The sequence below is a fragment of the Phyllobates terribilis genome, unplaced genomic scaffold, assembly GCF_046119375.1.
Source record: "Phyllobates terribilis strain yellow unplaced genomic scaffold, ASM4611937v1 Scaffold_1__5_contigs__length_1240528914, whole genome shotgun sequence".
Taxonomy (NCBI): Eukaryota; Metazoa; Chordata; class Amphibia; order Anura; family Dendrobatidae; genus Phyllobates; species Phyllobates terribilis.
Window position 1 is genome coordinate 560,585,073 of NW_027362761.1, and position 72,089 is coordinate 560,657,161.

Genomic DNA, 72,089 nt, shown 5'->3' on the forward strand with positions numbered 1-72,089 from the left:
CTGTGCTAGCATTTCTTCTGCGGTGTTGCTATCAGTGTGTCAAGAGTGGGAGAAGAGGGCGGCATTGACAATCCAACACAATGGGCAGCACTTTGAACACATTTTATAAGTGGTCATAAACTTGTAAAAAAACTCATGAAAGAATAAAGTTACGTTAAAACCAAGCACACCATTGTTTTTCTTATGAAATTCTCAATAAGTTTGATGTGTCACATGACCCTCTTGCCATTGAAAAAAATAAAGTTGGATCCAAAATGGCCAACTTCAAAATGGCCGCCATGGTCACCACCCATCTGGAAAAGTTTTCCACCTCCCATATGCTAATGTGCCACAAATAGGAAGTTGATATCACCAACCATTCCCATTTAATTTGGATTTGGGTGTATCGATATAAATGGCCCACCCTGTACATCAGTAAAGAAAGCAATTTATGGCTTTTTAAGTAAGGGCTCTCAGGCTATGCTGGTACTTATGATTCTAAAAAAGATGGGGTACATAGACATTGAGGGTCCCTTTATAGTGTTGATAGAAAAAGTCAATATGGAGGGTGTGTTATTGGCAGACAATCCTCACATTAATTGAAAAAGAGCAGTGGTCACCAACTTGTGGCTTTCCAGTTGTTGCAAAACTAGGGAGTGGCGTAACTTGAAGCTCATGGGCCCCAATAAAAGCTCCAACGGGGCCCTCAATTATTGCAAATCTTTAATAGCATTTTTCTTTTCATATACAGTTATATGAAAAAGTTTGGGCACCCCTATTAATCTTAAGTTTAATGTTTTATAAAAATTGGTGTTTTTGCAACAGCTATTTCAGTTTGATATATGTAATAACTGTTGGACACAGTAATGTTTCTGCCTTGAAATGAGGTTTATTGTACTAACAGAAAATGTGCAATCTGCATTCAAACAAAATTTGACAGGTGCATAAGTATGGGCACCCTTATCATTTTCTTGTTTTAAATACTCCTACCTCCTTTTTACTGACTTACTAAAGCACTTTTTTTGGTTTTGTAACCTCATTGAGCTTTGAACTTCATAGCCAGGTGTATGTGACGCGCCCCCTGGGACATATTCCTTTTTGAGGGGAATACCCGGCACCGGATCAGATGGGGGGGGTTGTAGTCTCCGAGCGGCTGTGACCCGGTCCCGTGCCCAGGGCGTCAAGCTCAGTGTTATGTGGCAGCTTTACAGATGTTACTAAAGTTCTTTTGTGTCGACTACGCCACCCGTTGTGATGCGGTCACTGTGGCCGCCGCTGCTGCAGGGTCCGCTGAGGCTGATGGTGGATGCGCAGCTTGGTGGGATAACCCCCAACGGGAGGGGTATAGCCTCAGAGGGGACAGGCGCAGAGGATGGGGGTTGTGGTGGTGCGATGCAGCCGGCAATGAAGACAGACTCGGGTTGTGCAGTTAAGGGTGTTTACTTACTGCTGATGTTGTACTGGTCACTCCAGCTGCTAGTGACCACCCGAGCCATGCTGCGTCCACCAGGTCCTGTATCCGGCCAACCCCCAAACAAGTCCAGAGCGTGGCCCTGAGCTCTCCCTCTGTCCTTTCTTCAGCCGTCCCCACCAGTGATTCACCTAGGTCCAGCTCCCTCGGGCCTTCTGTTGGGACACCCTTGGCCCTGGGTTCCCTGACCCTTCATGTGGTGTGCCTTCGGGGTGAATGTGGTGGGTGACCGTGACAGACACTGCCCACGGTCTCCGGTCTCTGGCTGGGGAATGTCTTTGCCCCCACCAGCTTGGGTTCCGGTACCCTCTTGCTGACTCCTCACCCGGTGCTCTAATTTGGGTTCTTGGGTCCCTTCAGTCTTCCCCCTCTGGGTCTTTCTCTGCTCCACTCTCTCTCTCTCCAGGGCTGCTGTTTCCTTCTCTCTCCTCTCCAACTGACTTGTTCTCAGCGTCTGACCCTGATCTAAGTTGGTGCCCTCCTTATATATCCCTCTATGTGTGAGCTCAGGTGACCAGCACCCAATGAGCTCCTAACACTACCCAGACTGCTCCCCCTATCTGCCCCTACACTACATGGGATGTACCACCCCCCTCCCACTCCAGCCAGGAACAGGCTCGGTTGTACCTGCACATTTCTAAGTGGGAGTACCGTCGGCCTGCTCCTCTGGAATGGGATGTATGTAGTGCATGCAGTCTATCTGAGCTCAGTTCCACACTCCTTCCTTACCCGGGAGTGGAATATCACACCTCTGGGTTGAGGTGCAATACCCCTGTAGCAGCCGAATCCTCAGGGTGCTACATTCCCCCCTGGTAAATCACAGCACGTCCTCGGGCTGTAAGACATAAAACACCAAAACATACAAAATTTTTATATGAACATATAAAACATATAAACATTATATATATATAAAACTTTTTATATAAACATTCTCGTAGACTTCTCTTGTCTCTGGTTCCTCCTCCGGACACTGTGCAACGTGTGTCCGGGAAAAGTGCGACAGTCTCTTAGAAAAATCTGGTTTTCTTATAAAACCGGTAGGGGGCGCTTTAGGACGCGCAACTATATACAGGGGAAGTTGAAAGTTGGCCGCTCTCAGTCCTCGGCCAGGTAGAGGGTAGGGAATGGCTGCTCACAGTCCTCAGCCTGTAGGATGAAGGGGTTAACGGGTCAACAGTTCCCTGGTCCCAACGGGGACTATTTTAGCAGCAACAGTTTCAGTTTCCATATACCCCGATTGGGTAACTATTTACAGCTCCTGCTCTGCCGCACTCAACGGCGTCTTCCTCCTGCTCTTTCTTGATATGATGTTTCTTCAGACCCGTCCGGGTCCTCTGGCTCCTCCTCTCCGTACCGCAACTCCTCCTCCGTCAAGCGGTGTACGTGGAGGGCGTAAGGTCCTTTGGCACACTTGTGCCGGGTGAAAGTGACCTCGTCTCCGACGTAGAGGTCACGGCCTTTGTGACCTTCCGGCAGGTGGGACTCGACGTCTCTGCGGGTCACAAAAACGTCACCGCGGTTGTTACGGTCCCGAATAAAGCCCCACCCATGCTGCGGGTTGAACTTTATCACTGTCCCGATGGTGCGGGGACAATGCGCTGCACGGGGGTTTCTCCTAGTCCGGCTCTTCTGCTCCGCGCTCTGGATTTGGGCCTGTTGTTCTCTGACCCGCCTCTCCTCCCGTTCTCTCTTAAACTCTGCCAGCTGTTGACGGCAACACTCTGTACGTTCAGCTGCGGCTGCCCGAGTTTCTCCGGTGAACCCCATCAAATCTTCTCCCGTGGGGTCCCACACGAATTGGGCTTCTGCTAGAGGAGGCGAGACCCGAGCCACGGGCTTCGGAGCCGGGATTAGGGGCTCACACAAGGGCCCTAGTCTTTGCTGCCGCTCCAGCTCAGGGTACCCTTCGGGCCAGATGAAGGGCCGCCCGTCCGGCCATGTGAGCTGGCCGAAGAGGTCCTCCCCCAGGTGTGGCACCCTAGGTATTGCGGGCGCGGGCGCGGTGGTGGTGGCGCCCGGGTTGCCCAGGCCTTGCGGCCAGGCCTGGGGCACCTGGAAGGTGAAGGGCACCGTTAGGACGGCGGCGCCCTGGGCTACCTGGCCTTGCGGCCAGGCCGGAGGCTCCGCGGAGGTAGGGGGCGCTGTTGGTGGTGCGGCGCCCGGGGGTACTAGGCCTTGCGACCAGGCTGTTGGTACTTCCTGCTTTGTCACGCTCCGGGTCGGGGCGCGTGACGTCACAGGGGTCGCTGCGGCGGCTTCCGGTCGGGGCCTAGTCCATGGCGGTGACCTGGCGGCTACGGGCACAGCAGGGGGACTTTCGGGCTCTGCGACGGGGAGCTGGGGCAGGTAAGCGGTGTCACGGCTTGGGGTATAGGCGTCCCCTTTACCTGCCTCCATGCGTTCGGCTCCCTCCTCGGCGCCGTCTCCGGCCTTGGGTCCTCCTGCGCCATCCTCAGAGGCGGTCTGCTTCCTCTTCCAGGGTAGCGTGCTCCGTTGACTGGTCTCTGGTTGCTGGGCCATCTCCCGGCTCCACTCCGCCAGTATCTCGCGCTGTACCCGGGCCATCCTCCTTGCGAGGCCCTCCAGGGCAGTTTGTGCACACTCCCGGTCTCGGGGGAGCTGCGCTAGGATCTCCGCTAGACCTAGCGGGGTTGTGGACTCTAGCAGGCTCCTGACCATCGGGTCGGTGCTGCTCTGCTCGGCTTCCGGCAGGCTCCTGGCCAGCGGGCCGGTGCTGCTCTGCCCTCCTTCCTCGGTCTCTAGCAGACTCCTGGCCAGCGGGCCGGTGCTGTTCTGCTTTCTCTCCATCTCCGGGTGAGCTCCTCCGCTACTCCTTGTTAGACCTCTTGCCTCCGGGTGCGCTCGCTCCACACTGCTCCAAGCGACACCCATCTTTGTTCTTCTCTTTCGTCTCCTCCCACCTCGAGGGCGGTCCCGGGGCAACTCGGTGACTGTCAGCTCCAGGGGGAGTTCTTTCACGCTGACAGACACCTCCAGCATCACAGTCTCTGTTGGTGGGGGCGGTTTCCACTTTTGGCGCCATTTTCTGTCCTGGCCCACGATGGGAGGTGGCCTCTTGCCCTCCTTTGGCACGCCCATAATGGCGTCCGCTGCTCTTCCAAGGCGGGAAATCTGCGGTTTTGGCGGGAAGCGTCGCCCAGTGGCGGGAAACTCTGCAGATGGCGGGAACAAGCTGGAAATGGCGGACAATCGGCGGGAAACGACTGGTGATGGAGTCCGATGGCGTGGACCCTCCGGAACCGGCGGGAGACTTCTTTCTGAGGTAAACTTGCACTTTTCTTCAGGCACGCAGTACCCGGGTGTTGCGGGCACGTAATCCTGCCGACTACGCCAAAGTTGACGCGCCCCCTGGGACATATTCCTTTTTGAGGGGAATACCCGGCACCGGATCAGATGGGGGGGGTTGTAGTCTCCGAGCGGCTGTGACCCGGTCCCGTGCCCAGGGCGTCAAGCTCAGTGTTATGTGGCAGCTTTACAGATGTTACTAAAGTTCTTTTGTGTCAACTACGCCACCCGTTGTGATGCGGTCACTGTGGCCGCCGCTGCTGCAGGGTCCGCTGAGGCTGATGGTGGATGCGCAGCTTGGTGGGATAACCCCCAACGGGAGGGGTATAGCCTCAGAGGGGACAGGCGCAGAGGATGGGGGTTGTGGTGGTGCGATGCAGCCGGCAATGAAGACAGACTCGGGTTGTGCAGTTAAGGGTGTTTACTTACTGCTGATGTTGTACTGGTCACTCCAGCTGCTAGTGACCACCCGAGCCGTGCTGCGTCCACCAGGTCCTGTATCCGGCCAACCCCCAAACAAGTCCAGAGCGTGGCCCTGAGCTCTCCCTCTGTCCTTTCTTCAGCCGTCCCCACCAGTGATTCACCTAGGTCCAGCTCCCTCGGGCCTTCTGTTGGGACACCCTTGGCCCTGGGTTCCCTGACCCTTCATGTGGTGTGCCTTCGGGGTGAATGTGGTGGGTGACCGTGACAGACACTGCCCACGGTCTCCGGTCTCTGGCTGGGGAATGTCTTTGCCCCCACCAGCTTGGGTTCCGGTACCCTCTTGCTGACTCCTCACCCGGTGCTCTAATTTGGGTTCTTGGGTCCCTTCAGTCTTCCCCCTCTGGGTCTTTCTCTGCTCCACTCTCTCTCTCTCCAGGGCTGCTGTTTCCTTCTCTCTCCTCTCCAACTGACTTGTTCTCAGCGTCTGACCCTGATCTAAGTTGGTGCCCTCCTTATATATCCCTCTATGTGTGAGCTCAGGTGACCAGCACCCAATGAGCTCCTAACACTACCCAGACTGCTCCCCCTATCTGCCCCTACACTACATGGGATGTACCACCCCCCTCCCACTCCAGCCAGGAACAGGCTCGGTTGTACCTGCACATTTCTAAGTGGGAGTACCGTCGGCCTGCTCCTCTGGAATGGGATGTATGTAGTGCATGCAGTCTATCTGAGCTCAGTTCCACACTCCTTCCTTACCCGGGAGTGGAATATCACACCTCTGGGTTGAGGTGCAATACCCCTGTAGCAGCCGAATCCTCAGGGTGCTACATTTGCAATCATGAGAAAAGCTACTTAAAGTGGCCACTTCCAAGTTGTTCTCCTGTTTGAATCTCCTCTGAAGAGTGGCATCATGGGCTCCTCAAAACAACTGTCAAATGATCTGAAAACAAAGATTATTCAACATAGTTGTTCAGGGGAAGAATACAAAAAGCTGACTCAGAGATTTAACCTGTCAGTTTCCACTGTGAGGAACATAGTAAGGGAATGGAAGAACACAGGGACAGTTCTCGTTAAGGCCAGAAGTGGCAGGCCAAGAAAAACATCAGAAAGGCAGAGAAGAAGAATGGTGAGATCAGTCAAGGACAATCCTCAGACCACCTCCAGAGAGCTGCAGCATCAACTTGCTGCAGATGGTGTCACTGTGCATCGGTCAACTATACAACGCACTTTGCACAAGGAGAAGTTGTATGGGAGAGTGATGCGAAAGAAGCCGTTTCTGCAAGCACGCCACAAACAGAGTCGGCTGAGGTATGCAAAAGCACATTTGGAGAAGCCAATTTCTTTTTGGAAGAAGGTCCTGTGGACTGATGAAACCAAGATTGAGTTGTTTGGTCATACAAAAAGGCGTTCTGCATGGCGGCAAAAAAACACAGCATTCCAAGAAAAACACTTGCTACCCACAGTAAAATTTGGTGGAGGTTCCATCATGCTTTGGGGCTGTGTGGCCAATGCCAGCACCGGGAATCTTGTTAAAGTTGAGGGACGCATGGATTCCACTCAGTATCAGCAGATTCTTGACAATAATGTTCAAGAATCAGTGACAAAGTTGAAGTTACGCAGGGGATGGATCTTTCAGCAAGACAATGATCCAAAACACCTCTCCAAATCTACTCAGGCATTCATGCAGAGGAACAATTACAATGTTCTGGAATGGCCATCCCAGTCCCCAGACCTGAATATCATTGAACATCTGTGGGATCATTTGAAGAGGGCTGTCCATGCTCGGCGACCATCAAACTTAACTGAACTGGAATTGTTTTGTAAAGAGGAATGGTCAAAAATACCTTCATCCAGGATCCAGGAACTCATTAAAAGCTACAGGAAGCGACTAGAGGCTGTTATTTTTGCAAAAGGAGGATCTACTAAATATTATTGTCACTTTTCTGGTGAGGTGCCCATACTTATGCACCAGTCAAATTTTGTTTGAATGCAGATTGCACATTTTCTGTTAGTACAATAAACCTCATTTCAAGGCAGAAACATTACTGTGTCCAACAGTTATTACGTATATCAAACTGAAATAGCTGTTGCAAAAACACCAATTTTTATAAAACATTAAGCTTAAGATTAATTGGGGTGCCCAAACTTTTTCATATAACTGTAGGTTAAAGGGACCTTTAGGCTCCAGGGTCTGTGTGCAGCCAGTCAGTGAACTCAACGGCTCTGAGTGGCTCGTGCTGTCTACTCAGGCAAAGCTGCTGAGCTCACTAATTGGCTGCAGTGCAGTTGATGTAACGTCAGCGCTGCAGACAATAACAGGCACTGAGAGAGACAGCAGAGACTCAGTGCCAGACCCGGGGAGGGTGAGTAAAGCACAGATTGTTGTTGCTGGAGAGAGGTTTTCTGAAACCGGAAAAAAAAACTTTAAATTTCTCTGCTCTTTTAAAGTGATCATGTGACTGCTCTCTGATGTATAGATGCTCTACACTGTTCTATGGGGTGTGGATACTGATTCTACAGCTTCCGCTGACATCATGTCAACAAAGCAGCGGCTTCTCTTCCACTCTGTTGACGGGGCGCGAATGCTGAAGTCTTGCTGATTGACAGCTGGCTCCCTGCTGCCTAACTGTGGGGAGCCGGCTGTCAATCAGCGTGATGCCAGCAGTCACACCCCCATGGACACAGCAGCCCTGAAGAGGAAGAGCTGCTTTGTTGACTTGCAGTTGCTGAATTGCGGGCAGGAGCTCTGAGCCGATGCCAGGTAGAACAGGCAGGTAGTCGCTCGGTAGTTAGAAACTACCTGCCTGTTAGTTTTTGTCCCATAGTAAAAAAAATATAATAGTCCTGGACAACCCCTTTAAGTCTTGCATGAGTGATGATAACTGCTGAAGTGGTGTAGCCAACCCGATCATTTTTATACACAGCACCTGCAGACAGAATCTGTGCCATGTGCCTGTGTGACCCATCTACATGCCGGCTACCAGTCCTGGACTTGAGTAGTCATGTGTAGACATACTGATAGGGAATGTAGATTGTGAGCCCCAATGGGGACAGTGCCGATAATTTCTGTAAATTGTCTGAATTGTAAAACGCTGCGGAATATGTTGGTATATTATAAATAAAAAGATTATTATTATGTGTAGGAATGAGCAGACCCGTGGAAGTTCGGGTTCTGGTACCCGCTGAACTTTATGGCCAAAGTTCGGTTCGGGTACCAGAACTTTACTCAAACTTTAACATGAACCCGAACTTTATTGGGGACCTGAACTTTGGATTTCCAAAAGAAGTCCGGGTTTAGAGTTCAAGGTACGAACCCCAAAATTTAAAGTCAGAGTCCGCTCATCTCTAGTCATTTGTCCATCAGGAGGGGCCCTGTGATTGCACCGTCTGCCCTGTAATGGCTTGTGGAAGGGATTTTCTCAGCCTCCTTTATCTCTTCTGAGCCCTTGTTGTGTCTCACACCCTGGAGCTGTTACTGGGACAATTAGTTTAGTCCTGGTCCTGGCTCCAGCTGTCTGTCAGCCCCAAAATTGCAATGCAAATGAGGTGGGGGGGGGGGGGGTGCATTGTCTCCCTGCTGCCTGCACTGAGCAAACACAGACAGGTCTGAGATTGCAGGTTATTACAAGGCTGTGCTGCCGGCCCCCTGCTCACCTGGCTGCAGCCACACATGTGGGGACCAGCTATGCATTAATCTATGGCATTCGCACTTCCTATCTGTATATTACCAATGTGAAAAAGTATAAGGCAATCGTGGAAAAAATGCTGCAAAGTGAGATGCTTTCAAATATAGAAGAGTTAATAGTTTATTTTTTATCAATTAACAATATGCAAAGTGAATGAAAAAAAGAGAAATCTAACTCCCAGCGATATTCGGTGGCCGCCCTTTACCTTCAAAACAGTATCCATTCTTCTAGGTACTTGCACAAAATCAGGGATTTTATAAGATTATAGTCAGGTGTATGAATAATCCATTATACCAAACAGGTGATGATGATCATTAATTTCATATGTATGCAGAATAGCAGCCATTGACTGAAACAGAAACAGTTGTGTAGGAGGCTTAATGGGAATCCATCACCCACAAAATATATCCAACATGTTCGGATTTTTCAAAAAAGTTTGAAAAGCACATATTGAAAACTTGGTTTGAAATCTTTGCCTGGGAGAGACCTTGCTGATGCAGTATAACTACCTGGTGTCTTGTTTCTGTGCTCAGTCTCACCATGGTGTGTGATTAGAGACGAACGAACCCGAACTGCAAAATTCTAGGTTTGTAACGCCGATGCTGAACTCTGAACATGGACTTTTCCAGGAAGTCTGTTTTACAGTTCGGGGAGGAGACAGAGAGAGAGAGAGAGGAGAAAGAGAGAGAAGAGAGGAGAGAGACAGAGATTTTTCCAGCACCAAACTTCGGGTCCTCATTGATTTCTATGGGATTAAGGTTCAAGTTCGGGTATAGTTCTGGTACTCAAACCGAACTTTGGACTAAAGTTTGGTCGAATCCAACGAACCTGAACATCTACTGGTCTGCTCATCAATATTTGTGACCTGTAACATGAAACTGTCTTCCACAACCTCACCTTTGTAGCAGAGTTTGGCAGTTAGGCTATGTGCCCACGATGCAGAAATGCTGCATAATTTTTACGCTTCTCCCTGGCAGGAAAAACGCATGCGGATTTTACATGCGTTTTTCCCGCCAGGTAGAAGCGTTTGTCAAGCGTTCTTCACATGCATTTCCGCATGCGGGTTATCAAGTGCTTTTCCAAGCGATTTTAGCATCACTTGGAAAGTGCTTGACAACTTGGTCACACTATATAAATCCCTGCAACCGGCATGGATTTATATAGTGTGACTAAGTGATAGTTTAAAAAAAAGAATGAGAATGGTAAAAAATAAAGATTATACTTACCTTCCGATGGCCCCCGGAGTTTTCTCCGCTCCGTTCGGTCTCCCCGGTGTCTCGCGGTGGTGTGAAGGACCGGCGATGACGTCAGAGTCATGTGACCGCTGATGTCGGCGGTCGCGTGACCTGTCACATGACTCAATGACGTCATGTCAGGTCCTCACACCACCGCGAGTCGCCCAACACACCGCACGCATCGCTGAGGAGGCCGGAGGACATCGGAAGGTAAGTATAAACTTTTATTTTTTATTTTAAATTCTTTTTTTTTCACAGGTACTATGGTACCCGGGCCTGGAGGAGACTCTCCTCTCCTCCAGACCTGGGTACCATCTGCATATTGAACCGTGTGATATCCGCATGTGCAGATGCAGTGATGCGGCTGTCACGCGGTCCAATGCAAGTCAATGGCGGCGATTACGCTGCGTGTCCGCAAAATTAATGGACATGCTGCGGATTGTTCCGCAATGATAATCCGCAGCGGAAACTTCCGCAGCATGTGCACAGCACATGCGGATTATCATTGGGGACCATGGGGCACGTATTACCAAGCGTTTTTTAAGCGTTTTCGCTGCGGAAATTCCGCGGCAGAAACGCTTGAAAAACGCATAGTGGGCACGCTGCCTTAGTCACCCTTTTTTAAAGAGAGTCCGTCACCCCCCCAAAATGCATTTTAAATGGCCTAAACATTGATGTAGGAGATTCAGCCCCTATGGAAGTCATACTAGTGTCTGAGAAAATAATTTTTTATTAGTATGTAAAAATGTATTTATCTATTTGCAGCATTTATTGTGAATAAATGAAGTTTAATTAACATGTACGTAGACAAATCACATGTAACCCACACCCAAAAAATGCAGCAAATAGCAGCGTTTTTACTGCGAAGAGTGAAGGCTGTAAAAACGCCCATGTGTGAACATAGCCTTACTTTGCAGCATTTTTTCCACCGCAGCACTGTACACACGCACAGTCATTGGTTTGCATACAGTATAGTATCACACATGAGCGCTTTAGATACAGCAGCTTAGTGTATTTATTTATTTCACTCACTTACATAGCGTCATCAATTCCACAGCGCTTCACAGACATGATCACCACTGTCCCCATTGGGGCTCACAATCTAAATATCACACATGATCGGTATCTATATATTTTTTCTGATTGAAACAGCAAAAAGTGTTGGAAGCTATTGCTATCTGTTGTCATCCGCCTCCTCTCCTGGATGACAGAAGGGTCACATCAGAGTTAGAAATTAAGTTTCTAAGGATGGATAATGGAGACAAACAGCAATTTGGATACAGACTGTAATTCTTCAGTCTCATTGGCAACTCATTGATACATTAGTTAATAACTTGGAGTCTCCAGTAGGGGCGCAGCTTCCAGCCACTGGTCCCAGGTGTGGGGCATTAACCCCTGTGCTGCCGGCTGGGGCAGGGACAGCCCCCTGTGCTGCTCCTATAGACCCTGTACACATTGCTCTTGTTGTTATATATGTGACATAAAAGAGCTTTTAGTAACCTGAGCTGTTTGTGCAACACAATCACTTTTTTTTTTTTTAAAGCGACAGAGTGTCTAGACACCCACGTGATGGGGCGAGCCACTGAGCACTGGAGACAGAGAGGGGAGGGGAAGAGACAGCCCAGAGAGAGGAGGGGAAGAGACAGCTCAGAGAGAGGAGGGGAAGAGACAGCTCAGAGAGAGGAGGGGAAGAGACAGCTCAGAGAGAGGAGGGGAAGAGACAGCCCAGAGAGAGGAGGGGAAGAGACAGCTCAGAGAGAGGAGGGGAAGAGACAGCTCAGAGAGAGGAGGGGAAGAGACAGCCCAGAGAGAGGAGGGGAAGAGACAGCCCAGAGAGAGGAGGGGAAGAGACAGCCCAGAGAGAGGAGGGGAAGAGACAGCCCAGAGAGAGGAGGGGAAGAGACAGCTCAGAGAGAGGAGGGGAAGAGACAGCTCAGAGAGAGGAGGGGAAGAGACAGCTCAGAGAGAGGAGGGGAAGAGACAGCTCAGAGAGAGGAGGGGAAGAGACAGCTCAGAGAGAGGAGGGGAAGAGACAGCTCAGAGAGAGGAGGGGAAGAGACAGCCCAGAGAGAGGAGGGGAAGAGACAGCCCAGAGAGAGGAGGGGAAGAGACAGCCCAGAGAGAGGAGGGGAAGAGACAGCTCAGAGAGAGGAGGGGAAGAGACATCCCAGAGAGAGGAGGGGAAGAGACAGCCCAGAGAGAGGAGGGGAAGAGACAGCCCAGAGAGAGGACGGGAAGAGACAGCCCAGAGAGAGGAGGGGAAGAGACAGCCCAGAGAGAGGAGGGGAAGAGACAGCTCAGAGAGAGGAGGGGAAGAGACATCCCAGAGAGAGGAGGGGAAGAGACAGCCCAGAGAGAGGAGGGGAAGAGACAGCCCAGAGAGAGGAGGGGAAGAGACAGCTCAGAGAGAGGAGGGGAAGAGACAGCCCAGAGAGAGGAGGGGAAGAGACAGCTCCTATAGAGGAGGGGAAGAGACAGCTCAGAGAGAGGAGGGGAAGAGACAGCACAGAGAGAGGAGGGGAAGAGACAGCCCAGAGAGAGGAGGGGAAGAGACAGCTCAGAGAGAGGAGGGGAAGAGACAGCCCAGAGAGAGGAGGGGAAGAGACAGCCCAGAGAGAGGAGGGGAAGAGACAGCCCAGAGAGAGGAGGGGAAGAGACAGCTCAGAGAGAGGAGGGGAAGAGACAGCTCAGAGAGAGGAGGGGAAGAGACAGCCCAGAGAGAGGAGGGGAAGAGACAGCTCAGAGAGAGGAGGGGAAGAGACAGCCCAGAGAGAGGAGGGGAAGAGACAGCTCAGAGAGAGGAGGGGAAGAGACAGCCCAGAGAGAGGAGGGGAAGAGACAGCTCAGAGAGAGGAGGGGAAGAGACAGCCCAGAGAGAGGAGGGGAAGAGACAGCTCAGAGAGAGGGGGGGAAGAGACAGCCCAGAGAGAGGAGGGGAAGAGACAGCTCAGAGAGAGGAGGGGAAGAGACAGCCCAGAGAGAGGAGGGGAAGAGACAGCCCAGAGAGAGGAGGGGAAGAGACAGCTCAGAGAGAGGAGGGGAAGAGACAGCTCAGAGAGAGGAGGGGAAGAGACAGCTCAGAGAGAGGAGGGGAAGAGACAGCCCAGAGAGAGGAGGGGAAGAGACAGCCCAGAGAGAGGAGGGGAAGAGACAACCCCAGAGAGAGGAGGGGAAGAGACAGCCCAGAGAGAGGAGGGGAAGAGACAGCTCAGAGAGAGGAGGGGAAGAGACAGCTCAGAGAGAGGAGGGGAAGAGACAGCCCAGGAGAGAGGAGGGGAAGAGACAGCTCAGAGAGAGGAGGGGAAGAGACAGCCCAGAGAGAGGAGGGGAAGAGACAGCTCAGAGAGAGGAGGGGAAGAGACAGCCCAGAGAGAGGAGGGGAAGAGACAGCTCAGAGAGAGGAGGGGAAGAGACAGCTCAGAGAGAGGAGGGGAAGAGACAGCCCAGAGAGAGGAGGGGAAGAGACAGCTCAGAGAGAGGAGGGGAAGAGACAGCCCAGAGAGAGGAGGGGAAGAGACAGCTCAGAGAGAGGAGGGGAAGAGACAGCTCAGAGAGAGGAGGGGAAGAGACAGCTCAGAGAGAGGAGGGGAAGAGACAGCCCAGAGAGAGGAGGGGAAGAGACAGCCCAGAGAGAGGAGGGGAAGAGACAACCCCAGAGAGAGGAGGGGAAGAGACAGCCCAGAGAGAGGAGGGGAAGAGACAGCTCAGAGAGAGGAGGGGAAGAGACAGCCCAGAGAGAGGAGGGGAAGAGACAGCCCAGAGAGAGGAGGGGAAGAGACAGCTCAGAGAGAGGAGGGGAAGAGACAGCCCAGAGAGAGGAGGGGAAGAGACAGCTCAGAGAGAGGAGGGGAAGAGACAGCCCAGAGAGAGGAGGGGAAGAGACAGCTCAGGAGAGAGGAGGGGAAGAGACAGCTCAGGAGAGGAGGGGAAGAGACAGCTCAGAGAGAGGAGGGGAAGAGACAGCCCAGAGAGAGGAGGGGAAGAGACAGCTCAGAGAGAGGAGGGGAAGAGACAGCTCAGAGAGAGGAGGGGAAGAGACAGCTCAGGAGAGAGGAGGGGAAGAGACAGCTCAGGAGAGAGGAGGGGAAGAGACAGCCCAGAGAGAGGAGGGGAAGAGACAGCTCAGGAGAGAGGAGGGGAAGAGACAGCTCAGGAGAGAGGAGGGGAAGAGACAGCTCAGAGAGAGGAGGGGAAGAGACAGCTCAGGAGAGAGGAGGGGAAGAGACAGCTCAGGAGAGAGGAGGGGAAGAGACAGCTCAGGAGAGAGGAGGGGAAGAGACAGCTCAGGAGAGAGGAGGGGAAGAGACAGCCCAGAGAGAGGAGGGGAAGAGACAGCTCAGGAGAGAGGAGGGGAAGAGACAGCTCAGGAGAGAGGAGGGGAAGAGACAGCTCAGGAGAGAGGAGGGGAAGAGACAGCTCAGGAGAGAGGAGGGGAAGAGTCAGCTCAGGAGAGAGGAGGGGAAGAGACAACCCCAGAGAGAGGAGGGGAAGAGACAACCCCAGAGAGAGGAGGGGAAGAGACAGCTCAGGAGAGAGGAGGGGAAGAGACAGCTCAGGAGAGAGGAGGGGAAGAGACAGCCCCGGAGGTAGAAGAGACTGCCCCAGAGAGGAGGGGAATAGACAGCCCCAGAGAGAGGAGGGCAAGAGACAGCCCAGAGAGAGGAGGGGAAGAGACCGCTCAGGAGAGAGGAGGGGAAGAGACAAGCCCAGAGAGAGGAGGGGAAGAGACAGCTCAGGAGAGAGGAGGGGAAGAGACAGCCCAGAGAGAGGAGGGGAAGAGACAGCTCAGGAGAGAGGAGGGGAAGAGACAGCCCAGAGAGAGGAGGGGAAGAGACAGCTCAGGAGAGAGGAGGGGAAGAGACAGCTCAGGAGAGAGGAGGGGAAGAGACAGCTCAGAGAGAGGAGGGGAAGAGACAGTTCAGGAGAGAGGAGGGGAAGAGACAGCTCAGGAGAGAGGAGGGGAAGAGACAGCTCAGGAGAGGAGGGGAAGAGACAGCCCCAGAGGTAGAAGAGACTGCCCCAGAGAGGAGGGGAATAGACAGCCCCAGAGAGAGGAGGGGAATAGACAGCCCCAGAGAGAGGAGGGGAAGAGACAAGCCCAGAGAGAGGAGGGGAAGAGACAAGCCCAGAGAGAGGAGGGGAAGAGACAAGCCCAGAGAGAGGAGGGGAAGAGACAGCTCAGGAGAGAGGAGGTGAAGAGACAGCCCAGAGAGAGGAGGGGAAGAGACAGCTCAGGAGAGAGGAGGGGAAGAGACAGCCCAGAGAGAGGAGGGGAAGAGACAGCTCAGGAGAGAGGAGGGGAAGAGACAGCTCAGGAGAGAGGAGGGGAAGAGACAGCTCAGAGAGAGGAGGGGAAGAGACAGCTCAGGAGAGAGGAGGGGAAGAGACAGCTCAGGAGAGAGGAGGGGAAGAGACAGCCCAGAGAGAGGAGGGGAAGAGACAGCCCAGAGAGAGGAGGGGAAGAGACAGCCCCAGAGAGGAGGGGAAGAGACATCTCAGAGAGAGGAGGGGAAGAGACAGAGAGCAGAGAGAGGAGGGGAAGAGACAGCCCAGATAGAGAAGGGGAAGAGACATCTCAGAGAGAGGAGGGGAAGAGACAGCTCAGGAGAGAGGAGGGGAGGAGACAGCTCAGGAGAGAGGAGGGGAGGAGACAGCCCAGAGAGAGAGGAGGGGAAGAGACAGCCCAGAGAGAGAGAGGAGGGGAAGAGACAGCTCAGATAGAGGGGAAGAGACATCCCAGAGAGAGGAGGGGAAGAGACAGCTCAGGAGAGAGGAGGGGAAGAGACAGCCCAGAGAGAGGAGGGGAAGAGACAGCCCAGAGAGAGGAGGGGAAGAGACAGCTCAGGAGAGAGGAGGGGAAGAGACAGCTCAGGAGAGAGGAGGGGAAGAGACAACCCCAGAGAGGAGGGGAAGAGACAGCCCAGAGAGAGGAGGGGAAGAGACAGCCCAGAGAGAGGAGGGGAAGAGACAGCTCAGGAGAGAGGAGGGGAAGAGACAGCTCAGGAGAGAGGAGGGGAAGAGACAGCCCAGAGAGAGGAGGGGAAGAGACAGCTCAGAGAGAGGAGGGGAAGAGACAGCTCAGAGAGAGGAGGGGAAGAGACAGCTCAGGAGAGAGGAGGGGAAGAGACAGCTCAGGAGAGAGGAGGGGAAGAGACAGCTCAGGAGAGAGGAGGGGAAGAGACAGCTCAGGAGAGAGGAGGGGAAGAGACAGCTCAGGAGAGAGGAGGGGAAGAGTCAGCTCAGGAGAGAGGAGGGGAAGAGTCAGCTCAGGAGAGAGGAGGGGAAGAGACAGCCCAGAGAGAGGAGGGGAAGAGACAGCCCAGAGAGAAGAGGGCAAGAGACAGCCCCAGAGAGAGGAGGGCAAGAGACAACCCCAGAGAGAGGAGGGGAAGAGACAGCTCAGGAGAGAGGAGGGGAAGAGACAACCCCAGAGAGAGGAGGGGAAGAGACAACCCCAGAGAGAGGAGGGGAAGAGACAGCTCAGGAGAGAGGAGGGGAAGTGACAGCCCAGAGAGAGGAGGGGAAGAGACAGCCCAGAGAGAGGAGGGGAAGAGACAGCTCAGGAGAGAGGAGGGGAAGAGACAGCTCAGGAGAGAGGAGGGGAAGAGACAGCTCAGGAGAGAGGAGGGGAAGAGACAGCTCAGGAGAGGAGGGGAAGAGACAGCCCCAGAGGTAGAAGAGACTGCCCCAGAGAGGAGGGGAATAGACAGCCCCAGAGAGAGGAGGGCAAGAGACAGCCCCAGAGAGAGGAGGGCAAGAGACAACCCCAGAGAGAGGAGGGGAAGAGACAGCTCAGGAGAGAGGAGGGGAAGAGACAGCTCAGGAGAGAGGAGGGGAAGAGACAGCTCAGGAGAGAGGAGGGGAAGAGACAGCTCAGGAGAGGAGGGGAAGAGACAGCCCCAGAGGTAGAAGAGACTGCCCCAGAGAGGAGGGGAATAGACAGCCCCAGAGAGAGGAGGGCAAGAGACAGCCCCAGAGAGAGGAGGGCAAGAGACAGCCCCAGAGAGAGGAGGGCAAGAGACAGCCCCAGAGAGAGGAGGGCAAGAGACAGCCCCAGAGAGAGGAGGGCAAGAGACAGCCCCAGAGAGAGGAGGGCAAGAGACAGCCCCAGAGAGAGGGGGGCAAGAGACAGCCCCAGAGAGAGGGGGGCAAGAGACAGCCCCAGAGAGAAGAGGGCAAGAGACAGCCCCAGAGAGAAGAGGGCAAGAGACAGCCCCAGAGAGAAGAGGGCAAGAGACAGCCCCAGAGAGAAGAGGGCAAGAGACAGCCCCAGAGAGAAGAGGGCAAGAGACAGCCCCAGAGAGGAGAGGGCAAGAGACAGCCCCAGAGAGAAGAGGGCAAGAGACAGCCCCAGAGAGAAGAGGGCAAGAGACAGCCCCAGAGAGAGGGGGGCAAGAGACAGCCCCAGAGAGAGGGGGGGCAAGAGACAGCCCCAGAGAGAGGGGGGCAAGAGACAGCCCCAGAGAGAGGAGGGGAAGAGACAGCCCCAGAGAGAAGAGGGGAAGAGACAGCCCCAGAGAGAGGAGGGGAAGAGACAGAGAGAGGAGGGGCAGAGACAGCCTCAGAGAGACAGCTCAGGAGAGAGCAGTGACAGCCTCAAACACCAGAAGAACAGCTCTGAAATTGACAATTTATGACAGAGGTGGAAAAAATCTGCCAGTTTAGATGAGATGACAGAAGGACAGAGACAGCCCACTAGTGTGGGGAGGTTGGCAGACAGTCTCAGGAATAGAGAGACAGCCCACTAGAGAGCAAAGGCAGCGCCTGATATATTCAGAGACATCTCCGGAAAGTGGAGAGGGCAGAGACGGCCCCAGATACAGAGACTGTTCAGAAATAAAGAGACAGGGAGGTGGCATGAAATCTACAAGGGACACCAGGGTGACTATAAAACGCAACCACAGCAAAAATCAGAGCGCAAAATGTGCACACAACCATAAGTGCAAAGTAACAAGCGCAATAGCGGGCAGAGGATGCGACACTGGCACAGAGGGCACAACAGAGCCTGGCACATGCAGGGGAAGAGTCCAGGGGAACGTGACACCTGCAGAGGGCAATACTAAGAGACAGCACCTGGGTAAAGACGGTGCGACCACCTCAGTGACAGGTGAGAGAGTCCCTGCCAGTGACAGCAGCAGGATGCGGGCTCCATCCAGTGTGTGATGGGTCCCCAGACCCTCCTCCTTTTCCTCCTCCCCGAGCCTCCTCCTCCCTCCCCACATTTCCATCACACAGCCCGGCCTGCCCCGCAGCCTGAGGAGGAGGAGGAGGAGGAGGACGACACAAGTCTCTGCTGCATTTTTTTTCCTCTCTCCTCCTGAGCAGCCGGATCTTGGATTCTTGTGGATTATAGAGGAGGACGCGCCGGCTTCTGCTGTCTCTGCCCGGATCTGCGCTCTGTTACACTGTCGTGCCGGTTGCAGCAGGTCGCTGGGTGCCGGTTGCAGCAGGTCGCTGGGTGCCGGTTGCAGCGGGTCGCTGGGCGCCGGTCACATTGTATCCCTGGATCTACGCCGCGGGAACCCTGATTGAGCCGCCGGTGCCTTGGGCCGACCCTGACAGTTGTGTGACCGCAGCCCGGGCATGCTGGGGCACCTCCGCGGGCATCCATGGTGTGTGTGCCCCCTGTGAAGGATCTCCCTCCGCTTTGCAGGATCTCTACCCCCCTCTAAGACTGGCGTATGTTCCAGACCGCCTTGGCTTCTGCTCGGATCCCCAGTCCCCCCCGGGCTGTTGCGGCTGCTGCTTGTCTCTGTCCTCCGGCCTCGGATCCAGGATCCTTCATGATTTGCGGGCGTCATGCACGTTTTTTAGCCGGGAAGCCTTGCTCTCGTCCCGCATGTTCAGGACCAAAAGATCGGTGCTCGTCCGGCGACTCTGGAGGAGCCGAGCTACTCCCGGGGAGACCGGGGAAGGAGAAGGGGAGAGCAGGGCGCATGGGGCCGGGGGCTGCTGCATGGGCAAGACGGGCAAGGTGTCCAAGGCGCAGCTGGGGGGCTCCGAGGCTGAACTGAAGGCGCTCACCCACTCCCTGCTAAAGAGGCTGAAGGAGAGGCAGCTGGAGGGACTGCTGCAGGCGGTGGAGTCCAAGGGGGGAGCCCGCAGCCCCTGCCTCCTGCTGCCCTCCGCCAAGCTGGACTCCAGGCTGGGACAGCAGCCCTTCACCCTGCCCCTGCTGCTCTGCCGGCTCTTCAGGTGGCCGGATCTCCGGCACTCGGCCGAGGTCAAGAGGCTCAGCTGCTGCGAGTCCTATGGCAAGAACAACCCGGAGCTGGTGTGCTGCAACCCGCACCACCTGAGCAGGCTCTGCGAGCTAGGTACGGGGGTCCCGGGAGCAGAGGGTCTGCTGCTGTCATCTGTGCTGCACCTATCACCTCATGTACCCCAATACTGTCACCCCAAAACCTCTCCCCACAGCTCTCCACCCATCTATCATGTCACCTCTCATGTACACTGTCACCCCAAAACCTCTCCCCACAGCTCTGCACCCATCTATTATCTGTCACGTTAGCATGCACCCCAACACTTTTCCCTATATCTCTGCACCCCATCCTTTATCGGTCACCTCTCATGTATCCCAACTCTGTCACCCATCACCCCAACACCTCTCCCTACAGCCTGTACCACTGTTGCTGTATATATTCTGCACCCCAACTATTACCTTCGATCACTTATTGTACCCCATCCTTTTTGTCTTCAAAGTACCTGCTCCTGTAGCTGCACCCCATCTATTATCTGTGACTTCATGTACCCCAATATTGTCCCGTCACCCCAACACCTTTCCCTATTGTCTGCACCCCAAAATATCTGTGACCTCTTCATGACACGATTCCCATATCAAGTCCCCCAATACTGTCACCCCTCTTCCCAACACTTCTCTATAGTCCTTACTATTGTAGCATTATCATTAACCCCATAATACCCATATCCTGTACCTCAACACGTCTTCCTAGTCTGTACCCCTGTGTTGCTTTACTTTTTATTCTCTGCACCCCAACTATTACCTGACCATATAATTTATATATGCATTGCTTCATTTCCTCTGCTCCCCAATTATTAATGGATGCCTTGTCTGTACCCCACTATTGCACACAACCCCCATCTCTATTAGCTCTTATTATGGACTACAATGCCTTAATATAATGCCATGTCCCCCCCCCCACCTTTAACCCTGTGCCACCCTCATTCCTATACAGTCTTAAAAGGTATTTCCCTGTACAGTACCCTTTATCATGCCCCCTAATTCTGCTCTATGGCTCCTTACTATGTGACTTAGTCTGGGTCCTACAATGCCTTCTCCTATTAGGTCATGACTGTCATTCTTGTAGATTATAATAGACTATTTTGTCTGCTCTTCTCTCTGCTGAGGATTGTGCTGGATTTGACCCTATTGTCACTTCTGTGGGTTTATGACTGTATTAATGTCTGGGACAAGGATGGCTGAGTTGCATGCAGGATACTGGTGGGCTTCTAGGGACTGGGCTGACGGTGGGCACCTATTAGGTTGCTGATGGGCATCTGTGTCTGGGCAGTCCAGTGATGGCACTGCCAGTGTAGGAAGTTGGACAGACCTGTGAACACTTCCCCAGATGTTGGGTGCAGAGTTTATCCCCCCCCTGGAGTCAGTGAGTCTATGAGCTCTGATAACACAATGTAATGCTGCTTTACAGGCAAGTGTTAACTCTCTAACTCCCACTTGCTGCCTTCCAGGTTTTATGAGCCTGAGGTATTTATTGCTGGTGCAGAGTAAAAGCTTCCTAGACATCCAGGAATGTGGAGGTAAACTCCTAGTGCCCCCTGGTATCTGCCAGTCACCTTGTCCTGTACATGATTACATCACATCTTACCTTCAGGCAAAGCTATATAGGCATATTGAGGGTTAATGACAGTTTTTTTGTTTATATCCTGCAGTTGTTACCTTTTGTTGTTTATTGTGTAGCAATGAACTTGCTACATTGTATCACTGTGAATGCAAAGAGAGTCCTGACATTGAAGTTGCAACATATAAAGAGTTACAAAATCTGTACAAAAAAAAGAAAGAAAAGCTAGAAATGCCCCTCTAAGGGGGAAAGGGGGGTTAGAGCAGGAGCAGGCATGGAGAATGTCTCTCCCCTCTGTGTTAGGAGCTGGGGATTATCAGGCATTGCTGGCTTGCAGAGTTGTACTAGAGATCCCTGATCAGACAGCCAGAGGAGCAGATAGCACCGAGCCTGGCGCCAGGCGGTCTCTTGTTTATCAGACTCCTAGAATCAAGGCAATCACCGCCTGCTGCCCCAGCTCCAACCCCCAGAGCTTACACAAACACAATGTCCCTGTTATCACAAGTCTCTATCTCCTCTCAGTCTTTTCCTTCTCATGGCTCCTTCTTTATTTTCTCAATACTTTTTTTTTTTTTTTTCTACTTTACAGAGTCCCCCCCACCTCCCTACTCCAGATACCCAATGGAGATTCTCAAGCCTTGTGGTGAGTACTTTGCTTTTACTTGAAGTTGTGTCTTGTGTAGTTTTCATTCAGACTTCTCCTGATCACTGACAGCTTCCATGCTATGTCCAGGCAGCAGCTTGATATTATTATGGGTTGGATGCACTTAATGTGTAAGTTGGAGAAAACTTCAGTTCAACTTCTACTTGTTTATTATTATTATTTTTTTTACATTATTTATCTTTTTTATTTTATAATCATTTTATTTTTTAAATATAAATAACTTTTTTTTTTTTACTTCTCTTTTTTCTTTTTTTTTTTTTAGATTCACTTTTTTTTTTTTTTTTTTTTTTCTTTTTGGCTGCTACTTTTACATTTTACATAAACCAGTAGAAAAATCTTATTCTACCTTATATCCTTTGGGTTCGGATGAGAATGGAATCTAGTTGGTACTGAACCTGTTAAATGAGTCTTTGGCGTGCCTGTTGCTTTTAATGAATGGGCTGCCCGCCAGGACAAAAGCCCATTTTCATCTGGCACCAGCGCTGTGGAGTCGCCTGCGTGAACCTGGCTGGCATCCTGCTCACCTTGTACTAAATAAATAAAACTGACATTGTGGGATGATGGTAGATATGGAGTTGGCGACAAGGTGCAAACCGCTGGGCTTTGGATATTGATTTGGTCAGGGCTTTTTTTTTTTTTTAATGTTTGACTCTATCTTATCATTTATGTATGGTGGATGAACCTTGTGCTTGTTCTATTTTGCAATTATTATGTAAAGAGCCTACCATCAATTAAGCTTAAGATTTGGTTGAAAGTAATGTCTTCTTTTTCTTTTTTTTTTTACCTAGGGTGCCAGCCTGATGCCAATGCTGGCACCAACTTAGTTATTTACTTGTGTATATGTTGCTGCAAAACATGCATTGGTTGCACAGAATTAGCAATTACCATTCTAACGATGGACCAAACTACAACTCCCAGCATGTTTTTACTACTGTAGGATGTCATGTTTTATTGGTAGCTTTTTTTTTGCATTAGAAGTGAAGGATACATTTTGGCATTTTGGATGGTTTTTACACTTTGCTTTTTTTTCATTTTGGGCACCCGGAGCATTGTATTCCATCTGTTTATCTGGTGTTACTAGGTGAGAAGCCGGAACATGGTTCTGTAATGGAACAATCTGAAATAATTAGAAGTTTTAACAAGAAGAAAGTGAAGTCTCTCTATGATAAAAAAAAAACAAAAAAAACACATTAAAGACCTTTATCTACCACAGAGGCCAAGTAGAGATTGGGACTTTTGTACAGTTGGAGGTGACTTTTTCAGGTCTAAGCCACATGGGCAATTTTTGGCATTTTTATAGGAGTAGTGTCCTGGTTTTAAGAAACTACAACTCTCATCATACACATCAAAGTGTCATTTCTTCTCTAAGATGCTTGTTGGTGGTCAGGTCCATAAAAATGCCACTTGTGCCCCTAGTGGTTGAGGGACAGCACAATGTGTCATCAGCTCCCTTAGCCATGACTGTGTGCAGCGCTGACTGCTTGTCATCTGAATGATTTATGCTGGACATGGCAGTGGAGTGAACCCTTAGGGCCTGGATTCTGAACACTATCTGTTAATGTATTACATCCAGCAACAATGTATTTTGTGAATTCTTCTCTGTCGAAAGGTTTGCATTCAACATGCAATGGGATCTATAATCCCTATGGTCATGAACATACTCCTGACAAACCTGTCAATCATCTCTGTAAAGTTTTTTTTTTATGCTGCAAGAAACTCTTGTGGGCGACTGATGCCACCACATGGAAGGACGTCGGTGGCATCATAGGAGACCCTTGATCTTGACACTCAACATGGAAAAACTGCTAAGGATTTGGATAAAACGCTGGGAAAAAAAATCTCTTCTTGGACCACAGTCACTATCTATTACTTTTTTGGATCCTGGGAATTGTAAAAAAAAAAAAAACGACTGTTCTGTGCCTATGGAGAATATGGCACGCCTTGGCATCCACGTGGAAGGGTACAACCTTAGAGCTTCCTGAGAATGTCCCTTTTTTTTCACTTTTTGCTGTTACCTGGCCAAGTTTTTTTTTTTTTTGTAATGGCAATAACCCGGGGCGGCGTTTCATGTGGGAGTTCAGGACGATGCGCCTACTATATGGCTACAGTGTGCTGCAGGGCTGGATGTTGGCACGGCACACAATCGTGCCATTTAATAATCCTCCTGCAAAGTACGCTCACAGGAGCTGAGCTGGTAATGAAGGAGTGGAATGAAAAAGAGAAAAAAAAAATTCCTTAGGACATTACGCAAAAAAAAAAAAAAAAAAAGTTTTATGTCGCTGACAAAGTAACGATGGACAATTTCATAAGTGGCCGCACTTCCTGTCTCCTCCATTGTTTGAAGTTTGGTGAAGTGTATCCTGGTAAACTGTATATTCCTGTTATGGCTTCTGATTATCCCCAGTTTAACTTTTAATGGACTTACATGGCCTCTTCTGGCCCTGCTTGTCAGTGGGAGTCGAGAACTACTGGTCCCAGCATGCCCAGCCACTGGATCCAATGTATGCATCAGCCATGGTTAACTTCTGAGACGTGTCCTAATATCTCTCATTGGTATTTTGTGAACACCCATCTAAAGATGCTAGAAACCCAGTACATACCGCGAACACCCCCACCCCCCCTCTGCTCGCCCTCATTCTGGGACTGCTGGTCTTTTTTGTAGCATAGGATCAGATCTCATTAATGTGGAGAAGACATTGCTGGGGAGATCCACATCTGCTTCATATTTAGCCTCTCTGCTAGGATTCTTTAACCGCTGCTCTGTTTCATGTTTTAAGAAAGATAAAGTCCTGGAAGAATTTATATCTGTATCTGCTGCTTTTCTTTGTTGTATTAACCCATCTACACTTGGATATATAAGAAGGGCTTGATTCTGTGATGTCTTAAAGGGATTATTTCCATCTTCATCAATAGCTATTGCTGGATAGAGCTCGTAAATACAAACCGTTTTGCAATTTACTGCTTATTAAAATTCTCATCCGTTCTTGAAATATTAACACTTTTTTCTTGTGTTGCTTTGGAGACCGGCCACCGCTGCTAGACGGCAGAACATGTGCAGTACTTACAAGTTTTCTTTTCAGCTTGTAAGCGCTGGTTTGAAGATGGCCTGGATCTCTGTTATCTCCTTATCCCAGCCAGCTTTAGCTCAGAGCTTACAAACAAGATGGCAGCGGTGGTCGGTCTCCTGGGCAACGAGCTTTAACCAAAAGAAAAGTGTTAATATCTCTAGAACGGCTGAAGATTTTTAGAAGCAGTAAAGTGCTTGTTTTTACAAGCTCTATCTGATGATATCCATTCTAGGAAGATGGGATTAACACTTTAAATTAATCATTTTTAATGCTATTCTAGAACTACAAGCGGCAGATGCTGGGGGTAGTAGTTTAACAGTAGCTACATGTTACTAAAGAACTAAATATGAAGACAATAGGGTTTCATGTTCTTTATTAATTCAATGAATATAGAGGAAAAACTTTGATATTAACCAGTTCTTTTCTTTCTGTTTCAGCGGATCCTACAGACTGTGTGCCTTCCTCCACTGAGACAGGGGGAACTAATTACCTGGCCCCTGAGGGGCTTTCAGGTGAGAGATCTGGCTTATCATTGATACTATATTATTCCTGTGTTCTTGTACTATATGATACATTGTTGCTTGAACAGATTGTATTTGGCATTTTTTTATTTTTTTTTTGGGTGTGTGTGGGGGGGGGGGGGGGGGGGGGGTCACATGGAATAATTTCAATCTTTTTTTCTTATGTATGGGCCTGGTCTATGTGGAAGTAGGGGGCCCCCTCGCTGCGCTCACTAAATGAGATTTTGTGGGTACAGTAACGACGGGCTCGCACGTTTACTAGGCAAACATACCATTCCGCTCTCGAAACGAGGGTCATTAAAGCTGGACCAGGCTGCTCTTAATTGGGCTGTTATGTGAGCAGACCCTCATGTATAACGGGGGAATTAAAAAAAAATCAAAAACAGAAATCGCCAGTAAATTCTTCTCAAGTCTTCATTAAGAATTTTGCCAAGAGGCCCCAGCAGTCTATATATTTTCAGTTCCAGATGTCATATCAGTATAAACCCCTTGTTAATACCATAAGGGGGGGGGGGGGGGGGAGAAAGACTTCTAGTACGGATTTATATGAGCTGCTTTGCATTAGGGGTCTTTGCTTCCTTTTTTTGGTGGCTGTCGGGGCATGCTTGGAGTTGTAGTGTTCCAGATGTATTGCGTTATGTCTTATCTGTTGTTCTGCATTGGTTTATTAAATGGCTACAATTTGGCAATGATTGATTGTTTTCTGGGGTGCAAGTAACCCAAATTTTTTGCGATATGCGATTATTTGGTTAAAAAGCGGAACATTTTTCCTTTTGCCCCTTATAAATCTTAATCAGATGCCTTGTGCCAGAGGAGGGGGTGGGGGGGTCTTTCATCTTCATTATTCATTAAATAAACTGTTCAGTCCCGGCTTTTAGTAGAAAGTTTGGTATCTGCGCTCGGATCTGCACAGTCTGGTCTGCTGGGGATGGAGGAAATAACTGTGTCTCTATGAAGACCCCCTTAAGGGGAGGTGGGGGGCACTGGTGCAGCTTATCCTGAAGGTTTCAGGCACTCAGTCTTACGTTTCATGGCCCTGCTTGTTATTCCTCTCCACCTCCCCTCTTTATTTTTGTGTTTTCCCCTCTCCTGTTCTTGGTGTGTGGGGAGGCTCTGCCGCCGCCAACAAAGGGTTTAAAGAGGAATTTGAAGTCGTGGATGGATTTTATGGGTGTAGCTTGAGAAACTCTTACAAAGACGCTGAATTGGTGACTAACTGTGCTGTTGTGTAACTCATTCACATGGTCAGTTAAGGTCTCGTGTAAAGTTTTTTATTGTTTTTTTTTTCTACCATGAAATATGATTGTGGTTGATCATAAAGTTATTGGAATTTTGTTTTTCTAAGTGTTCGATGTATTTTTAGTAATTTTTTTGGGGAAGAACATTTCCAATCCTGACCACCAGGGGCACTGTTCTATTGCAGTTTATGCACCTTTTATTAAGGGGTTGTCCACTTTTTTTTCTTTCTTAAATGCATATGCTTAGGGCTAAAGATCACTTTTGTAATTAGGTTTCATTATATATATATATATATATATATATATATATATATATATATATATAATATTATATTATATTATTTATATATATATATTATTTATATGTATATATATATATTATTTATTATGACATTTTTAATAAAACCCAATTGTAACCCCTTGCCATGGAATCAACGGTGCTGTAAATAATAATAATAATAATAATAATAAAACACATATATAATAATCTCTATCCAGATCTTTTTTTTATTTACAGCACCATTGATTCCATGGCAAGGGGTTACATACAAATGCAAATATAAAGGCTGCTATAATTTGCCTTCTATGGCCTCTTGTGTTGCAATGCCTATTGTGGATGCAGAATGAGTTAACTGAGAATCCTATCAGCGAGCTCCTTTTCTTGTATCTTTTATCTCTCTTTGTGAGCTCCTCTCATCTCATTTACGACCACCTGCAAGTTGAACAGGCAAAAAAAAGGGTGCTAAAATGTTAATGAAACCAAATGGCGAAAAGATTTTTAGCTCAAAATACACCCCAAAGGTGGGCTATCCCTTTTTAAATGGCAAATATCTACCTGGATAGTGTGATATGTATTTTTAGGAGTGTTTTTTTTTAGCCCATTCTGATTAACCTACCCCCTCTGCAAAAAAAAAGTTGAAAAAGTTGGTGTGTAACTTAAGCTTGCTCTTGTAATGAGGTTCTGATAAGTGTTGATTCATGGAAGGAAGGAGCCTGACTACGCACAAGCCATGAAAAAGCCCAGCACCACCACATGAAACAGCATTTGTTTTGCATTAGCTCTGATTTACAAGCGGCCCTATTCTGAGTGCTCGCCTTCTGCTTTAATGTTGAACCCCAAGAGAAGGCGAATTCTGCAAGAGAGCGAAGACGAGGGAGGAGAGGGGGGATGGCGGAGCTGTCTCTCTTCTCTTCTATATTTGATGTAACTTGTTACATTGTATCAATAATGTGTCAATGCAGAATCATCTTTGTTTGGGTAAAAGGCTTATTTACATAAAGTAGTTGCCAATAAGCGATTGCCAAGTTAAGGAGTTGTTCCAACTTCTTTGCTGTTTTTCTTTCTGTCCAGTTTTTGGTGGAGAAATCTTTCCTTTTTATATTTCCCATTTCTTCCAAATCAACTTTTGGCTCCAAAAAAAAAAAAAAAAATTGCCCTTAAGGTGGGATCCACAGAATTGCCCCTTCCTCACTTTTTTGTGGTGCAGAACATTTCTGGGTATGACCAATGAGACTTGCTCTCGGTAGAAGCATTTTTTTTTCTCTTTTTCTTTCCCCTGCTTTTTTTGTCTTGGGCCTCGCTGCAGTTAGCTGGCTTAATGAATGGGGCACAGTTCAGGGGGGTGGGATGAAGGTCGGGACTTGGGAGACTGGAGCCAGAGATTTGATTCCTTTGGCAAAGCAAGAAAAAATGTAAATGCTAAAAACCTAATCCCTGGCGGGCCTCTCACAAAAGAGCTGGTTCCTCCTGCAAAGCACAGAGGTGACCTTTAATTCACTTGTGCTGCCCTTTCATGTTGTATATAAACCCCCCCTCCTCCGGCTTCTTTTTTTTTTCTTCTTTTTTTTTTTTTTCTTAGAAGAATCTCCTCTTGGCTCAGAAACAACTTTTGTGGGCAATCTTTACTTAATGACCCCTCCTGTGGTTTGTCTCTCTTATCAGAAGCGGCACAGAGCCTTCCCTGTAGTCCCAAACTTTATACCTTTTATCTTCTCGCCTCTTAATAACCTCGTCCAACAAACACAAAGAACACCCCCCAAATATTCAAAAGGCAACAAACTGCCGAATAAGGGGCTGCATTTTGTTTTTGTCTTTTTTTTTTTTTTTTTTTTTTTTTTTTATGTGGGCGCCTGGTATAGGGGTACTCTGTGCGACCTACAGGGGTAGATTAAGGAGATCCCTAGCAATTAGGGGTTTTACTGACTTTTTTTGTAAAGGGGAAATTCGGTTTTATCGTCCTTATAGTGACCAGGCTCCACTGTACATAAATAATACCACCATACAATGCTGCCTTTAAAGTACGTACATAGTACTGCTATACAGTGCCAGTAATATAACCTACTCCATACCGTCGCAGAGAACCCAGTTAATAGTGCAATAACATCATCCATATGATGTTCACACTACCCAAGCAATGCTACCTACATAATACTACTATATGGTGTCAAGTAATAGTACCCATAATACCGCAGAGAAGCAAGCATATAATGCAATACCATGATAAATATTGGTAGTCTACATTACCCACGCAATACTACCTACATAATACTGCCATACAGTGCTAAGTAAAAATACCCACACAGAGAAGCAAGCTAATATAATCTACATTACCCCTTCCCACATACTACCTACATAATACTGCCATACAGTGCTAAATAATATAACCTACTCAATACTGCCAGAGTACCAACATAACAGTATCATCATCATAATGATTCTTTAGAGTAGCCACATACTACCTTAGAGTATGTACTTAATAGTGCCATACAGTGCCAAATAATGGTGCCATTTATTATCTACACAATACTACCTTAGGGTATCTAATTAATAGTGCTATACATTGCATATTAATGCTTGAAGCATATAATGGTGCCATTTACTACCCACATATTACCTTAGAGTATGTACTTAACAGTGTTATACAGTGCCAAATAATGGTGCCATTTACACATACAATACTACCTTTAAAGTACCTAAATAAAAGTGCAATATAGTGTCAGTTAATGGTACCATAAGGCGCCCACAAATACACTGCTATACAGTGCTAGCATATCAGTGCTATATAATAGTACTATACAGTACCCACACAATACAACCTTAGAGTATCTAATAGTGCAATACATCCACACAATACCATCTTGGTGTGCCAGCATAATGGCGCCATACAGTTTCAAGTAATGTGCACCCTAAAGTACCCACAAAATACTGCCTTAGAGTGCCTACATAATAGTGCCGTAGTGAACAAACTGACATCTTGCCAGTTAGAATCCGTTCCTGGCTCATGTGATTATTTTTGTTGTAATTTTTAGTTATGTGGGAGCTTTCCTTTACACTGCAGTTATCACATGAGGTGATGCCTCACGCAGCAAGGTGATGCCTCACGCAGCGGGGTGATAAACTCATCTCTGCTACATATGTCGGCTCTATAAATCCGGCTCGGGGGACATAATTCTCCTTGCAGTGATCGCGCTGCTGTCTGTGGGTTCTGCTTCTTCCCTTCTACAAAGGTCCTCGCGTCTTTCGCCTTAAGCTTCATTATGACATAGCAAACAAGCCAGGAATGTTTGTCTGCGCCTTTGATCCTCTGGTAACTCTTCATGTCGCGGAGCAGCAGCTCATTCACTGAGGCTCCACAATGCGGCTGCCATTGGCCTGGGCACATATCCTGTTAATAATGAACTAAAAATGACATTTTTTTTTTACCTGTCGTGTCTGCGCTGAGGCCTAAATCGAGCGGAGGTCAAACTCTGTGATGACTTATTTGTGTTTTAAAGGTTGTCTGAGCGAACCCTGCTATAACATAGGGATGTTATAACAGGGGTGTTTTATCATGTGCTGTAACATAGGGGTGTTCTGTGTATCTACATGATATAACAGAGGTGTTTGTATCCACATGCTATAACATAGGGCTGTGCCTTGTGTTCACACACTATAACATGGGCATGTACTTTGTATCCATATGCTAAAACATAGGTGTTTGTACCTACATGCTATCTTGTAGGTTTGTTCTTTCTACCTACATAACATAGGGCTGTCCTTTGTGTCTCACATGCTATAACATAGGGCTGTCCTTTGTGTCTCACATGCTATAACATAGGGCTGTCCTTTGTGTCTCACATGCTATAACATAGGGCTGTCCTTTGTGTCTCACATGCTATAACATAGGGCTGTCCTTTGTGTCTCACATGCTATAACATAGGGCTGTCCTTTGTGTCTCACATGCTATAACATAGGGCTGTCCTTTGTGTCTCACATGCTATAACATAGGGCTGTCCTTTTGTGTCTCACATGCTATAACATAGGGCTGTCCTTTTGTGTCTCACATGCTATAACATAGGGCTGTCCTTTGTGTCTCACATGCTACAACATAGGGCTGTCCTTTGTGTCTCACATGCTACAACATAGGGCTGTCCTTTGTGTCTCACATGCTACAACATAGGGCTGTCCTTTGTGTCTCACATGCTACAACATAGGGCTGTCCTTTGTGTCTCACATGCTACAACATAGGGCTGTCCTTTGTGTCTCACATGCTACAACATAGGGCTGTCCTTTGTGTCTCACATGCTACAACATAGGGCTGTCCTTTGTGTCTCACATGCTACAACATAGGGCTGTCCTTTGTGTCTCACATGCTACAACATAGGGCTGTCCTTTGTGTCTCACATGCTACAACATAGGGCTGTCCTTTGTGTCTCACATGCTACAACATAGGGCTGTCCTTTGTGTCTCACATGCTACAACATAGGGCTGTCCTTTGTGTCTCACATGCTACAACATAGGGCTGTCCTTTGTGTCTCACATGCTACAACATAGGGCTGTCCTTTGTGTCTCACATGCTACAACATAGGGCTGTCCTTTGTGTCTCACATGCTACAACATAGGGCTGTCCTTTGTGTCTCACATGCTACAACATAGGGCTGTCCTTTGTGTCTCACATGCTACAACATAGGGCTGTCCTTTGTGTCTCACATGCTACAACATAGGGCTGTCCTTTGTGTCTCACATGCTACAACATAGGGCTGTCCTTTGTGTCTCACATGCTACAACATAGGGCTGTCCTTTGTGTCTCACATGCTACAACATAGGGCTGTCCTTTGTGTCTCACATGCTACAACATAGGGCTGTCCTTTGTGTCTCACATGCTACAACATAGGGCTGTCCTTTGTGTCTCACATGCTACAACATAGGGCTGTCCTTTGTGTCTCACATGCTACAACATAGGGCTGTCCTTTGTGTCTCACATGCTACAACATAGGGCTGTCCTTTGTGTCTCACATGCTACAACATAGGGCTGTCCTTTGTGTCTCACATGCTACAACATAGGGCTGTCCTTTGTGTCTCACATGCTACAACATAGGGCTGTCCTTTGTGTCTCACATGCTATAACAGAAGGATGACATTGCTGCCTCCCAGCTTTCCCAGACTCCTGAATATCATATTTTGGTTTAGGGCTGTATACGTCACTGACAAGTCTAGTTTAGCTCGGTGACAGCTAGTCCACCGGCGGCCATATTGGTTGACACCAGGCTTTTCGGTGAAAATATATTATATGGTTCTATAGACTTGGCTGTAGGTCTGGGCCCCACAATGGCCGCCTGTGTTTTCTATGGGTTTATTCTTCTAGTCCAGGTGGATGTTCAGTTTCGGGGCCGATTGTTGCATTTCTGACTCTTTGGATTTCTATAAGTTTGTGTTTTTTTTTTTTTTGTTTTTTTTTTTTAAAGGTGGAAAAAGGGAGAGACCAGAAATCTGAGCTTCTTGTAATTTCTTTGGCAGTAGAAACTCATGTTACTAGAGGATTATGTGAACTGCGTGAGCGGAGAGCGAAACGCCGCATTGGCCGCTACAACGTGAGGTTATCGTCAGGGGTTAATAGCAAGACGACAGAGGGAAGGCTGGGATGAGACTAGGCCGCCTGCCAGGCTGGGTGTACGGCTGTAAAGTACACACCATCTGACCGGCCTGCTGGAGGCCGGCCGGCGGAGAGGAGGGAAGCTGGCTCTTGGCAGGGGCCTTGTATAGCTTTTGGCCTTCTTGTGTCGGACTCTTTCCTGGCAGAGGCTTCTTCAGGCAGCTAGGGTGGGCTCTACAAGGCTGAGGGGGCTGTTTTTTAAAGCTTTCTTCTTTTTTTTTTTTTTTACTTTTTAAGAGTTTGCTGGCTAGGGTGGGCTCTGTAAGATGGAAGGGTCTTTTTTTATTTATAGGCCTTATTTTATTCACATTTTCTCTTTTATTTACTTTTGAAAAAAAAATTATTGTAAATAAAAAAATTTTTTAATTCTACAGTATTTTTTGTAGATGTGTTATGCTATTTTTTGGTAGATGTTTTTATGTCTTATTTTTTTTTATGATTTTTGCATTCTTTTGTTTTTTTCATGATGTTTTATGCCTTCTTTATGTTGTTTTTTGGGGATTTTTTTTTTGTATGTTTTATGAGTTTATGATCACATGGGAACCTTCTTGGCTCCATTATTGCAGCCCTTTTGGATGTTTTCATTCTTAAGACGACAGGAATGTGCGGTGCCACTCCGGGCATAGCTGTCTGGGCAGATCGCTCCGGCACTCAACGTCGTGGTGGCGGCTTTTAATGTCCCCTTGCTTCATGCTATCGGTCTGCTGCCTGCATTATCGGCTACGTGACTGCACAGTTTAGAAAATGAACATTGAATTCCTACTGGTGCCGTCTCTTGATGACCTGAGAATGAGCCGTCTAGGAGAGTACTGTAACAGGCCACGCCGAGGTCACTGCCAACACAACCATCTTTCTTAAGCAGGATTAAATAACCCACACAGCAGTCTGGCTGACTGCCTACTGTCACCGAGCAGCTTCCTCGCAGTTTATTTTCAGCTCCAAAGATTTGGGCTTCTTATCCGCAGCCTCAATTTAGTCGTGACACACAAATAAAACTTGAGTGAACATTCACATTGGGGCACAGACTACTTCTTCACATCGAGAGGTCCTAATTCCAGGTGGCAAACGCCCACGTGTACTCCTCTAAAAGCTCGGACATGGCGGTCCAAGAACTTTAGTCCCACCGTGGTTGGAAAACGGGAGTACAGAGGTGTTAACAGATTTTCAACAATTGCCCCTTTTTTGGGGGGGGCTGTTGAAGAACTAAACAGATTGCCCCTTTTTTTTGGGGGGGGGGGGGGGTGTTGAGTAAATATTGGATATTCCTTATTTTTTTGTATTAACGGTTCCAGGATAAAGCCAAAATATTGCCAGTGACTCATTTCATGGGCCCGCAATAGTTTTCACCTTACTAGTTAACAGGAAATATTAAGCGAGGGGAGGAAGCTGCATCATTCCTCGTGTGACAACCCTGCCAAAAACTCTTCTTAAGAAAGGGAATTTTAACAGCACTTTTATTCACTTAGTAAAAGTTATTAAAACAAAAGAAAAAAAAAGTTGCCTTGCAATTTAAATCATATCACCATCTATACCATAACGTCCTCCCGACACCTATATTTTATTTATTTTTATTTCACCATTTTACTTTTTTCTTTTTTTTTTTTCTAGTTTCCTTCCCCAAACTTTTAAGGCCAAGAAGGTTGTTGGCTGTGAGCTAATTTCGGTTTTGGCTGCTGTAGTCTCACACGGGTCCCCACCCAGCGTCATTATCTTGGGTTTAACTTATAAAAAAATGTGAATTTTTTTTCCTGTAAGGTTTCAGTTGCCTTTTTACCCTTTCGAACTCCCTCTGCAAACAGAAGCGTCATTTTGTAAATTCGGAGGTGATACAAGTGTTAGCCTTTCTATAAGTGCCCTGTTTTGTTATTTTTACCTTGGCCCTTTCCCTCTATAACATTTTAGTCCTAGATCCCCAGATATGAAAAAAAAATGCTATGTTTGCCCTTGGAGCTACAGAAAAACCCACCTTACTTGGTCCCAACCTCAAAAATGGCTGTTAGGCCACATTCCACTTTTTTATTTTTTTTATTTTTATTTTTTACGGTTTGGCTTGATTTTGATGTTTTTTTTTTTTGTTTTTTTTTATTTTACGTTTCTAGATCCAACCTCACCACAGGAGAGTTACATATTACTGAATAAAAGCCCAATCCTGCTTATTTTCAGTCATTATGGGGTCTTTACATGTCTGGCTCGCAAGCACTCCCCTCCAGCTGAGGCCTAGGTAGCATTGATAGAGTATTGATGAGATAATAGCGATCATCCGGGGAACACGTGCTCGTCAAAGAATAGACCTCAATAACCCAGTAACCTTACTGCAAGGAGACAATGAGGCCGGGATTTGTATTCGTGTCACAATAAGCTTTGCGTGTTATTGTTGGCCATTTTATATTCGTATTCTACCCTGAAAGCCATTACACGTGGCCTACCATTTTTAAGTAATCTAATTTTTTTTTTCACTGCAATTTTTGCTGCTAAAGAGTAACCGTTGTTTTAATTTTTATTTCATAAATCAATAGCACACATCAAAATAAGAAACTTTGTAATACATCGTATCAGACAAATCTGCTTCTTTCTCCTCCTGGACTGCTCTTTCACTCTGAATTCAGGTGTAAAATCTGTATTAATTGAATACAGACTTTCCGATTACTGAGATAAGAGATGACAGTTGGTGCCTATTAAGCTCTATGGAGAGTAGGGGGGAGGAGCTAGAGACATTCCACTGCAAGTTCTCCTGAAAAGTCTGTTACTCTTTAAACTAAACTATTTTTTTAAAAATGTAACTGACGTCTCAGGAGAACTTGTCGCAGAATGGCTGTGTCTGCCTCTAGCTCCTCCTCCTTTCCATAGAACTTAATAGTCACCAACTGTCATGTCCTATCTCAGTAATGGGAAAACCTGTCTTCAAGCAATACAGATTTTATACCTGAATTCCGAGTGATGGATCAGTCCAGGAGGAGAAAGAAGCAAATTTCTCTAATAATATTAGATGTATTTCAAGTTGGACTATTAACTAACTTAAATCAATAATAATTAAATTGAGATATAGATATATATAGATATCTTTTTTTTTTTTTTTTTTTTTTTACATATACACAAGCCAAATATTCTACCTAAGCCACTCAAGGATCTTTTTTTCCTTTTTCCAAAAAAGATCTTAGAATAAGTTAAAGAAGAAAACTGGGTTGTGTATAAGTAAAAAAAAATATATGTATAAATAAAATAAAAATGCAAAAATAGTATAGAATGGCAAATAAATATATATATATTAATATATCAATATTATTTAATATTTCAATATTTAAAAAAATAAATGTGTATTATATTATTTATCCAAAGACCAATCATTTTATTCTAGAACCCTATAAAGTAGAGAAAAGTATAGAAGCCATTGTTTCCCTACGTTCTGCACAATGTGTTTTCCGGGCACTGCCTTGCATGTACCTGTAATAGGTAGATTGGATTATAAACTCTGCTGAGGCTGCAAGAAACCCGAATAAATGACTGGTATAATAATAAAAGGAAAAAAAAAGTCTCATCACAGCTGGCAGTCACTGTTAATAAAACCTGTCTGGGTTATATTAATGTAGTAGACAGGAGGGTGCAGGAGAGCATTAAACCAGAGAGCTAGTTACATTTTAACCTCGCGGCTGACGTCTGTGGTCGTTAGACATTTGTCTGGCTTCTACAGTGTGATCTGGCTGTCCTGTCTCCTGGAAATTACAATCTGGAAGGTCCTACCCCGCCCCTCTACGCATGATCCATGTACACACAGAGTTAATAATAAGTCTATCCGGATTTTATTTTAATGCACAATGTGTTTTTCAAAATTAATTAATTTTTTTTTTAAAAATTAAAGATTCATAAATACTGAAAATTTAGAATTTTATATATATTTATTATCCCCCCGCCCCCCAGCGGCTGTCTATCGCAGCTGCCATGACTGTGGATGTGAGTTTAGCATGTGCTAAGGGGACTTGATTAGATTATGGAGGCAGACATAAGTAATGATTAACTTTTTAAGTCTGCACACTGTCTCCAACCTGGCTGGTGGTAAAGCATTTTTTTTTTTTATTCCCTTCCAGCTAAGTAGTCGTGTGATCGCCTGGTATTGCACTGCAAGGGATGAAAAGGGAACGGTGGTACAAAAGGGGGGAGGTGAGGAGGGACTATGGTTTTATCCTCCTCCTCCTCCTCCTCCTTCTTCATCAGATTCAGCAGTGGAATTTATTGAGTGGAATGTAATAAATGCTGCAAACTGTCTGGTGTAGGAGAGAGGAGAGGAAGAGGTTAATTTTTTTTCTATTTCTTTTACTTTATATGGGAAGGAGCGCAGGTTAGTTGTAGTCGTATATTATTCATCTTGTAGCAATCACCATGATTGTAAACCAGAGGCATAGGTAAGGGTCCAGTTCAGGGTAGGCCCCTAATAAGTAACCCTGATTACAACTATGGTGGCGCACTGATATTACTGCCATACAGTGACCATATAATGGTAGATGCCAGTCCTGCAGAACATACAAGAGATCACAGTACAGTTATATATAGTAACTTACAGCTGATGTTCTTTCTGATAGAATCGTTCACTTTTCTTTTCCATCTGGCCCAGACCGACATGACAACTTCTCCAGCCAGGACCTCTCTGCAGAGATTACAACAGCGAATATATCTGGCTTTCCCACATTTCCAACACCGTCCCCATCTATTCCCAACCTGCACAAAGTCCTCATCCTGCTGATACCCCAATACTGAGCCACCGCTGCCATATCTGCCCTATTACTGCACCTTCTGTGTGATACAATAACGGCTCTTCTTACTGCCCCACGTAATAATGCCACCACTGTGCCACTTGCATAGTAAAAAGCCTTTGTGCCCTCTAGATGGTAAAATTGAACCTAGAAAATATTAATGCCCTGTGCATGTTCACTAGAAAACAGTATCCACATTTTTACCCCTTTGACGGCTACAATACAGAGTGCCCCCAATGTACAGCTTCTCTATACACAGTATGATGGGCCCACCGTTCCCCCTACACAGAGTATAATGTCCCACAGCTCCCCTATATACAGTATGGCGGGCCCACAGCTCTGCTATACACAGTATGATGGGCCCACAGCTCCTTTACACACAGCATGATGACCCCCACAGAAGCCCTCACACTGTATAATTGCCCCCACATTAGCTTCCATGCTATATAATGGCCCCAAACTGTACAATGGCCCTCACATTAGCCCCCAAACTGTATAATGGCCACGGCATTAAAGATAACCAGTCATCAGGGTTATACATATTAAACTAAAGGTATTGCCATAATGGCGCTGGTATACTGATTTAATACATACTTTCATTGAAGAAATCCGTAGCATGGTTTTTATAAACTCATTAATAGTTTTGGTCTCCATGCATCGGGGCGGGCCTGTGGGTAGGGTTTTCGGCTCTGCCGTGTCCCCTCTACTGTCATATCTTCTTCCTTATTTAGATTCTGCGCCGGCACTGTCCTAGCCGCGGGCGACACTTGCACAGATCTCTTGATTGGCTTCAGTAAAATGGCGCCAGTAACTGCGTGTGCGCAGTTTCATCGTCTGGCGGTCTTCGGGAAAATGGCGGCTCATTCGCAGATTGAGAACTGTACACGGTGATGTACCTAAGAGTAGCATAGCTCACAATGGGCCCCTCTGAGCCCAGGGCCCGGGCTTGCAACAATTTAAAAGTTTTAGAAAAATTTTCTAAACTTTGTGAACCATGAAGGAAACTGCTGTCATAGACTCTGCAGTCATTGGATGAGCGGTTGACCCTATCATTATGTCCTATTATTCAATCGGCCCATGATAATCCATATCTTACATTGGGAATAGGAGGTGAACAAATCCAATTTTTTTTTTTTTTTATGGTAATTTTAAAACCTTTTACTACTTTTTTTTTGTTTTTGTTTTTTTATTTATTTCCAGACTTCAATAAAAGATGTCTCCAAGTCTTGTCAAAGAGTTTCCTGCCTGACTGAGGTTATTATATACATTTTTTTTTTTTTCCCTGCAGACAATTTGTACTTTGAGGTTGTTTTATAGGCTGAAATTGTCTCCAAACATGAAACCGCATTCGCTTGATAATATACATTTTCCTGACTATTTAGCTTTGAGGTTCGGCAGCGTCTCCCTTCCGTTTGAAGTATTTAGACCACAGACTGAACCTTACATTAAATAGGTTCTCGCTCCAGGTTTGGGGGTTTTCTTTAACAATAATTCGGGGAGGAATAAAAAGTGGAAGCCACCTTGGTTTATTGTAGCCGCCTTCCATGCCGGCCAGGAGTTCTAATGGCGGACTGTTACTATATATATATGTATTTTTGTGATGTTTCTTTGACTCCTTTTGATAATTTTGGTTCTGTTTTTTTTCTTGGTTTCTATTCTAAGTTTCGTTTTGCTTGTTTTTCCTTTGCTGATACATGATGTGTGTTACATCCATTGTGTAGGACTTGGTGCTGTTTTGCATAAGTCATGGCGTCCTTGTCTATAGTGTCCTGTACAATGACAGGGCTGTTTGTTATTCGGAGACAGAAGATAAGCGAGCGGCTGGGACTTGGCAAGTCTTGGAGACGTCGATCATGAACCCACTAAGTTGTTTTTATTACTTTTGTCCGGTTGGTACTTGAGATGCACCCGTGTAGCCTTACATGCTGTGTCTGATGCTTAAAGGGGTTATTCCCAACTCCATAAATAGATAGCACTCGAAAAAACAAGCACTTTTGCAATTTACCGTTTCTTACAATTTTCAGCCGTTCTTGAGATATTCACACTTTTTTCTGCTTAGGAGCCCGACCACCGCTGCTGATTAACAGTGGTGGCTGAACATGCGCAGTGCTCACAAGCTCTTTTCTCTGTTGAGCATGTAAGCACTGAAGCTGCCCTGGTGCGCAAGATTACCTCGTACTCCCGGACAACTTCACTAGAGTACTTACAAATTAGACACCAGCGGTGGTCGGTCTCCAAGGCAACGAGCTGCAAACAGAAGAAAAATGTTAATATCTTAAGAACGGCTGCAAATTTTAACACACAGTGAATTGCAAAAGTGCTTGTTTTTACAATTAAGATTGGAATAAACCTTAATGGCCGGTTCATGCATCTGGCGTTCACAGTCCGAGTACGAACTGCGATGTTCGGAGTGGCCACTGGTCTTCCAACCCAGACTCAACACCCTTATTTATATGAGCCAGTTAGTATTTGGTTAGGCGACCAGCGGCCACTCTGAACATTGTGGTCCATATTCAGACCATGAATGTCGGATGTATGGAATCAGGATCTATCACCCCTGCTTATCAAATATGGGAGCATAACTTCTTAGATTTGCTCATGGCACCATCCCTCTACTGTTCCTCTTGGAAATGTGTGAATGAAGTGACCACAGTATATAACCAGTTCTTTCAAGATCCTTGCCTTGTCCAATCGTTGCTGATGTAGGAAAATGCCACTTTTGACAAGAAGTAGTTTTAAAACTATTTCATGCATTTTCAGGAGGAATAACATATTGGAGATTTCTCTAGAATTATTTCATGAAGGGGAGAGGGGGATACAGACTTGTCAGGAGGGGAGGACAGATTCTCTTTTAATGTTAGCAAAACTTATTGAAAAGTTTTGTAAAACCTATTGAAAAGTTTTGTAAGGGGGGGCGGGTTGAAGTTGCAAAATTAAAATTTGGCAATTGTTCTTCTGCGGTAGAGGAGGTCAGTCAAAAGGGTTAATAACACTCAGCATCTCATACGAATACTGTAAATACAATGTGGATGGGTTTTGGCTTCCTAATAGATCCCACCCTTCCTCCAAGGCGTTTTGCTGTTAAGAGGCTCAACTTCAACCTAGAAAAAAAAAATACACTCTATAATTTGCATGGCTGATGAGACTCCTAGTTCTGGGACATGGGCAGACACCGACAAAAAAAAAAAAATCAGCTGGTTCCTTTGTTACCCCCGGAGGAGTTGGGCAGACTATTTTTATTTTTTTTGTCTCCTGCCTGTCTGAGAGGCGGAAAGAACTGTTTTGTTTAGTCTTGGGCTGTCTCCTAATGAATATTGACTACTGAGCCAACCTACTGACCCTACGGGTTCACTTGGAGCTAGTGAGATTGTGGAGGCATTCTGCGTCTTGCTGCATAAAAAAAAATTAGTCTGACCAGGTGGGGGTGCTGTGGAGCATTACTTAACCCCTTACTGCCTATCCAACCCCCCCCAAAAAAAAACAACAAATAACAGATATTCAGGCATAAATTCTAACCATGTGCTCCTGTAAGAAGGCAAAATTTTTCTTTCCAGAGGCCAATCACAGTCAAGGCATTGTTTCCAATCGCAATGACTAGACATCCACTCAGCACCGCCTGTCCCTTAAAACGGAACTGAGTAGACATATTTATAGTGTACCTTGGCTTGGAACCATTAAAAAAAAAAAAATTGGCAATTACCTGCAAAAAAAAAAAAATTGTCCTTGGAAGTCGTTGTCATTGAAGAAGCTGGTAAAAAATTCATTCATAAAGTGCGCCCTCTGTTCCTATAACTGGCCCCGTTCATGGCCAGCCCAGGGGTAGCTCGTTTTTTCTACTCGCTGCCAATTAAATAAGCCTTTGTATGTGGCAATGAGCGGCTTGTTATGTGGTATTCACTAATGCATACACAAACACACACAGACTAGTCTAGCTCTATCCCCTACCACCGCCACCGCCGCTACACCTCCTCCTTTCCTGGAAGGGCTCCTTTCATGTTGGGGAGTAGAGAAAGGATGTGAAAATAAATAAAAAAAAAAAAAAAAAAAAAAGGAGAATTTTAAAATAAAAAAAAGAAGAAAAAGTAAACTTTTTTTTCTTTTGTGGGCGTTCTAAAAAAAAAAAAGTTAGAAAGCTCTCAAACTCTTTACTAGAAACTCTAGTAGTAAATGATCACATGGACTAATATTTTTATTGGGTGTTGCCCTTCTGGAATTTTTATTTTTTTTTGGTGGGGTGTCGGGCTAAAGAAATGTCCTCGTGGTCTGTTTATGGCCTCCTCTTTTTCTTGTTAAATACGAATGGATGGTTTCAATATGAATTAGTCTAGACGGTAGAGGGCGTCTGCTGCCCCTGCTGAAAAAAAGTGACCACAGGTCAGCTGAGCTGGCAGACAATAGTATTAGATGTGCAAATGACAGCCTTGTCTTTGTAAAGGTACTGTATAAGCTGGAGTATTTTTAACATTTCGACCTAAGGGGGCCATAGGATTAATACTTTTAAGGCCAGTATTTGGTAAGTATTTTACATCAGGAGTGAAATAATTAGAGGAAAAGTGTAATAGAAACACATCACCACTTCTGCATTTTTCACCCACTTTTTGGCTTAAAAATACTGATGTAAAATACTGACCAAATACTGAATGTGCGTTGTTTTTTTTTTTTTTTTTTTTTTTAATATTCCCAGAGACCCTAGAAAGGGGGCATCAATAACTTGTCTGTAAGTTAAGGCCAGGAAAAGGTTAACAGGAGAGTAGGTTACACTCGCCAAGCCTGCAATTTATTTGGGCTAGGCAATTACAATAATCTGAAAACTCCTCTCTTTACTGACGTCTGTCTGAAAATTGCAGGGTGTACTGGCAGGGCCCTTGAGATGAAAGGGAAAAAAAATGCAGTCTTAAGGATTTTCTTTCATGCAACAGGCTGGCTACAGCCCTTCCATTTACAGATATTTCCTGCTTTTTTTTACTATTCGTTTTCATAAAGTTTACAAACAGTTTCTTTTTGTTTTGTTGTTTTTTTTATAGATCTACTTTGGAATGTTTGTATATTTTTAGTCATCTAGCCTCCACAGTAAGGGTTAAGTAGCTTACTTGCATCCCTCCCCCCTTTTACCTCTAGCCCCCTTCACACAAAAAAGAAAACTTCTGACCTTTATAAACTTTTAGCTCTTGATTCTACTTAGGACTTCTTTGTTTTTCTACGTGTTATTTGTTTTTGTTGAATTGTGTTCTGACCACTTGTAACACTTTTTTTTTGCTTTTCATAACTTTTTTTTTTTCTGGGTTTCTGTAAGAGAGTGCTGTAGTTTCCAAAGGTTAGGTGAAAGGTAATTTGATAGGTTTCCTAGCCCTCTCCCTACAACCCTCCCACTACATTTTTTTTTTTCTCCTTTTGCTTCTGCCTTTTTTGGTGCCAGGTTTCAATTGGATAGAGATATTTGAAGAAAGAATTGTGAGGCACAATGAAGGGGGGATACAGAGGCTGCGGAGTACACACACCTAAGCTTGTCTGAATTCCTTCTGCTTATTTGATATGGAATTTTTCTAAACCTCCATCCCCTATACAACTCTCCCCTCCCCCTCCCAGATATCATCAGGGCTTTGTGCAAGAACAAGAAAGAAGGAAAAAAAAATACTAAATTTGCCTTTAGTGTATTTAACAATTTTTTTTTTTTTTTTTTTTTTAGATTTTTAGGGCTATTTTAACTTTACTATTTTTTTCTTACATATTTATGGTCCTTTTTGCTACTGGAGTTTTTCCTTTTGTTTGCCAGTGAATAGAGCTAAGCAAACTCCTTTACAAGTAAGGATATATATAATTAACACTTCATTGCACAACTTCCGGTCCCCACCCTGAGCACCAAAAAAACACAATTTTGATGAGCTTGGTTACATTTGTAGCTGCGAGAAAAATATAAAAATTTGAGAGTCACGTTTGTAGCTGCACAAACCCTTTTATTATATAGGACCAGGCTCCAAGACTGTAAAGTGGGGTGGGGGGGTACTTTCTTTTTGATATATATGAAATAGATTAGAGGTTTGAATTGTAAAAACTTCTAATGGCTCAATGCTTGATGAAAATGTTGTTATATTTTAATTATTTCTACATACCGTATATAATTTTTATATATAATTTTTTGTTGTTGTTGTTCAACACTATTGGTTTTTTTTTTCTACCTTTCTAGTAGATGTATTGCTTAAATGTAATCATTTTTTATTTTATGCCTGTAGTATCACTCTGCAGCCTCCAGGTGTCACTGTGCAATATAAAAATACATACACGTTACTATATATATATATATATATATATATATATATATATATATATATATATATATATATATATATATATATATATATATATATATATATATATATATATATTATTTAATAAAATGTGTGTGTATAGATAGCCATAGGTTTTCTATAAATTATGCATAAATAGAATATATACACATATTAAAATATTAACATAATTTTATATATTATTTAAAAAATGTTATATATATATTTATACTTTATAAAAAATAATATACGGTATGTTTATATTTGTGTATTATTGTTAGAAAAGTGAAAACATTTTCTAATATTAAGTTGTTTTTTTAAAATTTCTTAACAGATTCCCAACTTCTCCAGGAGTCTGGCGACCTGTCCCACTGGTGCGTGGTTGCATACTGGGAAGAAAAGACACGGGTGGGTCGATTATATTCTGTCCAAGAACCTTCCCTGGATATCTTTTATGACCTACCTCAAGGGAATGGCTTCTGCATTGGACAACTAAACTCGGACAACAAAAGTCAGCTGGTGCAAAAAGTACGCAGCAAGATTGGATATGGGATCCAGCTGACCAAGGAGGTGGATGGCGTTTGGGTTTATAATCGCAGCAGTTATCCGATCTTCATTAAGTCGGCCACACTGGACAACCCTGACTCTAGGACGTTGCTGGTCCATAAAGTGTTCCCCGGATTCTCCATCAAAGCTTTTGACTATGAGAAAGCTTACAGTTTGCAAAGGCCTAATGACCACGAATTCATGCAACAGCCGTGGACTGGATTTACTGTACAGATAAGCTTTGTGAAAGGCTGGGGACAGTGCTACACGAGACAGTTTATCAGCAGCTGCCCCTGCTGGTTGGAGGTGATATTTAATAACCGATGACTTGGAAACGAGTGGACTTTAGGACTCTCTGACTACATGCTGCTAATATTTCCTTCCGAGTGCTTGCTTCTTTGTGCAAACTGTTTGTTTTTTTTTTTCACGTTTTTTTGTTTTGTTTTGAGAAATAGCTTATGTCAAGATTTTTTTTTATTTTTGGTTGGGGGGGGGGGGTGTCCTTTTATTTTTTTTTTACAAGTGTGAATGAGAATAAGTGGGGAGGGAGAGTGATGGATGGGGAACTCCTTCATGGCAACATATTTTATTAATGCAAAGGGGGAGTAATCAGTATTTATTTTTTATGCAATGTTGACCCCCCCACCTCACCATTGTTCTCCTTCTTCCTGGTGTTGGGGTACAGAAAGGTGAATAGTCGTAATGTTACGAGCAGTTCCAGACATCTTGGAGGACATGCCGAACAGATCGTGATGACACCTGGAGAACCACCACTTTGTCCTATGACAACTTTTTGGATGATCCAAGAAGTTTTTGGGATGGTCCAAACCACCAAATTGTTCTTGGACTTCCTAACTCAAGCCCTAGGTAGTTTCCAATGGGGTAACCCAAGACTAGCTTTCTTTTGGCCAAATTATTGAGCCAGGTAACAATATAATCCTAGAAGGAGCTGCCTTGGGCCTGAGTTGGGGTTTCTCTTGTAGGAGGGCCCATCACGATGTGAGATGGTTATTTTTGGTTGGTGCACCCTTGCCGATTACAGATGGTCAGTGTGAGGAGTACGGTATGTGCTCCAGTCTGGAGCACAGTCACTATATGCTTTAATTTGATGAAGACCAAACCAAAAAAAAAAAAAGCTGGCAACCTCCCGACAAGCCCGACTGTCCCTCCCCCGCGTATGACGTCATCAACATTTTTTCCTTTTTTTTTTTGTTTATTTTTCGGCAGCGCGTTAGGTTTGTTGTTTTAAACAAGCCGATGCAGGATAAAAGCTGCCGCTCTTTCTTCTAAAGCCACAGTCATATTTATCACCTTCACTTTTTTCACATATATATATATATATATATATATATACATATGTATATGTATATCTAAAACTGGTTATATACATATAGAAGTTTTTTTTCAATCCTTTCAGCCGTTCTGAGAGGCTCTCGATGGTCAATGATTTAATTTATGATTTAGGGTATAAGTGAATAGTTTGTGCAGCAGAGTAATAAACATTTAAAAAGAGGTTGTCCAAGAATTAAAAAATCCTGCCTGCTACCGAGTCTTTTTGCTGAGTTTTTGGAGCAGAAATTGGCAATTTTTTTTTGCTGTTGTTGTTCAGAAGACGTTCCAGAAAATTCTGGAGTCTTTCTTGAAGCTTCTTTTGTGTCGTTTTATTTCAGTCGTCTCCTGATCGATATATGGATGTTTTTTTTGGGAAGGATTTCCCTTGGTTTTTGTTTTGCGTTTTTTACAGTTTTAAGACTTTTGTTGTTTGTTTTTTTTCACTCCATGCAATAATGAAGAAACCACAATATGCTCCAAAAAACATCCAGGTGTTTTTTCAGCTTTCACATTGACTTTTTTTATAAAGTACGGGGCGTGTTCCAAGTGAAAAAATGCCAGAATAACAGCCGATCACTTCTTTAACTGCCCCAAGGTTTCCGAATGGGCATACAACGTCTTTTAAACTCGGGCGAAGTTTTTCAAGCAGAAGAAGACTGGTTGTTTTATTTTATTTTTTTCACTTCATGGAATAATGAAGATACCACTGGCGGTTTTTAAGCCTCCCTGAAGCGGTTAAAAGTAGTATCAAAAGCCTGGACAATGTGTACAGTAATGTGATTTTTTTCCATGGATATGCTAATGATCATTATTCTAAGCGTTTTTTTCTTAGCACCTCGGAAACCGCCTGAAAGTGCGTCTCGTGAAACCTCTCCAAATCCTCTCTCAAAAACTCAGCAAAAGTGTCAATAGACCTTTGACAGTGCCAGACTTTTGCAGAAGTTGTCTGCGGTATTACAGCTCAGCCAGAGATGCAATACTGGACACAACCTATGGGGCAAGTGTGGCTCTGTTTGTTACAAACGGCCTTTTTTTTTTTTTTTTTTAAATGTGCAACCTCCTTTTTAATGACCCGAAAGGCTCATTGACATGCAGCAATTTTGGGATTAATAGTCCACTTCCAAAAAAAAAAAAAATTACGACTGGAAAAAGTTTGACACCTTTTCTACTATTAGGTGGATTGTTAAAGATGTCGGAGACCTATGGAGGTGCAGCGGGACACAGAAGGGTGCCATATTATGGCCATGTGCATGAGCTTTTACCAATATTCCCTACGTGTCAATGGGCCTTTAGTTACCAGCCATAAGAAATGACCATGTCTGCGTATGGTAATGGCGCCCACGCTTCCAAGCCGGACCCTATGGTCGCTGCACAGTCTATCCTCACTTGCTTTTTGACACATAGGTTAGGGATTCTGCAGAATAGATTTCTGTATCGTACAGTATTTGCTATTTTCCTCCTTCTAAGGTACAAGTTATGCACAGAGGACGTTCATTTCTTCTATGTGTCGTACGTGACGTATGATGCGTTGTCATTAGTTATGGCTCAATGAGCACGATTAATTAACATAAGCTATTTTTCTAAAAACCCGAAGTTTAAATGAACAAGAGTAGGCACTCTTTGGATCTTTAAAGCAATGTAGTGCTTTGGAAAAAAAAACAAAAAACAAAAAAACAGGAAAAAAAAATGGACTCCTTTAAGAAAAAAAAAAACTAAAAAAAAGGAAAAAAAAAACCCCTGAGATTTATTAAAGAAAATGTATTTTATGTTATATATAAATATATTATTACTTGTAAATAGAAAGACGTTTTATAAGCATCATTATTTATGTATTGTGCAATGTGTATAAACGAGAAAAAAATTAAAAAGATGCACTTTGCTTAATATAAATGCAAATAACAAATGCCAAATTAAAAAAAACAAAAAAAACAATTTAAAATTCTTGACTTTTGGCTCTTTTGTTAAAAATGTGTGATTTTGTCTGTTTGAACGAGGCTGAGCGCTCGTATGGATGGCACTGTGCCTGGATAAAAAAAAAAAAGTAAGTGCGCTGCGGACTTTTTGTTGTAAGTGATCATACCATGATTGCTTATTCTAAGGGAAAAAGTTTGTAAAAACAGAATGGTTTTCTTCCCCTTTAAGGTATAGTTATCAGGGGGCTTTCTACTTGGTCCACCCCATATTTCTCTCTTTAGAGCAGCCATGGACATTGTCATGATGCTAATTTTGAAAAATATACGAGTTAGGTCTTACATCAAACTGCATGATTGTATGTGATGATTTATTCTAGATAGTGGAAAACCCCTTTAAAGAGCATCTGTCACTTGCCCTAAATATGTATTTTTTTACCTGGTGTAAATGCCGCTGTTCTCCTGAATCCGGTGATGTTTTTCTTTCGTTCCTGCGCCTCTCTTTTCCTGAGAGATGGCCCCTTCTCCCCTGTATAAAAATCTACTCTTGTTAGCTAAGCAGGGGTTGTCCTCTACTCTTGAAGGCCATGCCCACTTGGCTAATAAAGACTAGACGGACATTCAGGGAAAAGAGGGCCATATCTCAGGAACGGAGAGGCGCAGGAACAAAAGAAAAACATCTCCAGATTCAGGAGAACAGCGGCATTTACACCAGGTAAAAATATATAGATTTATGGCAAGTGACGGGTCATTTTTAAGGCATTTTCATGAGCCAAATGCCATGTGAGTATAGCTAAAGATGTAAGAAAATACCTTAGTGACCAAATCGTATCAAACACTCCTTTTAGGTAGAACTTTGGGTGGGGTTACCCTTAACTTTTACAGATTTTAATGAGATTGGTTATAGTAACGGAGTCAAGACTGTCACAGTTAGGAAATGGAATAGATGTTACCATGTGTACAACTCTCCTGAGTGGAGAGAGTTTACAGAGTGTCTCGCGTTCTGGAGGACATTGATTTGCCTGGACATTGTGTAATGCTACATTTGTCCTCTGGTGGTGCTGCAGGGAAACCGAAAACTTACCGCCAGATTTCTCCACACACCTGATCAACGGTGGTCCAAGCATGGGGACACGTCCTTAGCATGTCAAGGGACCCTTCGAACAAGTAGGGATGTAAAAGGCAGGGAACTCCTTTACTCACATGGCACTGATAAACCAAAGCTAACATAACATGATAGGGACTTGTGTACCATCAATAACAGATCGCCATTGAAAAAAAAAACACTACCCAGACAATGGGGAACTGCCAGTGGCAGCAGCCCATGCACAGCTATGGGGCTCAAGAGCTGAGGGAACTTGCCTAGTGCACCAACATCTGTACGCCTGGTCCTGACTACCGGACCCTGTCATCTCTGGCCAGAAACGACAGTGGATTCAGCTGGTCAATAGGCAGGGAGAAGTTCTTGTTGGCCTATCAAGTCATAGTTGTTTTTTGGGGAAAGGGGTGAGGGGTAGTTCGGGTTTGAGCATCTTTAGTTATGGGTGCCCAATAGCAAACATAAAAGTTTGGGGTTCGTACCGGCAAGTTAATGTCCGGTGGTAAACGCTGAACATGGGCTTCTCCTGGAAGTCTGTTGAAAAGTTTGGAGTTCCAGAGGGTGGTGGGTGAAGAGCATATTTTGCATCTGTAAAGTTTGGGTCCCCATTGTTTTCAATGGGGTTCGGGTTCAAGTTCAGGTACAGTTCTGGTCATCAACCCAAACATTAGAATAACGTTCGGGTCAGGTACCAGAATCAGAACTTCTACCGGTCCGCTCATCCCTACACATAACTTCTATGTACATCCCTGACTATAGAGGTGCACTAGATGTAGAGCAGCCAGAAATAGTGTGTAATGTAGATTTCGGGTCTTACGATCATGGAGAGTTCGGTTTGCTCTGATTAACCAGTCCCCCCCGATCCTGCTATTCTCCGCCACTTACACCAAAGGGCTTAAGAACTGCAGCTTCTTATCCCTCCTGCCCCTTCCTCTCCTCTTTATTCTCGATTACTATGTTGCTAAAGACCAGCTTGGTAAGAACTGAGAGGGTTGTGGGTTTTTTTTGTTTTTTTTTAATATTTGCAGACATTGTTGAGGCAATGAAGATGCCATTATGCCACCACGTTACTCTATAAAGCTTCAAGGAGGGAGACGTGGGAGTTGCCTGTAATCCATAGAAAAATGATGTTCTTACCACTGGTGACTGACGCGGTGCAGCTCGAACTTATAAAAAAAAAAGAAGTTTTCTTTAATCCCCGTAACCCTCTTGCACTCAGTGTGTCACTAAACAATTTTTTAATGTGACATGTTGCCATGACGCCGCAGCGCTGAGACACAATAGAAACCCTCGCGTTCCATTCTTAGAATTCTGAGACGGAATCTGTAAAAAGATCACAATCTGAGATAAAAAAGAAAAGACGTTTAGAAAATCACGTCGATTCTGTGTAGTGTAAAGAGGATATCATGGTGAAGGGTTCACGGCCGGGAGTTCAGGTAGGACATACTTTGGAATTTTTTTTTTTTAGATATGTAATTGCAAAAATAAGTTAAAGTTTTAGTAACTGTTTCTGCGTTTGACATAAAGGGGTATTCCCATCTCCAAGATCCTATCCCATTATGTAGTAGGTTTATTAATAATAATTTTAGCAAAGATCTCCAATTAAAAATATAGTATAGTTCTTCTGATTTGCTATGTTGCTTACCCCATGTGCAGGGCATTGCGGTAGCTTTAACCATTCATATAGTGACATTTAGTTGTCGTAACCATGGATAGCTAAGCTTCTGCAATACCCTGCACATAGGGTACGCAACATAGCAACTCAGAAGTACGTCACTTACCCCATGTGCAGGGCATTGCAGTAGCTTAGGTATCCATGGTTACGACCACTAACAACTAACTGTCACTATATGAATGGTTGCAGCTACCGCAATGCCCTGCACATGGGGTAAGTGACGCATCAAATCAAAAGAACTCTACTATATTTCTAATTGGAGGGATTTGCTAATATTATAATTTTTTATTTTTATTATTGTTATTCCTACTACATATTGAGGATAGGATCTTGGAGTTGGGAATACCCCTTTAAACTTCTAACTCAAGGTCTCTAAAAGGGAAAGTATGCCATGAACTTGCATCAACTTTTTTTTTTTCTTCTGTTTTATACAAGCTGATATCCATAAAATATGGTGGTCTGACTTAAGGGTCCCCTGCAAATCATGAAAATTAAGGATCTGAGGTCTCCTTGGCTCCTTCCCTGTGCAACGCCGCTCCTGGCCACCAGTTGGCACACAGCACCCTTTAGGTGAATGGGGCTATGCCCTAATCCTAAGGGTTTGTTAAAATATATATATAAACTAGCTATTGAACCCGTTATACGCCCGGGTAGCGAGCATTTTTATTGGTATATGGTCTCCCATGCTGGTATGTGCTGCCCCCCTCCTGGTATTTGTGCTGTCCCTATCCGGTCCCCACCATCCTATCCTGGTATGCGTGGCACCCCTCACCCCCAATCCTGGTATGCGTCACACCCCATCCCTCATCCCTATCCTGATATGTATGGTATCCCTCATCCTGGTATGCATGGGCCCCTCGCCCACATCCTGGTATGCATGGCACCCCTCATCCCCATCCTGGTATGCATGGCACCCCTCATCGCCCCAATCCCGGTATGCATGGCACCCCTCATCGCCCCAATCCCGGTATGCATGGCACCCCTCATCGCCCCAATCATGGTATGCATGGCACCCCTCACCCTGGTATGCGTGGTCCCCTCACCCCCCAATCCTTGTATGCGTGGTCCCCTCACCCCCCAATCCTTGTATGCGTGGTCCCCTCACCCCCAATCCTTGTATGCGTGGTCCCCTCACCCCCAATCCTTGTATGCGTGGTCCCCTCACCCCCCAATCCTTGTATGCGTGGTCCCCTCACCCCCCAATCCTTGTATGCGTGGTCCCCTCACCCCCCAATCCTTGTATGCGTGGTCCCCTCACCCCCCAATCCTTGTATGCGTGGTCCCCTCACCCCCCAATCCTTGTATGCGTGGTCCCCTCACCCCCCAATCCTTGTATGCGTGGTCCCCTCACCCCCCAATCCTTGTATGCGTGGTCCCCTCACCCCCCAATCCTTGTATGCGTGGTCCCTTCACCCCCCAATCCTTGTATGCGTGGTCCCATCACCCCCCAATCCTTGTATGCGTGGTCCCCTCACCCCCCCAATCCTTGTATGCGTGGTCCTCTCACCCCCCAATCCTTGTATGCGTGGTCCTCTCACCCCCCAATCCTTGTATGCGTGGTCCCCTCACCCCCACAATCCTTGTATGCGTGGTCCCCTCACCCCACAATCCTGGTATGCGTGGCCTCCTCATCCCTCAATCCTGGTATGTGTGGCCCCCTCACCCCTTTCACGCTGTACACACATACAAAAAAAATAAACACTTATACTCACCTTTCTTCTCTGTGCTCCAGCGCTGCGGTGTCCTGTTCTGCCGGAGGCCGGGGGAGGAGTGCGGCGCCGGAGCACTGCGCTATCTGGCGCCATTTTGCTGAAGACACACTGCAAATGTGTCTTCAGTAAAATGGCACCGGAGAGCGCTATGCGCATGCGCCGATCCGTCGCCTCACTCCTGCCCCGGTCTCCAGCGAAGAGAGGTGCCGCGGCAACGCTCCTCCTGGTCAGGTAGGTATGGCGCCAGAGATCACGGTATGCGTTCAGTGTCTACACATACCGCGATCTCCGGCGCCATACACTCCTCTTACCTGTAACGGCTGGATGCGGTCTTTTGTCTGGAGCCAGACTGCGCGTTGTGCATGCGCAGTCTATAGAGGCTTCAGACAGAGACCCATCCCCCGTTATATTATAGATATAGTTGCTTTCTTCCAAAAACAGCGCCACACCTGTCCATAGGTTGTATGTGTTATTGCAGCCACATTCGCTTTAATGGAGCTGCAATATCAGATCAAACTTCTGGTGGCGCTATTTCTAGAAGAAAGTTTTCTAATCCTGTACAACCCTAACCCCATTTGGACATGCGACCTAATGAAATGTTCTAGGTCTCTGCGCCCCTGAGATGTAATTGGGCTTCGTAGGAGATCAGTAACTCTGCGATATACTGCAATATTATGGTGTTGGAGTATATAGTAAGAGTAATAAAAAGTTCATAGGTTCAAGTCCCTTATGGGGACTAAAAAAATAAAGCAAAATTTTAATTAAAAAAAGTAAAAGAAAAAAAAATAGGAAAAATATATAAATGTTTAAATCACCCTCTATTTCAAAGTATTAAAATAAAGTTACGTAAAAATTAACATATTTGGTAGTGCCACATCCATAATATGCAAATATATAATATATACAAATAATAATAAAGGGACAAAAAATCAAAAATATCAGAATTGCAGTTTTTTCGATTTACACATTTCCCTTAAAAAAATGTAGTATACATAAATGCAAGAATGCGGCATATAAAAGCAATTATGGTAAAAATATATATATATTTTTTTAGCCACAAAAATAAAGCTACACAAGTTTGGTATCGCCAAAGCCATACTAACCTGAAGAATCCCCCTGACAAGTAATGTTTATTGCAACACACTGTAACAAGAAACACTAAAAAAAAAAAAAAAAAAAAAAAAAAATCATGGTGGAATTGCGTTTTTTTTTTTTTTCCACCATTTTATCTAACATTTTATTTTTTTTTTAGTTTTTCAATGCATTAGATACTAAAGTAAATGGTAGCATTTAAAACTACAAATTGACCCACAAGAAAAATATCGATGGTAAAAAATAATAAAATTATGATTCTTGGAAGTAGAAGAGGACCAATGAAAGGGCAAAACGGAAAAATCGCCATGTCAGGAAAGATTTAACCCATGCTTCTCTGTCGGTCACTCATCGAAAATAAATCTTTTATTTTTCAAATATTTTTTTTATTTTTTTCAGGTTGCTTTTCATTTGCACACAGAAAATTGCTGATTCCTAGCTGCAGAATCTCCTCCTCTCCGCCATGTCCGTGCTGCGGACGTACAGACCTCGTTTCTACGCCTGATGCACTTTTCTTTTTCTTAAACTGTTGGATGATCATTTGCGCTGTAACGATGACAGTCCGCACTCCATATATCAGGCGACACGTAGCGGGACGGAGATGAAGATGGTCGTGGAGTTGGAATATTTACACTGGCAAACTCTTTTCCTCGGAATATTTGAGGGTTGGTGTAATGCTCGGCGCAAAGAATTATGGCAGAAAAATGTGACCAACGACCAAGAGACCCTCAAACTGTATGTTCCCCTGCTGGCTAAATACACACTGCATCCTAACCATGGCCCAGCTGGCACGTCTCCTGGATTCTGGCTGCTGTCAAGCGAGGGAAACATATTACATCGAATACTTGGTTGTTAAAAAAAAAAAAAAAAAGATGTAGACTGACGACGGACATAACTGTCATGATGGGAGTTGTAGTTCTGGGCTCCACTAGCACTAATTCAAGTCAGAAATGTGGTGGGCATTATTACCTAGGCTTTACTGTATGGGCAGCTCTGCTGGTTGGCACCAGGAATGACCAGTTCGGGGCAGGAGAAAGTTTGGGAAGAAACTTTTCATAATATCTTTGGCCAAAATTAGATAAAAAGTGCATGAAACCAGAATGTAGGATCCTTGGATGACACCATAAAAAAAAAAACCACAACAACATCTGGACCAGGTGGAAAAACTATGACTGGCTGATAACAGGGGACACTATGCAAGTGGAAAGGTTATACTTTAACCCCTTCAATGCCAGACCGGTGTTTAGGGGGGGGTTGTCCTATTTTTTTCCACTAACTTTTTCTATTGTCATCGACACAGCCGTACGAGAGAAGTTTTTTTTTTGCAGGACGGGTTGTGGTTTTGGAATAGAATCAATAACGTAGGGAAAAAGAATACTTCCAGGTGAGGAGAAAAAAGGGGAAAAATCTCAATTCGACTTTTATTCAGTTTTTTTTTACAGTGTTCATTGTGCCGTAAAAATTACCTGGAAATATGAATCTCCAAGTCGGTGCGATTACGGCGATACCAAACACATATATATATATATATATATATATATATATATATGTATATATATTTATTTATTTATTTATTTTCATTTCAGTAAGGAAAAAAAAAATCAGAAATTAGTAAAAAAAAAAAAAAATTAAATTAAAATTTGGTTTCGGCGTGTTGTGAAATTGTAACTTTATTATTTTTATTTATGAAGCATTGAGCTGACATTTTTCTTGATAACATTTTGGGGTATATATCTTTTTTTTATCGCTTTTTATTGCATTTTAGGGGGCAACCGAAAAACGTAATTTCTGGCCTTTTTGTTTTTAATTCTTTATCAGCATTTAACGCATGCGTTAATAATAATTTTGATAGACCAAACGTTTATGAACTCAATGATACCAGGTAGGGGTGATTTGAGTTTGAATTTTTATATATATTTTTTTGTATATACTGTATATTTTTTTTACATTTTTTAGTTTCCTTTGAGCCCTTGAACCTGTTATCTTTTTATTGCTTCTATGACAGTATTGCAGTGTAAAGTGTAAATGATGGTGTCCAGTCTGGATGTCACCGGAGTGCTTAGATGGTAGTCATAAGGGCTTACAGTAGGCCCCCGGGAGCCATGGTGATCCATCAAATCCTCGGATAGTGTTGTGGGTAGGTAATGGGAACTGGTGCACTGTGTACCGGCGATCCTGCCTTTTAAATATCGCTGTCAGTGATTGACAGCAGCATTTAAATGGTTAAGCAGCAGAGGTCAAATCTAACTCTCTGGTAGAGACTGATACTGGTTGTAAAATACAGGACATCTGCCACTTGTGCAGTGGACTCAGGTCCTGAGCCCCCTCCACACATGCAGGCCCCAGCGCAGACATACAGGTATGTTCATTTCATCTAAGGGTTAATTTTATTCACAGTATGATGCTCCCCCCCAGTGGATCGTGCCACACACAGTATGAAGACCCCACAGTAGACCCTGCCACACACAGTATGATGCCCCCACAGTAGACCCTGCCACACACAGTATAATGTCCCCACAGTAGATCTTACCACATACAGTATGATGCCCCCACAGTAGACCCTGCCACACACAGAATGATGTCCCCACAGTAGATGCTGCCATAACCATTATGATGCCCCCACAGTAGATACACAAAGTATCTACAAAGTACAATACCCCACAGTTAGTGTTGAGCGATACCTTCCGATATCGGGAAATATCGGATCGGATTGGATCGGACCGATACCGAAAAAGTATCGGATATCGCCGATTCCGATACCGGAAACCAATGCAAGTCAATGGGACATAAATATCGGAATTAAAATAAACCCTTTCTTTCCTTGTAGGTTATTTCTACATGAAGGAAAACAACTAAGAATAATGTAGAATGTATTGGGGGAGGTGGGGGAGACAATAAAGGCATAGAGGTTTAGCCCAGTCAAATGGAATAGCAGGAATTAATATTTTTTTATTATGTTCTGAGTTACGGAAATATTAACTATGTTAAGTATTTTTATATTTTGTCAGATATTTATGTTTCACTACTTCCATGCTCTTCACCTTCTTTTTTACTTCTCCCACACTTTCTCCTTCATCATCCTCAGCATCTTTTTCATCCACTTCTTCTTCACCTTCTTCTTCTTCACCTTCTTCGTATTATTCTTTTTTTTACATTCTTCATATTCTACTTCTTCATCTTCTTCATATTCTTCTTCTTCATCATATTCTTATTTGTGACAGGCATTCCTGTAGTTGTTATCTATAAAAGGTTGGACATTACACCTTTCGTTCTGCCCGTCACAAAAGATTTACAACAGGATTTGTCCGCGTTCAGTTTGGCCTGCAGCAGCAGGTCTTTTCCAGGGGCACCACGAGGAGGAACGGACTCACCCCCATACACTGCTTAGTCATCTTCTGCTTATAATTTAGATATTATCTTTTGCTCTGATTTTTAGTCTTATGCTTAATGTTCTTCCGCTTTTTGTTCTGCAGCTTCTTGTATTTCTGCTTCTTGGTTTTCTGTCTCTTGTTTTTCTGTATCTTGGTGCTTGTCTTCTCTTCTTTGTCTTCTTGGTCAACTTCTTCAGGGTCATCTTCTTGGTCTTCTTCGGGGTGGTCTTCAGGGTCGTCGTCTTCGGGGGTCCTCGTCTTCGGGGTCCTCGTCTTCTTCGGGTTGGTCTTCTGGGTCCTCGTCTTCGGGGTCCTCGTCTTCTTCGGGGTGGTCTTCAGGGTCCTCGTCTTCTTCGGGGTGGTCTTCAGGGTCCTCGTCTTCTTCGGGGTGGTCTTCAGGGTCCTCGTCTTCAGGGTCATTGTCTTCGGGGTCCTCGTCTTCTTAGGGTTGGTCTTCAGGCTCCTCGTCTTCAGGGTCCTCGTCAGGGAGATCCAGAGTGATTACCAAGAACCATTTCAAAAAGCTTGAACTTGGAAATGTAGCAGAAGGTACAAGAAAGCTGAGGAACTACCGAGGACCAGCTGACGGTACTGGAACCCGGATGGATAGCAGAAGGTACAAGAGCCAATTGAACTACCGAGGACCAGCTGATGTTACTGGAACTCGGTTACTAAGCAGGAGGTACCTGTGCCAGAAAGCACTACCAAGGACCAGCAGACGTTGGTGGAACTTGGATACCGAGAAGGAGGCACCTAATCCAAAGGCACTGCCGAGAACCAGCTGACGGTACTGGAACCCGGATGGGTAGCAGAAGATACAAGAGCAAATGGAACTACCGAGGACCAGCTGACGGTACTGGAACCCGGATGGGTAGCAGAAGATACAAGAGCAAATGGAACTACCGAGGACCAGCTGACGGTACTGGAACCCGGATGGGTAGCAGAAGGTACAAGAGCCAATGGAACTACCGAGGACCAGCTGATGTTACTGGAACTCGGTTACTAAGCAGGAGGTACCTGTGCCAGAAAGCACTACCAAGGACCAGCAGACGTTGGTGGAACTTGGATACCGAGAAGGAGGCACCTAATCCAAAGGCACTGCCGAGAACCAGCTGACGGTACTGGAACCCGGATGGGTAGCAGAAGATACAAGAGCAAATGGAACTACCGAGGACCAGCTGACGGTACTGGAACCCGGATGGGTAGCAGAAGGTACAAGAGCCAATGGAACTACCGAGGACCAGCTGATGTTACTGGAACTCGGTTACTAAGCAGGAGGTACCTGTGCCAGAAAGCACTACCAAGGACCAGCAGACGTTGGTGGAACTTGGATACCGAGAAGGAGGCACCTAATCCAAAGGCACTGCCGAGAACCAGCTGACGGTACTGGAACCCGGATGGGTAGCAGAAGATACAAGAGCAAATGGAACTACCGAGGACCAGCTGACGGTACTGGAACCCGGATGGGTAGCAGAAGGTACAAGAGCCAATGGAACTACCGAGGACCAGCTGATGTTACTGGAACTCGGTTACTAAGCAGGAGGTACCTGTGCCAGAAAGCACTACCAAGGACCAGCAGACGTTGGTGGAACTTGGATACCGAGAAGGAGGCACCTAATCCAAAGGCACTGCCGAGAACCAGCTGACGGTACTGGAACCCGGATGGGTAGCAGAAGGTACAAGAGCCAATGGAACTACCGAGGACCAGCTGATGCTACTGGAACCCGGATGGGTAGCAGAAGGTACAAGAGCCAATGGAACTACCGAGGACCAGCTGATGTTACTGGAACTCGGTTACTAAGCAGGAGGTACCTGTGCCAGAAAGCACTACCAAGGACCAGCAGACGTTGGTGGAACTTGGATACCGAGAAGGAGGCACCTAATCCAAAGGCACTGCCGAGAACCAGCTGACGGTACTGGAACCCGGATGGGTAGCAGAAGATACAAGAGCAAATGGAACTACCGAGGACCAGCTGACGGTACTGGAACCCGGATGGGTAGCAGAAGATACAAGAGCAAATGGAACTACCGAGGACCAGCTGACGGTACTGGAACCCGGATGGGTAGCAGAAGGTACAAGAGCCAATGGAACTACCGAGGACCAGCTGATGTTACTGGAACTCGGTTACTAAGCAGGAGGTACCTGTGCCAGAAAGCACTACCAAGGACCAGCAGACGTTGGTGGAACTTGGATACCGAGAAGGAGGCACCTAATCCAAAGGCACTGCCGAGAACCAGCTGACGGTACTGGAACCCGGATGGGTAGCAGAAGGTACCCATGTAAAAAAAAAGTTCAAGGCCGCGAGCCGGCCGCAGTTACCAAAACCCACAGTCCTACAGAGGGTGCTTGTCCTATTGGCACTATGGAACCAGCCTTCATTGCCAGATCCCGCAGCCCACATAGGAGTCACCTAAACTGCAGGCACCATAGAGTCGGCTAACCCGACCGCAACACGACAGGACAACGCATTGGAGGCAAAGTGACGTTGACACTACCCGGAAACAGCTGGCGTGCTGGAACCAGGCTGGGCAGGAGGGAGTACCCGTGCCAAAGACACTGCCGAGAACCAGCTGACGGTACTGGAACCCGGATGGGTAGCAGAAGATACAAGAGCAAATGGAACTACCGAGGACCAGCTGACGGTACTGGAACCCGGATGGGTAGCAGAAGGTACAAGAGCCAATGGAACTACCGAGGACCAGCTGATGTTACTGGAACTCGGTTACTAAGCAGGAGGTACCTGTGCCAGAAAGCACTACCAAGGACCAGCAGACGTTGGTGGAACTTGGATACCGAGAAGGAGGCACCTAATCCAAAGGCACTGCCGAGAACCAGCTGACGGTACTGGAACCCGGATGGGTAGCAGAAGATACAAGAGCAAATGGAACTACCGAGGACCAGCTGACGGTACTGGAACCCGGATGGGTAGCAGAAGATACAAGAGCAAATGGAACTACCGAGGACCAGCTGACGGTACTGGAACCCGGATGGGTAGCAGAAGGTACAAGAGCCAATGGAACTACCGAGGACCAGCTGATGTTACTGGAACTCGGTTACTAAGCAGGAGGTACCTGTGCCAGAAAGCACTACCAAGGACCAGCAGACGTTGGTGGAACTTGGATACCGAGAAGGAGGCACCTAATCCAAAGGCACTGCCGAGAACCAGCTGACGGTACTGGAACCCGGATGGGTAGCAGAAGATACAAGAGCAAATGGAACTACCGAGGACCAGCTGACGGTACTGGAACCCGGATGGGTAGCAGAAGGTACAAGAGCCAATGGAACTACCGAGGACCAGCTGATGTTACTGGAACTCGGTTACTAAGCAGGAGGTACCTGTGCCAGAAAGCACTACCAAGGACCAGCAGACGTTGGTGGAACTTGGATACCGAGAAGGAGGCACCTAATCCAAAGGCACTGCCGAGAACCAGCTGACGGTACTGGAACCCGGATGGGTAGCAGAAGATACAAGAGCAAATGGAACTACCGAGGACCAGCTGACGGTACTGGAACCCGGATGGGTAGCAGAAGGTACAAGAGCCAATGGAACTACCGAGGACCAGCTGATGTTACTGGAACTCGGTTACTAAGCAGGAGGTACCTGTGCCAGAAAGCACTACCAAGGACCAGCAGACGTTGGTGGAACTTGGATACCGAGAAGGAGGCACCTAATCCAAAGGCACTGCCGAGAACCAGCTGACGGTACTGGAACCCGGATGGGTAGCAGAAGATACAAGAGCAAATGGAACTACCGAGGACCAGCTGACGGTACTGGAACCCGGATGGGTAGCAGAAGGTACAAGAGCCAATGGAACTACCGAGGACCAGCTGATGTTACTGGAACTCGGTTACTAAGCAGGAGGTACCTGTGCCAGAAAGCACTACCAAGGACCAGCAGACGTTGGTGGAACTTGGATACCGAGAAGGAGGCACCTAATCCAAAGGCACTGCCGAGAACCAGCTGACGGTACTGGAACCCGGATGGGTAGCAGAAGGTACAAGAGCCAATGGAACTACCGAGGACCAGCTGATGTTACTGGAACCCGGATGGGTAGCAGAAGGTACAAGAGCCAATGGAACTACCGAGGACCAGCTGATGTTACTGGAACTCGGTTACTAAGCAGGAGGTACCTGTGCCAGAAAGCACTACCAAGGACCAGCAGACGTTGGTGGAACTTGGATACCGAGAAGGAGGCACCTAATCCAAAGGCACTGCCGAGAACCAGCTGACGGTACTGGAACCCGGATGGGTAGCAGAAGATACAAGAGCAAATGGAACTACCGAGGACCAGCTGACGGTACTGGAACCCGGATGGGTAGCAGAAGATACAAGAGCAAATGGAACTACCGAGGACCAGCTGACGGTACTGGAACCCGGATGGGTAGCAGAAGGTACAAGAGCCAATGGAACTACCGAGGACCAGCTGATGTTACTGGAACTCGGTTACTAAGCAGGAGGTACCTGTGCCAGAAAGCACTACCAAGGACCAGCAGACGTTGGTGGAACTTGGATACCGAGAAGGAGGCACCTAATCCAAAGGCACTGCCGAGAACCAGCTGACGGTACTGGAACCCGGATGGGTAGCAGAAGATACAAGAGCAAATGGAACTACCGAGGACCAGCTGACGGTACTGGAACCCGGATGGGTAGCAGAAGGTACAAGAGCCAATGGAACTACCGAGGACCAGCTGATGTTACTGGAACTCGGTTACTAAGCAGGAGGTACCTGTGCCAGAAAGCACTACCAAGGACCAGCAGACGTTGGTGGAACTTGGATACCGAGAAGGAGGCACCTAATCCAAAGGCACTGCCGAGAACCAGCTGACGGTACTGGAACCCGGATGGGTAGCAGAAGATACAAGAGCAAATGGAACTACCGAGGACCAGCTGACGGTACTGGAACCCGGATGGGTAGCAGAAGGTACAAGAGCCAATGGAACTACCGAGGACCAGCTGATGTTACTGGAACTCGGTTACTAAGCAGGAGGTACCTGTGCCAGAAAGCACTACCAAGGACCAGCAGACGTTGGTGGAACTTGGATACCGAGAAGGAGGCACCTAATCCAAAGGCACTGCCGAGAACCAGCTGACGGTACTGGAACCCGGATGGGTAGCAGAAGATACAAGAGCAAATGGAACTACCGAGGACCAGCTGACGGTACTGGAACCCGGATGGGTAGCAGAAGATACAAGAGCAAATGGAACTACCGAGGACCAGCTGACGGTACTGGAACCCGGATGGGTAGCAGAAGGTACAAGAGCCAATGGAACTACCGAGGACCAGCTGATGTTACTGGAACTCGGTTACTAAGCAGGAGGTACCTGTGCCAGAAAGCACTACCAAGGACCAGCAGACGTTGGTGGAACTTGGATACCGAGAAGGAGGCACCTAATCCAAAGGCACTGCCGAGAACCAGCTGACGGTACTGGAACCCGGATGGGTAGCAGAAGATACAAGAGCAAATGGAACTACCGAGGACCAGCTGACGGTACTGGAACCCGGATGGGTAGCAGAAGGTACAAGAGCCAATGGAACTACCGAGGACCAGCTGATGTTACTGGAACTCGGTTACTAAGCAGGAGGTACCTGTGCCAGAAAGCACTACCAAGGACCAGCAGACGTTGGTGGAACTTGGATACCGAGAAGGAGGCACCTAATCCAAAGGCACTGCCGAGAACCAGCTGACGGTACTGGAACCCGGATGGGTAGCAGAAGATACAAGAGCAAATGGAACTACCGAGGACCAGCTGACGGTACTGGAACCCGGATGGGTAGCAGAAGATACAAGAGCAAATGGAACTACCGAGGACCAGCTGACGGTACTGGAACCCGGATGGGTAGCAGAAGGTACAAGAGCCAATGGAACTACCGAGGACCAGCTGATGTTACTGGAACTCGGTTACTAAGCAGGAGGTACCTGTGCCAGAAAGCACTACCAAGGACCAGCAGACGTTGGTGGAACTTGGATACCGAGAAGGAGGCACCTAATCCAAAGGCACTGCCGAGAACCAGCTGACGGTACTGGAACCCGGATGGGTAGCAGAAGATACAAGAGCAAATGGAACTACCGAGGACCAGCTGACGGTACTGGAACCCGGATGGGTAGCAGAAGGTACAAGAGCCAATGGAACTACCGAGGACCAGCTGATGTTACTGGAACTCGGTTACTAAGCAGGAGGTACCTGTGCCAGAAAGCACTACCAAGGACCAGCAGACGTTGGTGGAACTTGGATACCGAGAAGGAGGCACCTAATCCAAAGGCACTGCCGAGAACCAGCTGACGGTACTGGAACCCGGATGGGTAGCAGAAGATACAAGAGCAAATGGAACTACCGAGGACCAGCTGACGGTACTGGAACCCGGATGGGTAGCAGAAGATACAAGAGCAAATGGAACTACCGAGGACCAGCTGACGGTACTGGAACCCGGATGGGTAGCAGAAGGTACAAGAGCCAATGGAACTACCGAGGACCAGCTGATGTTACTGGAACTCGGTTACTAAGCAGGAGGTACCTGTGCCAGAAAGCACTACCAAGGACCAGCAGACGTTGGTGGAACTTGGATACCGAGAAGGAGGCACCTAATCCAAAGGCACTGCCGAGAACCAGCTGACGGTACTGGAACCCGGATGGGTAGCAGAAGGTACCCATGTAAAAAAAAAGTTCAAGGCCGCGAGCCGGCCGCAGTTACCAAAACCCACAGTCCTACAGAGGGTGCTTGTCCTATTGGCACTATGGAACCAGCCTTCATTGCCAGATCCCGCAGCCCACATAGGAGTCACCTAAACTGCAGGCACCATAGAGTCGGCTAACCCGACCGCAACACGACAGGACAACGCATTGGAGGCAAAGTGACGTTGACACTACCCGGAAACAGCTGGCGTGCTGGAACCAGGCTGGGCAGGAGGGAGTACCCGTGCCAAAGACACTGCCGAGAACCAGCTGACGGTACTGGAACCCGGATGGGTAGCAGAAGATACAAGAGCAAATGGAACTACCGAGGACCAGCTGACGGTACTGGAACCCGGATGGGTAGCAGAAGGTACAAGAGCCAATGGAACTACCGAGGACCAGCTGATGTTACTGGAACTCGGTTACTAAGCAGGAGGTACCTGTGCCAGAAAGCACTACCAAGGACCAGCAGACGTTGGTGGAACTTGGATACCGAGAAGGAGGCACCTAATCCAAAGGCACTGCCGAGAACCAGCTGACGGTACTGGAACCCGGATGGGTAGCAGAAGATACAAGAGCAAATGGAACTACCGAGGACCAGCTGACGGTACTGGAACCCGGATGGGTAGCAGAAGGTACAAGAGCCAATGGAACTACCGAGGACCAGCTGATGTTACTGGAACTCGGTTACTAAGCAGGAGGTACCTGTGCCAGAAAGCACTACCAAGGACCAGCAGACGTTGGTGGAACTTGGATACCGAGAAGGAGGCACCTAATCCAAAGGCACTGCCGAGAACCAGCTGACGGTACTGGAACCCGGATGGGTAGCAGAAGATACAAGAGCAAATGGAACTACCGAGGACCAGCTGACGGTACTGGAACCCGGATGGGTAGCAGAAGGTACAAGAGCCAATGGAACTACCGAGGACCAGCTGATGTTACTGGAACTCGGTTACTAAGCAGGAGGTACCTGTGCCAGAAAGCACTACCAAGGACCAGCAGACGTTGGTGGAACTTGGATACCGAGAAGGAGGCACCTAATCCAAAGGCACTGCCGAGAACCAGCTGACGGTACTGGAACCCGGATGGGTAGCAGAAGATACAAGAGCAAATGGAACTACCGAGGACCAGCTGACGGTACTGGAACCCGGATGGGTAGCAGAAGGTACAAGAGCCAATGGAACTACCGAGGACCAGCTGATGTTACTGGAACTCGGTTACTAAGCAGGAGGTACCTGTGCCAGAAAGTACTACCAAGGACCAGCAGACGTTGGTGGAACTTGGATACCGAGAAGGAGGCACCTAATCCAAAGGCACTGCCGAGAACCAGCTGACGGTACTGGAACCCGGATGGGTAGCAGAAGATACAAGAGCAAATGGAACTACCGAGGACCAGCTGACGGTACTGGAACCCGGATGGGTAGCAGAAGGTACAAGAGCCAATGGAACTGCCGAGAACCAGCTGGCGGTGCTGGAGCCCAGGGTAAATACTAAAAACAGAAGAGCCAGAGGTGTATTTGGAGGAGGTTTTAAATCCGTACTACAGTGGATGTGGACAAAGCAGGAGAATTTGCCGGACACACAGCTGGGGATCAGCTGACGTTACTGAATCCCAATAACACTGGAGCAAGCGTTGACTGTGCAGACGGCACTTCTGAGCAGCAACTAGCGGTATTGGAGCCCAGGGTAAATACTAAAAACGGAGGAGCCAGAGGTGTAATTGGAGCAAGTTTTAAATAAGTAGCACAGTGAATATGGACAGAGCAGGAGAAATTGCCGTGAACACAGCAGGGGAACAGCTGACGTTACCGAACCCCAATAACACCGCAGCAAGTGTTGACTGTGCAGACGGCACTTCCGAGCGCCAACTGGCGGTGCTGGAGCCCAGGGATAAGAATGAAAACAGAGGAGCCAGAGGTGTAATTCGAGCAACTTTAAAATGTGTAGTACAGTGGATGTGGACAAAGCAGGAGAAATTGCCGTCCGCACAGCAGGAGAACAGCTGACGTTACTGAACCCCAATAACACGGCAGCAAGTGTTGACTGTGCAGACAGCACTTCCGAGCGCCAACTGGCGGTGTTGGAGCCCAGGGTAAATACTAAAAACGGAGGAGCCAGAGGTGTAATTGGAGCAAGTTTTAAATAAGTAGCACAGTGAATATGGACAGAGCAGGAGAAATTGCCGTGAACACAGCAGGGGAACAGCTGACGTTACCGAACCCCAATAACACCGCAGCAAGTGTTGACTGTGCAGACGGCACTTCCGAGCGCCAACTGGCGGTGCTGGAGCCCAGGGATAAGAATGAAAACAGAGGAGCCAGAGGTGTAATTGGAGCAACTTTAAAATCTGTAGTAGTGAGAATGTGGACAGAGCAGGAGAAATTGCCGTCCGCACAGCAGGGGAACAGCTGACGTTACTGAACCCCAATAACATGGTAGCAAGTGTTGACTGTGCAGACAGCACTTCCGAGCGCCAACTGGCGGTGCTGGAGCCCAGGGATAAGAATGAAAACAGAGGAGCCAGAGGTGTAATTGGAGCAACTTTAAAATCTGTAGTAGTGAGAATGTGGACAGAGCAGGAGAAATTGCCGTCCGCACAGCAGGGGAACAGCTGACGTTACTGAACCCCAATAACACGGCAGCAAGTGTTGACTGTGCAGACAGCACTTCCGAGCGCCAACTGGCGGTGTTGGAGCCCAGGGTAAATACTAAAAACGGAGGAGCCAGAGGTGTAATTGGAGCAAGTTTTAAATAAGTAGCACAGTGAATATGGACAGAGCAGGAGAAATTGCCGTGAACACAGCAGGGGAACAGCTGACGTTACTGAACCCCAATAACATGGTAGCAAGTGTTGACTGTGCAGACGGCACTTCCGAGCGCCAACTGGCGGTGCTGGAGCCCAGGGATAAGAATGAAAACAGAGGAGCCAGAGGTGTAATTCGAGCAACTTTAAAATGTGTAGTACAGTGGATGTGGACAAAGCAGGAGAAATTGCCGTCCGCACAGCAGGAGAACAGCTGACGTTACTGAACCCCAATAACACGGCAGCAAGTGTTGACTGTGCAGACGGCACTTCCGAGCGCCAACTGGCGGTGCTGGAGCCCAGGGATAAGAATGAAAACAGAGGAGCCAGAGGTGTAATTCGAGCAACTTTAAAATGTGTAGTACAGTGGATGTGGACAAAGCAGGAGAAATTGCCGTCCGCACAGCAGGAGAACAGCTGACGTTACTGAACCCCAATAACACGGCAGCAAGTGTTGACTGTGCAGACAGCACTTCCGAGCGCCAACTGGCGGTGTTGGAACCCAGGGTAAATACTAAAAACGGAGGAGCCAGAGGTGTAATTGGAGCAAGTTTTAAATAAGTAGCACAGTGAATATGGACAGAGCAGGAGAAATTGCCGTGAACACAGCAGGGGAACAGCTGACGTAACCGAACCCCAATAACACCGCAGCAAGTGTTGACTGTGCAGACGGCACTTCCGAGCGCCAACTGGCGGTGCTGGAGCCCAGGGATAAGAATGAAAACAGAGGAGCCAGAGGTGTAATTGGAGCAACTTTAAAATCTGTAGTAGTGAGAATGTGGACAGAGCAGGAGAAATTGCCGTCCGCACAGCAGGGGAACAGCTGACGTTACTGAACCCCAATAACATGGTAGCAAGTGTTGACTGTGCAGACAGCACTTCCGAGCGCCAACTGGCGGTGTTGGAGCCCAGGGTAAATACTAAAAACGGAGGAGCCAGAGGTGTAATTGGAGCAAGTTTTAAATAAGTAGCACAGTGAATATGGACAGAGCAGGAGAAATTGCCGTGAACACAGCAGGGGAACAGCTGACGTTACTGAACCCCAATAACATGGTAGCAAGTGTTGACTGTGCAGACGGCACTTCCGAGCGCCAACTGGCGGTGCTGGAGCCCAGGGATAAGAATGAAAACAGAGGAGCCAGAGGTGTAATTCGAGCAACTTTAAAATGTGTAGTACAGTGGATGTGGACAAAGCAGGAGAAATTGCCGTCCGCACAGCAGGAGAACAGCTGACGTTACTGAACCCCAATAACACGGCAGCAAGTGTTGACTGTGCAGACGGCACTTCCGAGCGCCAACTGGCGGTGCTGGAGCCCAGGGATAAGAATGAAAACAGAGGAGCCAGAGGTGTAATTCGAGCAACTTTAAAATGTGTAGTACAGTGGATTTGGACAAAGCAGGAGAAATTGCCGTCCGCACAGCAGGAGAACAGCTGACGTTACTGAACCCCAATAACACGGCAGCAAGTGTTGACTGTGCAGACGGCACTTCCGTGCGCCAACTGGCGGTGTTGGAGCTCAGGGATAATACTGAAAACAGAGGAGCCAGAGGTGTAATTGGAGCAACTTTAAAATCTGTAGTAGTGAGAATGTGGACAGAGCAGGAGAAATTGCCGTCCGCACAGCAGGGGAACAGCTGACGTTACTGAACCCCAATAACATGGTAGCAAGTGTTGACTGTGCAGACAGCACTTCCGAGCGCCAACTGGCGGTGCTGGAGCCCAGGGATAAGAATGAAAACAGAGGAGCCAGAGGAGTAATTGGAGCAACTTTAAAATGTGTAGTACAGTGGATGTGGACAAATCAGGAGAAATTGCCGTCCGCACAGCAGGAGAACAGCTGACGTTACTGAACCCCAATAACACGGCAGCAAGTGTTGACTGTGCAGACGGCACTTCCGAGCGCCAACTGGCGGTGTTGGAGCTCAGGGATTACAGTTCAGGTGGTAGAAACATGAACAGAACAGGAGACCTGGATACTGTTGCCAACCAATTATTTATTCTGGAAGAGGACTGGCAAATTCATGAGAGATCCAGGCCTTGTTCATTTTGAGAAAAGTAAGCCGGTCAACGTTATCGGAGGATAGTCGCATGCGACGGTCTGTTAGTACACCACCTGCGGCACTAAAGACGCGTTCCGATAATACACTAGCAGCAGGGCAAGCTAGCACCTCCAGTGCATACTGACTAAGCTCTGGCCATGTATCCAGCTTACAGACCCAAAACTTGAAGGGAGAAGAGCCGTCTGGGAGTACACTAAGAGGGCAAGACATGTAGTCTGTCACCATCTGACGGAAACGTTGCCTCCTGCTGACTGGAGCTGTCTGTGATGGTGTAGACATTTGTGGCGGCGGGGACACAAAACTTTGCCACATTTCGGCCATACTGGTCTTGCCTTGTGCTGAGGCGCTGCTTCTGCTCCCTCTTTGTGCAGAGCTTCCTCCACTGCCTCGACGCACTGAGCTGCTTTGTAAAGCACTAGCAGCACTGCTCTCGGTTGGAATGGAGAACATGATGGAATGCACCAGTGCGTCTTGGTACTCCCGCATTTTACGCTCCCGGTTCAATGGTGTTATGAGGCTTTGTAAGTTGTCCCGGTAGCGAGGATCTAGGAGGGTGGACACCCAATAATCAGCCGTGTTGAGAATGTGGGCGATGCGGCGGTCGTTTCTGAGGCACTGCAGCATGAAATCAACCATGTGCTGCAGACTGCCAACTGGCCAAGAAACGCTGTCCCCTGCTTGAGGCGTGATCTCTGCCTGCTCTGCATCACCCCACCCTCGCTCTAGATACTGACTACTAGAGCATTGTGTACCTCCCTCCTCTGGACAGATGTCTTCCTCATCCATTGACTCCTCCTCATCCTCCTCACAAAGTGTCCCCTGCCTAGGCCTTTGTGAGGAACCACGTTGCGCAGACTGTAGAGAAGCAGATGGCATTTGTGACTCCTCATCCTCCACCTCTTCCAAAACCTCGTCCCTTAGTGCTTGCAGTGTTTTTTCAAGCAGGCAGATAAGGGGGATAGTCATGCTGACTAGTGCATCATCTGCACTCGCCATCCGCGTGGAATAATCGAAGGCACGCAAAACGTGGCAAATGTCCTTCATAGAGGCCCACTCAGTGGTGGTGAAGTGTGAACGGCGCGCACTGCGACTTGTTTGCGCCTGCTGCAGCTGGTACTCCATTACTGCTGCCTGCTGCTCACACAACCTCTCCAACATATGTAACGTTGAATTCCACCTGGTGGGTAGGTCACATATGATGCGATGTTCCGGAAGACATAATCGGCGCTGCAGAGCTGCAATGCGTGATCTTGCATTGCTGGAACGCCGCAAGTGAGCGCACTCTATGCGGACCTTGTGAAGCAGTGCATCAAGATCCGGATAGTCCCTCAAAAAACTCTGCACGACCAAGTTGAGCACATGTGCCAGACATGGGATGTGAGTGAGGTTGCCTAGGCCCAGAGCTGCCACCAGATTTCGGCCATTGTCACACACTACCATGCCTGGCTGGAGATTCGCTGGCACAAACCACACGTCACTCTGCTGCTTGATGGCATTCCAGAGCTCCTGCGCTGTGTGGCTTCGATTCCCCAAAGAAATTAATTTTAATACGGCCTGTTGACGTTTGGCCACGGCTGTGCTCATATCGGTCATCATAACAGGTAACCGTTCACGGGTCGATGTGGAGGTAGACCGTGACGGCTCCTGCAGCGCTGATTCAGAGGAACTGGAGTATGAGGAGGAGTCAATGTGTACAGACTGGATTCCTGCAATCCTTGGAGTTGGCAGAACACGTACAGCGCCACTCTCAAGATCTGTACCCGGCTCCACAACATTTACCCAATGGGCAGTGAGGGAAAGGTATCGTCCCTGTCCATGCTTACTGGTCCACGCATCAGTGGTCAGGTGGACCTTGCTACTGACGGCGTTTTGTAGCGCATGTTTAATTTTTCCCTCCACATGATGTTGCAGGGCAGGGACGGCTTGCCTGCTGAAATAAAAGCGGCTGGGCACGTTGTATTGTGGGACTGCCAATGCCATAAAGTTACGGAATGTGTCAGTCTCCACCAGCCTGAATGATAGCATTTCAAGGGCCAGTAGTTTAGCAATGCCAGCATTCAGAGCCTGTGCTCGGGGGTGGTTTGCCGAGTATGGGCGCCTTTTCTCCCATGCCTGTGCTAACGATGGCTGTAGACTGGCCTGGGAGTGTGAGGATGACTGGGAAAGTGGTGCTGTGGGTGGAATTACACTGTGTCTCTGTACAACAGTGCCAGAGATTCTTCCATGGCGATCCTGTGAGGAAGCCGAACCAGCTGTGTGTGAGCTGGAGGAAGAGGCTACAACACGAGCTGAAGAGGTGGTAGGTGGCGCTGTAGGTTGGCCTAGGTCTTCAGTGTGTTTGTGTAACTCCACCACGTGCTTGGTCCGCACATGTTTCCACATATTTGTGGTATTGAGGTTGCTGACACTTTTCCCTCTTTTCACCTTCTGATTACACAGCTTGCATTTGACAAAGCAAATGTCATCTGCAACTGTGTCAAAAAAGGACCAGGCACTGCAAGTCTTGGGAGCGCCCGCTTTGGATTTTGGAAGAGCCATGCTCCTAATGGGTGCCGAAGTGGAGGCTACAGGCAACCAAGTCTGCCCCCTCCCTCTCCCTCCTTTTTGGGCCGTTCGGGGAATCTCTTCCTCAGAGCTGCTCCCACCACCTTCCTGTCCCTCACGCCATGATGGGTCAAGGACCTCATCATCTACACCACCCTCTTCAAACAACTGCTTCTCCTGGGTAGTCTCGACAGCACAGTACGCACCAGAAAGTGGCACCTGAGTCTCATCATCAGATGCGTACTGAGGTGTGCTGCTGACCATAGGCACTGGCCCACCCGCCTCTTCAGATTCAGAGAGACAAAACGGTTGCGCATCACTGCATACTACCTCTTCTTCAAATTCTCGAATTCTGCTTGGCTGGCCCCCTCTTTCCAAGCCAAGAGATTCAGAGAACAGAAGTAGAGATGGCTCCTGTCCAGGGCTCTCTGACTGCCTGGGCAATTTGGCAGGTGGTGAAGAGACAGATGGGTGCTCTTCAGTGCTCAGGACCTGAGAGGATCTGGAACTAATTGAAGTCGATGCGTTAGCTGCCATCCATCCGACAACGGCTTCAATTTGGTCCTCGCGCAGCAGTGGGGTACGGCTAGCTCCTACAAAGCTGCGCATAAAGGACTGTTCCCTGGTAAAACTGGGGGATGCTGAGTCACTGGTGCCCGCAGCAGGCACAGAATCCCCACGTCCTCTCCCTGCAGGCACAGAATCCTCACGTCCTCTCCCTGCAGAAACTCCACGCCCACGCCCACGACCACATGCCTTACTCCCTGCCTTCTTCATCTTGGTAGACTGATAAAGATAGGCAGAAAAGTACTAAGGGCTTAGTGTGCTTATTCCTGAACAGCTGCTAACAGGTATAAGAAACACTAATTTTATAAAGTGTGGACTAGACTTTAATATGAGCTAATGTGGCCTACACAACTGTAAAGTGGAGTGTTTGGTGAACTTTATTTAGGTTTTTTTTGTCACAAAAAGACACTGGATGTGCCTAAAGATGTAATAACGATAGTATCACAAACTTTTTGTAGCTATTACAATGTAGGAAGGTAACCTACAATGCAATAGATGAGGCTGCAAAAAATAGGCTAATACTAATCTGGCTGGGGCTGCAGGGCCCAATGCTGCAGAAAGGCTCCTCTATCTACTCCTATATAGTGTGTTTGGAATCAATTTAGCTGAATATGGATGGAACCACCACACTAATAGGAGATATCAGGAAAAATTATGAATTGGCAATAAAGGACAATGTATGAGGCAGTGACACACACTGAGTGCACTACAACCAGACGGGGTTGAAGCACACACTACAGGGTGAGCTGCACTCACACACCAGACCTTGCAGACAGCGGTGAACAGTACAGATGCAGAGCACTGTGCACTAGTGCTGCAAGACGGAAAAAAATTTCTCTATCTACTCCTATATAGTGTGTTTGGAACCAATTTAGCTGAATACAGATGGAACCACCACACTAATAGGAGATATCAGGAAAAATTATGAATTGGCAATAAAGGACAATGTATGAGGCAGTGACACACACTGAGTGCACTACAACCAGACGGGGTTGAAGCACACACTACAGGGTGAGCTGCACTCACACACAGAGACCTTGCAGATAGCGGTGAACAGCACAGAGAACTGTGCACTAGCACTGCAAGGCACAGTGATTTAGAAAGTAGCTTGGGTAAAGCAGTATAGAGCAAATAGGTAGCTAAAACTGTCCCTCAGAACAACAGCGTCCTATCCCTAACTGAATTCACAGCAGAGTGAGCTCAAAATGGCGGCGGTGGCTTTTATAGTGCATCATGACATCATTTCAGCAGCCAATCACAGCCATGCCATTAGTTAAGATGCCTACATGCCTAACAGGATGTGCCCACACTTCTTAGGATCCTCATTGGCTGAATAAAATGAAAATGT

At 46.8% G+C, this 72,089-nt stretch overlaps 1 protein-coding gene across 2 annotated transcripts; it reads left to right on the forward strand.

Moving 5' to 3' along the window:
* Positions 1-18,334: 18,334 nt before the first annotated feature.
* SMAD7 (SMAD family member 7) lies at positions 18,335-45,674 on the forward strand. 2 transcript variants are annotated; one of them, XM_073680483.1, is made up of 4 exons: positions 18,335-19,420; positions 21,513-21,566; positions 25,093-25,167; positions 43,690-45,674. In XM_073680483.1, the coding sequence occupies exons 1-4, from the start codon at positions 18,943-18,945 to the stop codon at positions 44,226-44,228; spliced, it is 1,146 nt and encodes a 381-aa protein (XP_073536584.1). In that variant the 5' UTR covers positions 18,335-18,942; the 3' UTR covers positions 44,229-45,674. The 2 variants fall into 2 exon arrangements, with proteins under 2 accessions (XP_073536584.1, XP_073536585.1); XM_073680484.1 differs by lacking the exons at positions 18,335-19,420; positions 21,513-21,566 and adding an exon at positions 21,569-21,697.
* Positions 45,675-72,089: the final 26,415 nt, after the last annotated feature.

Excerpts from the sequence above, each read along its gene's own strand:
- SMAD7 (XM_073680483.1), top strand. The coding sequence starts at position 18,943 with ATGTTCAGGACCAAAAGATCGGTGCTCGTCCGGCGACTCTGGAGGAGC. Across the intron at positions 21,567-25,092 it reads GGAGATTCTCAAGCCTTGTG|CGGATCCTACAGACTGTGTG; the intron begins GTGAGTACTTTG and ends TTTCTGTTTCAG. Across the intron at positions 25,168-43,689 it reads GGCCCCTGAGGGGCTTTCAG|ATTCCCAACTTCTCCAGGAG; the intron begins GTGAGAGATCTG and ends ATTTCTTAACAG.